This window comes from Bombina bombina, chromosome 3 (genome assembly GCF_027579735.1).
Source record: "Bombina bombina isolate aBomBom1 chromosome 3, aBomBom1.pri, whole genome shotgun sequence".
Lineage (NCBI taxonomy): Eukaryota > Metazoa > Chordata > Amphibia > Anura > Bombinatoridae > Bombina > Bombina bombina.
In genome coordinates this window covers 37,765,628-37,837,716 of record NC_069501.1, presented here as the reverse complement: position 1 = coordinate 37,837,716, position 72,089 = coordinate 37,765,628, and the positions used below count along the sequence as shown (strand labels likewise).

At 40.7% G+C, this 72,089-nt stretch overlaps 1 protein-coding gene across 1 annotated transcript; it reads left to right on the top strand.

Moving 5' to 3' along the window:
- The first annotated feature begins 40,358 nt into the window (after nucleotides 1–40,358).
- On the top strand, nucleotides 40,359–68,191 carry GPR156 (G protein-coupled receptor 156). The gene is made up of 8 exons (XM_053705135.1): nucleotides 40,359–40,363; nucleotides 40,570–40,693; nucleotides 41,228–41,338; nucleotides 43,004–43,129; nucleotides 43,545–43,640; nucleotides 44,534–44,770; nucleotides 45,580–45,741; nucleotides 66,884–68,191. Exons 1-8 carry the CDS (start codon nucleotides 40,359–40,361, stop codon nucleotides 68,189–68,191), a joined length of 2,169 nt encoding a protein of 722 aa, XP_053561110.1.
- The last annotated feature ends 3,898 nt before the right edge of the window (nucleotides 68,192–72,089 follow it).

Genomic DNA, 72,089 nt, shown 5'->3' with positions numbered 1-72,089 from the left:
ACATAAAATAACGGTACTGTCCCTTTCAAAATGGGACATATGGTAAGCCTAAGCATAACAAGGGTATATGTTATCAGTGTATAGGTACCCAGCATTAATTATACAGTGCAGCATATATGTTATCAGTGTAACTGCATTAATTATATAGTGCAGCATATAGATTATTAGTGTATAGTTACCCTGCATTAATTATACAGTTCAGCGTATATGTTATCAGTGTATAGGTACCCAGCATTAATTATACAGTGCAGCATATATGTTATCAGTGTATAGTTACTCTGCTTTAATTATACAGTGCAGCATATATGTTATCAGTGTATAGGTACCCTGCATTAATTATACAGTGCAGCATATATGTTATCAATGTTTAGTTACCCTGCATTAATTATACAGTGCAGCACATATGTTATCAGTGTATAGATACCCTGAATTAATTATACAGTGCAGCATATATGTTATCAGTGTAACTCTGCATTAATTATACAGTGCAGCATATATGTTATCGGTGTATAGTTATGCTGCATTAATTATACAGTGCAGCATATATGTTATCAGTGTATAGTTACTATGCATTAATTATAGAGTGCAGTATATATGTTATCAGTGTATAGTTACTCTTCATTAATTATATGTAGACAACTGATTTCCACAGCACCAAAAAATGATAGGAAAATTGTTAAATAAACTTAGCCTTTATTATTCCATTTCAGCACTTGGCACACAGCAGCAAAAAAAGCGACGTTTCGGGCTGTTAACCCTTACTCATGCTTATTCAGAACACCTGTTAGCTGCTCCTTAAATACCATATGACATTAACCCTTAATACACCAAATGACATTGTGTTACCTAAACAACTACAAAATATCGCCACCTAGTGGTCAAAACTCATTATTCCTATAAAAATTGTTAAATACATAGTTAAAAACAATCTGCTGTTAGTAGTTACAATTTCCAGATATATATCTTACACATTCATCATATGATAATATTATTATCTTTGCTACAGTTTACTTATTTACAGAGAATACAATATTGTGTTGTATTACAAACTGAGAAAAATATCTTTTATTTCAAATTTTTAAATTCAAATTTTTACTCACAAGAATACTGTCATGTCTATTTCTCTATTAATCCCTTTGGGAACTAAAGCATCTAACTTGTGTATCCAGAAGGATTCTTTCCTCTTTAGCTGAGTTTCCCTATTCCCACCCCTTCTATGGGGTTCAACACTATCAATGACTTGCCACCTCAGTTGTGAGATGTTGTGACCAGCTTCAATAAAGTGACAGGCTACCGGGGCTTTCATGTCCCCACATCTTATATTTGATGTGTGCTGACTGAGGCGATCACGTATTTTTCTAACAGTCTCGCCCAAGTAGATTTTGGAGCATGGACACTTAATAAGATAAATTACATGTGTAGACTCACATGTATAAAATTTGTTGATGTTAAATTTCTTACCTGTTTGGGGGTGTACAAACTCTCTACCCTTTATGACCGAATGGCAACTGGCACAATTTAAACAAGGATAGGTGCCACATGATTTAGATGATATGTATGTCTGTTTTTTCACCTTGGCCCCAATGTCATTCTTTACCACTAGATCTTTAATATTGGGCACTCTCCTATATGCCATTAGTGGATAGTTTTGGAACTCAGTAATATCTGTATTACAATTTTTTATAATGTGCCAATGTTTTTTAAGGTATTGGGCAATTTCAGCACTATAAGGATTGTACTGTGTTACACACACTATTCTATCCTGTTTATTCCTAATTTTATGCCTATTTTCACTGACACTATTGGCTTTTTGTTTCTCTCTTTCCACTAAGCTAGAAGGACCCCTTTGTACAAATCTCTCAGTCATCTCTCTAAGTCTTATCTCTTTCACATGGCTGTCACTTACTATTTTATGAACTCTGAGCATCTGGCTTTTAGGTAGGGAATTTTTCAAAGACTCATGATGGAAGCTATCATATTTAAAGTGAAGGTAAAGTTTGCACGATTAGATGATTGTATATGTAAATACTTAAAAAATTAATGTTAGTTTAATTCATGAATTTTTTTAATTTGATATATTTATTTAGTTATCACCTGTTTTCTCTCTATTTCTGATCGTTTCAAAAACAACCCGTTTTTTTGGGAGGGGGTTTCTGTCCGGTCACGTTCTTGCATCAGCCAATAGTAAGTCTGGCCGTTAGGCGGCCGTCATTTGACGTCACAGATTCCTTGACGTTCTGCGCATGCGTTGGCATTACTTACTCTCCCTTGCAAGCCGAGCTCGCTCCAGTTTAGCGCATGCGCAATTGCGATAGTATGTTCGGTCTATCAATATTAAAGTCACGCATGCGCAAATTTAATATACGGCGAAGTGTGCGCATGCGCCAATTGACCGGCAAGCGAGAACGCGCTTTTGAACTTACGTATAGAGCGGGTGGGACCGCTCTGTACGTAAGAGTGAGAAAAACCAGGAAATTCATGGAGGGAGGAGTAAAGAATGGCTGAGTAGGTAAATACAACTAGTTTATAATACAATAAGATATATTAAAATAATTTAAAAAAAGTTAGCGATCATACTATATAGCATATGACTAATATAATACAGGTATAAAAAAAGGAAAACTTTACCTTCACTTTAAGTAGGGAATTTCTATCTATACTCTTCCTATACATGTCAATTTTTAAATTGCCAGTCATGACATCCTTGTGCACTTCAGTATCCAAGAATACAATATTTGTCTCACTAAAATTAAGTGTAAATTTTAGTCCCTGCACTGCACTATTCAACTGATCTACAAAAGCCAAAAGGGAACCAATGTCACCCCACCACACGCCAAACACGTCATCTATGAAGCGCCACCAGGCTGCCCCATACTTTAAGAATAAAGCATTTTCATAGACAAATTTGTCTTCAAAACAACTCATGAACATGTTGGCGTATGATGGGGCAACATTGGACCCCATGGCTGTCCCCTTCAACTGCAAGTACCATGTTTCACCAAATAAAAAATAATTGCAATATAATACCACTCTAAGCAGATCTTCAATAAATTTCAATTGTATGCAGCTATATTTATTGGTTTTAGTCATAGTGGTCATAACAGCTCCAATTCCACTTTCATGCTTGATGGATGTGTATAAGCTACAAACATCAAGTGAAAAAAGTATATACTTTGTGTCATTTAGCGGCAAATCTTTAAGCTTCAAAATGAAGTCACTAGTATCTTTAATGTAAGAAGTTGCTTTCATAACTTCAGGCAGTAAGATTTTATCAAGATATACCGCTATATTACTAAATACAGATTGTATACCAGCAACTATTGGACGACCAGGTGGTCTATGGGGGTCTTTATGTACCTTTGGTACTGTGTATATAATTGGGTTTTTTGGCCACTCAATGTATAGATATTTAGCCAATTTTTTTATCTATAACACCCTTAGTAAGAGCCTTGTCAATTATACCCTTAATTTCTTTTTGTATATTGATGAGTGGGTTACAAGGGAGAACCAAATATGTATCTTTATCTTTCAATTGATTAGTGAGTTCACTAATGTAGTAGTCCTTATCTAGGACAACTATGGCTCCTCCCTTATCTGCCCCCCTCACCACTATATCTTTTTTGCATAAAGTAGAAATAGCTCCACTCTGAGCTTTGGTAACATTATGTTTAAACTTCCATGATTTCTTTTTGATCTTACATTCTAAGTGTTTCAAATCATTTTTCACCAATTGCATGTATGTTTCAATGCTATTATTATAACCTGGTGGAGTAAAACTGCTTTTATGATATAGTCCAGTTGCTTTAAGAGTCAGTGTATCTTTGTCCAGATTCTCAATAGCATTAACTGCTTTAGACTTGTTATTAAAAAAGGACTTAAGTCTCAATGTCCTAAAGAATCTGTACAAATCCTTTTCCAACTCAAAAAAATCCACATCTTTAGCTGGGCAAAATGACAAACCCTTATTTAGTAACTGGTACTCACTGTCCGTTAAACTGGAGGTGGAGATGTTAATTATTGATGATTCCTCATTCACTTCTTCTGTTTCTTTGCCCTCCTTGGACGACTGAATTGCCCCTTGCCTCCGTTTGTGTTTCCGGCCTCCTCTGTGCCCTGTTTGGTGTTTGTTTCGTCGCTGGATTCTAAAAAACTTGATCCGGTAGAGCTGTCTGTTCCACTCGAGCTCCTCTGATCATGTCTGGCTTGGCTCTGTGATGTATAGTTGCGGCCGGTTCTCATTTTCTGTGAGGTATCCCTCCGCCGCCAGGATCGATTCTCACCCCTCCAACGATAAACGTTTCCTTGGGCATAATCCTGTTCATCACGCTGAAACTTCTGTCGTTTGCCATCTTGTAAGTCCTTCTTCAAAGCAGTAATTTTGTCATCTATATCTTTAATTTTTTTGCTGTATTCTTCTGTAGATAGAACTTGTCTGAGCTCCTCCTGTTTCGCTTCCACTATGACCTGTTGTCTGTCAATTTCTTTCTGTAGTGTCTCTACTGTTAGTACAATTAGGTCATAGGAGCATTTGTTCAGTATAGCTTCAAATTTTTGACAATATTCAATGTTATCCTTTAGTAGTGTAGGTCGGGTACTCATGCGTAACCCTCTGGGGATTCTTTTAACTCTATAGTATTCTGCAAGAGTTATGCTGTGCAGTTCCCAAATCATATTTCTCTTTTTCAATTTTTCATATTCTTGACTGGTAACTTCCACTGGTGCATCCTTGAGGAAATCCCTAGATCCTCTCACAAGGGTAGTGATACGAGCAGCATCCATCTCTGTATAAGTAAACATTGAAGTGCCATCCGTTTTAGTGCTTGTTTCCATATTGTTAATGGTTTAGTTCCTAGTGGTGTTTGTAGGTCTGTCTTGCAGTAAAATATGTCATATGTGGTGGGGTGACATTGGTTCCCTTTTGGCTTTTGTAGATCAGTTGAATAGTGCAGTGCAGGGACTAAAATTTACACTTAATTTTAGTGAGACAAATATTGTATTCTTGGATACTGAAGTGCACAAGGATGTCATGACTGGCAATTTAAAAATTGACATGTATAGGAAGAGTATAGATAGAAATTCCCTACTTAAATATGATAGCTTCCATCATGAGTCTTTGAAAAATTCCCTACCTAAAAGCCAGATGCTCAGAGTTCATAAAATAGTAAGTGACAGCCATGTGAAAGAGATAAGACTTAGAGAGATGACTGAGAGATTTGTACAAAGGGGTCCTTCTAGCTTAGTGGAAAGAGAGAAACAAAAAGCCAATAGTGTCAGTGAAAATAGGCATAAAATTAGGAATAAACAGGATAGAATAGTGTGTGTAACACAGTACAATCCTTATAGTGCTGAAATTGCCCAATACCTTAAAAAACATTGGCACATTATAAAAAATTGTAATACAGATATTACTGAGTTCCAAAACTATCCACTAATGGCATATAGGAGAGTGCCCAATATTAAAGATCTAGTGGTAAAGAATGACATTGGGGCCAAGGTGAAAAAACAGACATACATATCATCTAAATCATGTGGTACCTATCCTTGTTTAAATTGTGCCAGTTGCCATTCGGTCATAAAGGGTAGAGAGTTTGTACACCCCCAAACAGGTAAGAAGTTTAACATCAACAAATTTTATACATGTGAGTCTACACATGTAATTTATCTTATTAAGAGTCCATGCTCCAAAATCTACTTGGGCGAGACTGTTAGAAAAATACGTGATCGCCTCAGTCAGCACACATCAAATATAAGATGTGGGGACATGAAAGCCCCGGTAGCCTGTCACTTTATTGAAGCTGGTCACAACATCTCACAACTGAGGTGGCAAGTCATTGATAGTGTTGAACCCCATAGAAGGGGTGGGAATAGGGAAACTCAGCTAAAGAGGAAAGAATCCTTCTGGATACACAAGTTAGATGCTTTAGTTCCCAAAGGGATTAATAGAGAAATAGACATGACAGTATTCTTGTGAGTAAAAATTTGAATTTAAAAATTTGAAATAAAAGATATTTTTCTCAGTTTGTAATACAACACAATATTGTATTCTCTGTAAATAAGTAAACTGTAGCAAAGATAATAATATTATCATATGATGAATGTGTAAGATATATATCTGGAAATTGTAACTACTAACAGCAGATTGTTTTTAACTATGTATTTAACAATTTTTATAGGAATAATGAGTTTTGACCACTAGGTGGCGATATTTTGTAGTTGTTTAGGTAACACAATGTCATTTGGTGTATTAAGGGTTAATGTCATATGGTATTTAAGGAGCAGCTAACAGGTGTTCTGAATAAGCATGAGTAAGGGTTAACAGCCCGAAACGTCGCTTTTTTTGCTGCTGTGTGCCAAGTGCTGAAATGGAATAATAAAGGCTAAGTTTATTTAACAATTTTCCTATCATTTTTTGGTGCTGTGGAAATCAGTTGTCTACATATTACAGAGAGGTGTGTGCAGTGGCCCTCTACCACGAGCATCAGGTGTGTGCTGTCTGTCACTTGGGAACTTCATTAATTATACAGTGCAGCATATATCTTATCAGTGTATAGGTACTCTGCCTTAATTATACAGTGCAGCATATATGTTATCAGTGTATAGTTACTCTGCATTAATTATACAGTGCAGCATATACAGTATGTTATCAATGTATAGTTATTCTACATTAATTATACAGTGCAGCATATATGTTATCAGTGTATAGGTACTCTGCATTAATTATACAGTGCAGCATATATGTTATCAGTATATAGGTACCCTGCATTAATTATACAGTGCAGCATATATGTTATCAGTATATAGGTACCCTGCATTAATTATACAGTGCAGCATATATGTTATCAGTGTATAGGTAACCTGCATTAATTATACAGTGCAGCATATATGTTATCAGTGTATAGTTACTCTGCATTAATTATACAGTGCAGCACATATGTTATCAGTGTATAGATACCCTGAATTAATTATACAGTGCAGCATATATGTTATCAGTGTAACTCTGCATTAATTATACAGTGCAGCATATATGTTATCAGTTTATAGTTACTATGCCTTAATTATACAGTGCAGCATATATGTTATCAGTGTATAGTTACTCTGCATTAATTATACAATGCAGCATATATGTTATCAGTGTATAGTTACTCTGCATTAATTATACAGTGCAGCATATATGTTATCATGTTATCGGTGTATAGTTACTCTGCATTAATTATACAGTGCAGCATATATGTTATCAGTGTATAGTTACTATGTATTAATTATACAGTGCAGCATATATGTTATCAGTGTATAGTTACTCTGCATTAATTATACAGTGCAGCATATACAGTATGTTATCAGTGTATAGTTATTCTACATTAATTTACAGTGCAGCATATATGTTATCAGTGTATAGTTACTCTGCATTAATTATACAGTACAGCATATATGTTATCAGTGTATACGTACCCTGCATTAATTATACAGTGCAGCATATATGTTATCAGTGTATAATTACTCTGCATTAATTATACAGTGCAGCATATATGTTATCAGTGTATAGGTACCCTGCATTAATTATACAGTGCAGAATATATGTTATTAGTGTATAGGTACCCTGCATTAATTATACAGTGCAGAATATGTTATCAGTGTATAGTTGCTCTACATTAATTATACAGTGCAGCATATATGCTATCAGTGTATAGGTACCCTGCATTAATTATACAGTGCAGAATATGTTATCAGTGTATAGTTGCTCTACATTAATTATACAGTGCAGCATATATGCTATCAGTGTATAGGTACCCTGCATTAATTATACAGTGCAGCATATATGTTATTAGTGTATAGGTACCCTGCATTAATTATACAGTGCAGCATATATGTTATCAGTTTATAGTTACTATGCATTAATTATACAGTGCAGCATATATGTAATCAGTGTATAGTTACACTGCATTAATTATACAGTGCAGCATATATGTTATCAGTGTATAGGTACTCTGCAGTAATTATACAGTGCAGCATATACAGTATGTTATCAGTGTATAGTTACTCTACATTAATTATACAGTGCAGCATATATGTTATCAGTGTATAGGTACTCTGCATTAATTATACAGTGCAGCATATATGTTATCAGTATATAGGTACCCTGCATTAATTATACTGTGCATCATATATGTTATCAGTATATAGGTACCCTGCATTAATTATACAGTGCAGCATATATGTTATCATTGAATAGGTACCCTGCATTAATTATACAGTGCAGGATATATGTTATCAGTGTATAGGTACCCTGCATTAATTATACAGCGCAGCATATATGTTATCAGTGTATAGGTACTCTGCATTAATTATACAGTGCAGCATATAAAGTATGTTATCAGTGTATAGTTATTCTACATTAATTATACAGTGCAGCATATATGTTATCAGTGTATAGGTACTCTGCATTAATTATACAGTGCAGCATATATGTTATCAGTATATAGGTACCCTGCATTAATTATACAGTGCAGCATATATGTTATCAGTGTATAGGTACCCTGCATGAATTATACAGTGCAGGATATGTTATTAGTGTATAGGTACCCTGCATTAATTATACAGTGCAGGATATATGTTATCAGTGTATAGGTACCCTGCATTAATTATACAGTGCAGCATATATGTTATCAGTGTATAGGTACCCTGCATTAATTATACAGTGCAGCATATATGTTATCAGTGTATAGGTACCCTGCATTAAATTATACAGTGCAGCATATATGTTATCAGTGTATAGTTACTCTACATTAATTATACAGTGCAGCATATATGTTATCAGTGTATAGGTACCCTGCATTAATTATACAGTGCAGCATATATGTTATCAGTGTATAGTTACTCTGCATTAAGTATACAGTACAGCATATATGTTATCAGTGTAGTTACCCTGCATTAATTATACAGTGCAGCATATATAGTATGTTATCAGTTTATAGTTACTGTGCATTAATTATACAGTGCAGCACATGTTATCAGTGTATAGTTACTCTGCATTAATTATACAGTGCAGCATATATGTTATCAGTGTATAGTTACTCTACATTAATTATACAGTGCAGCACATATGTTATCAGTGTATAGTTACTCTACATTAATTATACAGTGCAGCATATACAGTTATCAGTGTATAGTTACTCTTCATTAATTATACAGTGCAGCATATATGTTATCAGTGTATAGGTACCCTGCATTAATTATACAGTGCAGCATATATGTTATCAGTGTATAGTTACTATGCATTAATTATACAGTGCAGCATATATGTTATCAGTGTATAGTTACTCTACATTAATTATACAGTGCAGCATATATGTTATCAGTGTATAGGTACCCTGCATTAATTATACAGTGCAGTATATATGTTATCAGTGTATAGTTACTCTGCATTAATTATACAGTGCAGCATATACAGTATGTTATCAGTGTATAGGTACCCTGCATTAATTATACAGTGCAGCATATATGCTATCAGTGTATAGGTACCCTGCATTAATTATACAGTGCAGCATATATGTTATTAGTGTATAGGTACCCTGCATTAATTATACAGTGCAGCATATATGTTATTAGTGTATAAGTACCCTGCATTAATTATACAGTGCAGCATATATGTTATCAGTTTATAGTTTCTATGCATTAATTATACAGTGCAGCATATATGTTATCAGTGTATAGTTACTCTGCATTAATTATACAGTGCAGCATATATGTTATCAGTGTATAGTTACTCTGCATTAATTATACAGTGCAGCATATACAGTATGTTATCAGTGTATAGTTACTCTGCATTAATTATACAGTGTAGCATATATGTTATCAGTGTATAGTTACTCTACATTAATTATACAGTGCAGCATATATGTTATGAGTGTATAGTTACTCTACACTAATAATACAGTGCAGCATATATGTTATCAGTGTATAGTTACTCTACATTAATTATACAGTGCAGCATATATGTTATCCGTGTATAGGTACTCTTCAATAATTATACAGTGCAGCATATATGTTATCAGTGTATAGGTACTATGCATTAATTATACAGTGCAGCATATATGTTATCAGTGTATAGTTACTCTACATTAATTATACAGTGCAGCATATAAGTTATCAGTGTATAGGTACCCTGCATTAATTATACAGTGCAGCATATATGTTATTAGTGTATAGATACTCTGCATTAATTATACAGTGCAGCATATATGTTATCAGTGTATAGTTACTCTGCAATAATTATACAGTGCAGCATATACAGTATGTTATCAGTGTATAGGTACTCTGCATTAATTATACAGTGCAGCATATATGTTATTAGTGTATAGATACTCTGCATTAATTATACAGTGCAGCATATATGTTATCTGTGTATAGTTACTCTGCATTAATTATACAGTGCAGCACATATGTTATCAGTGTATAGTTACTCTACATTAATTATACAGTGCAGCATATACAGTATGTTATCAGTGTATAGTTACTCTACATTAATTATACAGTGAAGCATATACAGTATGTTATCAGTGTATAGTTACTCTACATTAATTATACAGTGCAGCATATACAGTATGTTATCAGTGTATAGTTACTCTGCATTAATTATACAGTGCAGCATATATGTTATCAGTGTATAGTTACTCTACATTAATTATACAGTGCAGCATATATGTTATGAGTGTATAGTTACTCTACACTAATTATACAGTGCAGCATATATGTTATCAGTGTATAGTTACTCTACATTAATTATACAGTGCAGCATATATGTTATCAGTGTATAGGTACTCTTCATTAATTATACAGTGCAGCATATATGTTATCAGTGTATAGGTACTATGCATTAATTATACAGTGCAGCTTATATGTTATCAGTGTATAGTTACTCTACATTAATTATACAGTGCAGCATATAAGTTATCAGTGTATAGGTACCCTGCATTAATTATACAGTGCAGCATATATGTTATCAGTGTATAGTTACTCTGCATTAATTATACAGTGCAGCATATACAGTATGTTATCAGTGTATAGTTACCCTGCATTAATTATACAGTTCAGCATATACAGTATGTTATCAGTGTATAGGTACTCTGCATTAATTATACAGTGCAGCATATATGTTATTAGTGTATAGATACTCTGCATTAATTATACAGTGCAGCATATATGTTATCAGTGTATAGTTACTCTGCATTAATTATACAGTGCAGCACATATGTTATCAGTGTATAGTTACTCTACATTAATTATACAGTGCAGCATATACAGTATGTTATCAGTGTATAGTTACTCTACATTAATTATACAGTGAAGCATATACAGTATGTTATCAGTGTATAGTTACTCTACATTAATTATACAGTGCAGCATATACAGTATGTTATCAGTGTATAGTTACTCTACATTAATTAACAGTGAAGCATATACAGTATGTTATCAGTGTATAGTTACTCTACATTAATTATACAGTGCAGCATATACAGTATGTTATCAGTGTATAGTTACTCTGCATTAATTATACAGTGCAGCATATATGTTATCAGTGTATAGTTACTCTACATTAATTATACAGTGCAGCATATATGTTATGAGTGTATAGTTACTCTACACTAATTATACAGTGCAACATATATGTTATCAGTGTATAGTTACTCTACATTAATTATACAGTGCAGCATATATGTTATCAGTGTATAGGTACTCTTCATTAATTATACAGTGCAGCATATATGTTATCAGTGTATAGGTACTCTGCATTAATTATACAGTGCAGCATATATGTTATCAGTGTATAGGTACTCTACATTAATTATACAGTGCAGCACATATGTTATCAGTGTATAGGTACTCTGCATTAATTATACAGTGCAGCATATATGTTATCAGTGTATAGTTACCCTGCATTAATTATACAGTGCAGTATATACAGTATGTTATCAGTGTATAGGTACTCTGCATTAATTATACAGTGCAGCATATATGTTATTAGTGTATAGATACTCTGCATTAATTATACAGTGCAGCATATATGTTATCAGTGTATAGTTACTCTGCATTAATTATACAGTGCAGCACATATGTTATCAGTGTATAGTTACTCTACATTAATTATACAGTGCAGCATATACAGTATGTTATCAGTGTATAGTTACTCTACATTAATTATACAGTGAAGCATATACAGTATGTTATCAGTGTATAGTTACTCTACATTAATTATACAGTGCAGCATATACAGTATGTTATCAGTGTATAGGTACTCTTCAATAATTATACAGTGCAGCATATATGTTATCAGTGTATAGGTACTATGCATTAATTATACAGTGCAGCATATATGTTATCAGTGTATAGTTACTCTACATTAATTATACAGTGCAGCATATAAGTTATCAGTGTATAGGTACCCTGCATTAATTATACAGTGCAGCATATATGTTATCAGTGTATAGTTACTCTGCATTAATTATACAGTGCAGCATATACAGTATGTTATCAGTGTATAGTTACCCTGCATTAATTATACAGTGCAGCATATACAGTATGTTATCAGTGTATAGGTACTCTGCATTAATTATACAGTGCAGCATATATGTTATTAGTGTATAGATACTCTGCATTAATTATACAGTGCAGCATATATGTTATCAGTGTATAGTTACTCTGCATTAATTATACAGTGCAGCACATATGTTATCAGTGTATAGTTTCTCTACATTAATTATACAGTGCAGCATATACAGTATGTTATCAGTGTATAGTTACTCTACATTAATTATACAGTGAAGCATATACAGTATGTTATCAGTGTATAGTTACTCTACATTAATTATACAGTGCAGCATATACAGTATGTTATCAGTGTATAGTTACTCTGCATTAATTATACAGTGCAGCATATATGTTATCAGTGTATAGTTACTCTACATTAATTATACAGTGCAGCATATATGTTATGAGTGTATAGTTACTCTACACTAATTATACAGTGCAGCATATATGTTATCAGTGTATAGTTACTCTACATTAATTATACAGTGCAGCATATATGTTATCAGTGTATAGGTACTCTTCATTAATTATACAGTGCAGCATATATGTTATCAGTGTATAGGTACTCTACATTAATTATACAGTGCAGCATATATGTTATCAGTGTATAGGTACTCTTCATTAATTATACAGTGCAGCATATATGTTATCAGTGTATAGGTACTATGCATTAATTATACAGTGCAGCTTATATGTTATCAGTGTATAGTTACTCTACATTAATTATACAGTGCAGCATATAAGTTATCAGTGTATAGGTACCCTGCATTAATTATACAGTGCAGCATATATGTTATCAGTGTATAGTTACTCTGCATTAATTATACAGTGCAGCATATACAGTATGTTATCAGTGTATAGTTACCCTGCATTAATTATACAGTTCAGCATATACAGTATGTTATCAGTGTATAGGTACTCTGCATTAATTATACAGTGCAGCATATATGTTATTAGTGTATAGATACTCTGCATTAATTATACAGTGCAGCATATATGTTATCAGTGTATAGTTACTCTGCATTAATTATACAGTGCAGCACATATGTTATCAGTGTATAGTTACTCTACATTAATTATACAGTGCAGCATATACAGTATGTTATCAGTGTATAGTTACTCTACATTAATTATACAGTGAAGCATATACAGTATGTTATCAGTGTATAGTTACTCTACATTAATTATACAGTGCAGCATATACAGTATGTTATCAGTGTATAGTTACTCTACATTAATTAACAGTGAAGCATATACAGTATGTTATCAGTGTATAGTTACTCTACATTAATTATACAGTGCAGCATATACAGTATGTTATCAGTGTATAGTTACTCTGCATTAATTATACAGTGCAGCATATATGTTATCAGTGTATAGTTACTCTACATTAATTATACAGTGCAGCATATATGTTATGAGTGTATAGTTACTCTACACTAATTATACAGTGCAACATATATGTTATCAGTGTATAGTTACTCTACATTAATTATACAGTGCAGCATATATGTTATCAGTGTATAGGTACTCTTCATTAATTATACAGTGCAGCATATATGTTATCAGTGTATAGTTACTCTACATTAATTATACAGTGCAGCATATATGTTATCAGTGTATAGGTACTCTTCATTAATTATACAGTGCAGCATATATGTTATCAGTGTATAGGTACTCTACATTAATTATACAGTGCAGCATATATGTTATCAGTGTATAGGTACTCTTCAATAATTATACAGTGCAGCATATATGTTATCAGTGTATAGGTACTATGCATTAATTATACAGTGCAGCATATATGTTATCAGTGTATAGTTACTCTACATTAATTATACAGTGCAGCATATAAGTTATCAGTGTATAGGTACCCTGCATTAATTATACAGTGCAGCATATATGTTATCAGTGTATAGTTACTCTGCATTAATTATACAGTGCAGCATATACAGTATGTTATCAGTGTATAGTTACCCTGCATTAATTATACAGTGCAGCATATACAGTATGTTATCAGTGTATAGGTACTCTGCATTAATTATACAGTGCAGCATATATGTTATTAGTGTATAGATACTCTGCATTAATTATACAGTGCAGCATATATGTTATCAGTGTATAGTTACTCTGCATTAATTATACAGTGCAGCACATATGTTATCAGTGTATAGTTTCTCTACATTAATTATACAGTGCAGCATATACAGTATGTTATCAGTGTATAGTTACTCTACATTAATTATACAGTGAAGCATATACAGTATGTTATCAGTGTATAGTTACTCTACATTAATTATACAGTGCAGCATATAGAGTATGTTATCAGTGTATAGTTACTCTGCATTAATTATACAGTGCAGCATATATGTTATCAGTGTATAGTTACTCTACATTAATTATACAGTGCAGCATATATGTTATGAGTGTATAGTTACTCTACACTAATTATACAGTGCAGCATATATGTTATCAGTGTATAGGTACTCTTCATTAATTATACAGTGCAGCATATATGTTATCAGTGTATAGGTACTCTACATTAATTATACAGTGCAGCATATATGTTATCAGTGTATAGGTACTCTTCATTAATTATACAGTGCAGCATATATGTTATCAGTGTATAGGTACTATGCATTAATTATACAGTGCAGCATATATGTTATCAGTGTATAGTTACTCTACATTAATTATACAGTGCAGCATATAAGTTATCAGTGTATAGGTACCCTGCATTAATTATACAGTGCAGCATATATGTTATCAGTGTATAGGTACTCTGCATTAATTATACAGTGCAGCATATATGTTATCAGTGTATAGGTACTCTACATTAATTATACAGTGCAGCATATATGTTATCAGTGTATAGTTACCCTGCATTAATTATACAGTGCAGCATATACAGTATGTTATCAGTGTATAGGTACTCTGCATTAATTATAAAGTGCAGCATATATGTTATCAGTGTATAGGTACTCTTCATTAATTATACAGTGCAGCATATATGTTATCAGTGTATAGGTACTATGCATTAATTATACAGTGCAGCTTATATGTTATCAGTGTATAGTTACTCTACATTAATTATACAGTGCAGCATATAAGTTATCAGTGTATAGGTACCCTGCATTAATTATACAGTGCAGCATATATGTTATCAGTGTATAGTTACTCTGCATTAATTATACAGTGCAGCATATACAGTATGTTATCAGTGTATAGTTACCCTGCATTAATTATACAGTTCAGCATATACAGTATGTTATCAGTGTATAGGTACTCTGCATTAATTATACAGTGCAGCATATATGTTATTAGTGTATAGATACTCTGCATTAATTATACAGTGCAGCATATATGTTATCAGTGTATAGTTACTCTGCATTCATTATACAGTGCAGCACATATGTTATCAGTGTATAGTTACTCTACATTAATTATACAGTGCAGCATATACAGTATGTTATCAGTGTATAGTTACTCTACATTAATTATACAGTGAAGCATATACAGTATGTTATCAGTGTATAGTTACTCTACATTAATTATACAGTGCAGCATATACAGTATGTTATCAGTGTATAGTTGCTCTGCATTAATTATACAGTGCAGCATATATGTTATCAGTGTATAGTTACTCTACATTAATTATACAGTGCAGCATATATGTTATGAGTGTATAGTTACTCTACACTAATTATACAGTGCAGCATATATGTTATCAGTGTATAGTTACTCTACATTAATTATACAGTGCAGCATATAAGTTATCAGTGTATAGGTACCCTGCATTAATTATACAGTGCAGCATATATGTTATCAGTGTATAGTTACTCTGCATTAATTATACAGTGCAGCATATACAGTATGTTATCAGTGTATAGTTACCCTGCATTAGTTATACAGTTCAGCATATACAGTATGTTATCAGTGTATAGGTACTCTGCATTAATTATACAGTGCAGCATATATGTTATTAGTGTATAGATACTCTGCATTAATTATACAGTGCAGCATATATGTTATCAGTGTATAGTTACTCTGCATTAATTATACAGTGCAGCACATATGTTATCAGTGTATAGTTACTCTACATTAATTATACAGTGCAGCATATACAGTATGTTATCAGTGTATAGTTACTCTACATTAATTATACAGTGAAGCATATACAGTATGTTATCAGTGTATAGTTACTCTACATTAATTATACAGTGCAGCATATACAGTATGTTATCAGTGTATAGTTGCTCTGCATTAATTATACAGTGCAGCATATATGTTATCAGTGTATAGTTACTCTACATTAATTATACAGTGCAGCATATATGTTATCAGTGTATAGGTACTCTTCATTAATTATACAGTGCAGCATATATGTTATCAGTGTATAGGTACTCTGCATTAATTATACAGTGCAGCATATATGTTATCAGTGTATAGGTACTCTACATTAATTATACAGTGCAGCACATATGTTATCAGTGTATAGGTACTCTGCAATAATTATACAGTGCAGCATATATGTTATCAGTGTATAGTTACCCTGCATTAATTATACAGTGCAGCATATACAGTATGTTATCAGTGTATAGGTACTCTGCATTAATTATACAGTGCAGCATATATGTTATCAGTGTATAGTTACTCTACATTAATTATACAGTGCAGCATATATGTTATGAGTGTATAGTTACTCTACACTAATTATACAGTGCAGCATATATGTTATCAGTGTATAGTTACTCTACATTAATTATACAGTGCAGCATATATGTTATCAGTGTATAGGTACTCTTCAATAATTATACAGTGCAGCATATATGTTATCAGTGTATAGGTATTATGCATTAATTATACAGTGCAGCATATATGTTATCAGTGTATAGTTACTCTACATTAATTATACAGTGCAGCATATAAGTTATCAGTGTATAGGTACCCTGCATTAATTATACAGTGCAGCATATATGTTATCAGTGTATAGTTACTCTGCATTAATTATACAGTGCAGCATATACAGTATGTTATCAGTGTATAGTTACCCTGCATTAATTATACAGTGCAGCATATACAGTATGTTATCAGTGTATAGGTACTCTGCATTAATTATACAGTGCAGCATATATGTTATTAGTGTATAGATACTCTGCATTAATTATACAGTGCAGCATATATGTTATCAGTGTATAGTTACTCTGCATTAATTATACAGTGCAGCACATATGTTATCAGTGTATAGTTGCTCTACATTAATTATACAGTGCAGCATATACAGTATGTTATCAGTGTATAGTTACTCTACATTAATTATACAGTGAAGCATATACAGTATGTTATCAGTGTATAGTTACTCTACATTAATTATACAGTGCAGCATATACAGTATGTTATCAGTGTATAGTTACTCTGCATTAATTATACAGTGCAGCATATATGTTATGAGTGTATAGTTACTCTACACTAATTATACAGTGCAGCATATATGTTATCAGTGTATAGTTACTCTACATTAATTATACAGTGCAGCATATATGTTATCAGTGTATAGGTACTCTTCAATAATTATACAGTGCAGCATATATGTTATCAGTGTATAGGTATTATGCATTAATTATACAGTGCAGCATATATGTTATCAGTGTATAGTTACTCTACATTAATTATACAGTGCAGCATATAAGTTATCAGTGTATAGGTACCCTGCATTAATTATACAGTGCAGCATATATGTTATCAGTGTATAGTTACTCTGCATTAATTATACAGTGCAGCATATACAGTATGTTATCAGTGTATAGTTACCCTGCATTAATTATACAGTGCAGTATATACAGTATGTTATCAGTGTATAGGTACTCTGCATTAATTACACAGTGCAGCATATATGTTATTAGTGTATAGATACTCTGCATTAATTATACAGTGCAGCATATGTTATCAGTGTATAGTTACTCTGCATTAATTATACAGTGCAGCACATATGTTATCAGTGTATAGTTACTCTACATTAATTATACAGTGCAGCATATACAGTATGTTATCAGTGTATAGTTACTCTACATTAATTATACAGTGAAGCATATACAGTATGTTATCAGTGTATAGTTACTCTACATTAATTATACAGTGCAGCATATACAGTATGTTATCAGTGTATAGTTACTCTGCATTAATTATACAGTGCAGCATATATGTTATCAGTGTATAGTTACTCTACATTAATTATACAGTGCAGCATATATGTTATGAGTGTATAGTTACTCTACACTAATTATACAGTGCAGCATATATGTTATCAGTGTATAGTTACTCTACATTAATTATACAGTGCAGCATATATGTTATCAGTGTATAGGTACTCTTCATTAATTATACAGTGCAGCATATATGTTATCAGTGTATAGGTACTCTGCATTAATTATACAGTGCAGCATATATGTTATCAGTGTATAGGTACTCTACATTAATTATACAGTGCAGCACATATGTTATCAGTGTATAGGTACTCTGCATTAATTATACAGTGCAGCATATATGTTATCAGTGTATAGTTACCCTGCTTTAATTATACAGTGCAGCATATATGTTATCAGTGTATAGTTACTCTGCATTAATTATACAGTTTATTATGATATTGGTGCCTCACAATATCACATAGGGTAGAATGTTGTGTTTATTACTGTATAAATGTTTATTATCAGTACTGCATTGCAAGTTAATGAGATCTCTTGTAGTGCTTGGAAAATGTATACTTATTTGAAAATTTATCAAGATGCTTTTGCAGCATCTGAGAACTTGAATTTCAGATTTGCATTGAACAACAGAGCACTTTTGAGTCATAAATTGCGATTGCAGGTAGACAGGTTCTTTGCTGGAGAACTTTTCTGCTTACAGCTTGATACATTTTCCCATTAGACATGCTAGAATCAGGGTAAGATTTATCAATGTGCGCATGGACAGGATTCACATGTTGTGAACCTGTCTGAATTTGCTCGCAAACTGTGGTGCCACAGCGCATGTGCTCCTCATATTTATCATTGCACGTGCAAACGCAACCAATTGTGTGAGTGTAAGGCTTGTCAATCACCTCATCTGCCAATTCCAAGTTGGTGAGAGGGTTATGCAGAGCCACCACTGATTATATATTGTGCAAAGCCACCACTTTGGTACATTATGTCATGCAGAAATGATAGCTATTATAGTTATAATAGATAACGGTCAGGGATGTGATATGATAAATAAAATGTATTTTCTGTATCATTATAGATAAAATTGTTATCCATAGCTGCTAAACACATCAATAGAACATTTTGTTAAGAAGCAATAGTGGCAGGATATATAATTTCTTCAGGGGGGTGGGGGGGAGGCAAAATGTGTCTTCGCCTGTGTAGCCAAAGATCATACCACCTGCCCTGCACATGGCACACACAGGTCACACACACAGGTCACACACACACATGGCACACACAGGTCACACACACAGGTCACACACACACATGGCACACACAGGTCACACACACAGGTCACACACACACATCGCACACACACAGGGTGCACACACAGGTCACACACACAGAGCAAACAGGTCACACACACACATGGCACACACAGGTCACACACACAGGGCACACACACAGGGCACACACACACGGAACACACAGGTCACACACACAGGTCACACACACATGGTACACACACATGGCACACACACAGGTCACACACACATGGTACACACACATGGCTCACACACACATGGTACACACACATGGCACACACACAGGGCGCACACACAGGTCACACACACATAGCACACACACAGGTCACACACACAGGGCACACACACAGGTCACACACACATGGAACACACAGGTCACACACACAGGTCACACACATGGTACACACACATGGCACACACACAGGTCACCCACACACACGGAACACACATGGCACACACACAGGGCGCACACACAGGTCACACACACATAGCACACACACAGAGCACACAGGTCACGCACACACACAGGGCACGCACACACACATGGCACACACAGGTAAAGACGCAACACAGTAGGTAATGACTAATGAGTCAATAATCATGTTAGTTTGTTTTATAATATGTACCAGAAATTGCAAAGGGTTATGGGAGTAAAAGCTTAAAGAACACTGATAATATTATTTACATCTATTGCACAAACACTGTGCTCCGGGTGTGAGAAATAACGGTTATCTACTAGGGCAAGATTACCAGCTGGTGCGTTACAAATTTTATACAAAACATACTGATGTGGCCAAAACATACTTAGCGCATCCTATACATTTAATAGATAGTGCAGGAACCGTTATGGGTGCGCTCAGTGCAGTTACAAGTGGTGAGTGAGTGTTTATGGGTGTGCTCAGTGCAGTTACAAGTGGTGAGTGAGTGTTTATGGGTGCATTCAGTGCAGTTACAAGTGGTGAGTGAGTGTTTATGGGTGCGCTCAGTGCAGTTACAAGTGGTGAGTGAGTGTTTAGCGCATCCTATACATTTAATGGATAGTGCAGGAACCGTTATGAGTGCGCTCAGTGCAGTTACAAGTGGTGAGTGAGTGTTTAGCGCATCCTATACATTTAATAGATAGCTCAGGAACCGTTATGAGTGCGCTCACTGCAGTTACAAGTGGTGAGTGAGTGTTTAGCGCATCCTATACATTTAATAGATAGTGCAGGAACCGTTATGAGCGCGCTCAGTGCAGTTACAAGTGGTAAGTGTTTAGCGCATCCTATACATTTAATGGATAGCGCAGGAACCGTTATGAGTGCGCTCAGTGCAGTTACAAGTGGTGAGTAAGTGTTTAGCGCATCCTATACATTTAATGGATAGTGCTAGAACCGTTATGACTGCGCTCAGTGCAGTTACAACTGGTGAGTAAGTGTTTAGCGCATCCTATACATTTAATAGATAGTGCAGGAACCATGATGAGTGTGCTCAGTGCAGTTACAAGTGGTGAGTGAGTGTTTAGCGCATCCTATACATTTAATCGATAGCTCAGGAACCATTATGAGTGCGCTCAGTGCGGTTACAAGTGGTAAGTGAGTGTTTAGCGCATCCTATACATTTAATAGATAGTGCAGGAACCGTTATGAGTGCACTCAGTGCAGTTACAAGTGGTGAGTAAGTGTTTAGCGCATCCTATACATTTAATGGATAGCGCAGGAACCGTTATGGGTGCGCTCAGTGCAGTTACAAGTGGTGAGTGAGTGTTTAGCGCATCCTATACATTTAATAGATAGCGCAGGAACCGTTATGGGTGCGCTCAGTGCAGTTACAAGTGGTGAGTAAGTGTTTAGCGCATCCTATACATTTAATAGATAGTGCAGGAACCGTTATGGGTGCGCTCAGTGCAGTTACAAGTGGTGAGTGAGTGTTTAGCGCATCCTATACATTTAATAGATAGCTCAGGAACCGTTATGGGTGCGCTCAGTGCAGTTACAAGTGGTGAGTAAGTGTTTAGCGCATCCTATGCATTTAATGGATAGCGCAGGAACCGTTATGGGTGCGCTCAGTGCAGTTACAAGTGGTGAGTAAGTGTTTAGCGCATCCAATACATTTAATGGATAGCGCAGGAACCGTTATGGGTGCGCTCAGTGCAGTTACAAGTGGTGAGTGAGTGTTTAGCGCATCCCATACATTTAATAGATAGCGCAGGAACCGTTATGGGTGCGCTCAGTGCAGTTACAAGTGGTGAGTAAGTGTTTAGCGCATCCTATACATTTAATGTATAGCGCAGGAACCGTTATGGGTGCGCTCAGTGCAGTTACAAGTGGTGAGTAAGTGTTTAGCGCATCCTATACATTTAATGGATAGCGCAGGAACCGTTATGGGTGCGCTCAGTGCAGTTACAAGTGGTGAGTGAGTGTTTAGCGCATCCTATACATTTAATAGATAGCGCAGGAACCGTTATGGGTGCGCTCAGTGCAGTTACAAGTGGTGAGTAAGTGTTTAGCGCATCCTATACATTTAATAGATAGTGCAGGAACCGTTATGGGTGCGCTCAGTGCAGTTACAAGTGGTGAGTGAGTGTTTAGCGCATCCTATACATTTAATAGATAGCTCAGGAACCGTTATGGGTGCGCTCAGTGCAGTTACAAGTGGTGAGTAAGTGTTTAGCGCATCCTATGCATTTAATGGATAGCGCAGGAACCGTTATGGGTGCGCTCAGTGCAGTTATAAGTGGTGAGTAACTGTTTAGCGCATCCAATACATTTAATGGATAGCGCAGGAACCGTTATGGGTGCGCTCAGTGCAGTTACAAGTGGTGAGTGAGTGTTTAGCGCATCCTATACATTTAATAGATAGCGCAGGAACCGTTATGGGTGCGCTCAGTGCAGTTACAAGTGGTGAGTAAGTGTTTAGCGCATCCTATACATTTAATGGATAGCGCAGGAACCGTTATGGGTGCGCTCAGTGCAGTTACAAGTGGTGAGTAAGTGTTTAGCGCATCCTATACATTTAATAGATAGTGCAGGAACCGTTATAAGTGCGCTCAGTGCAGTTACAAGTGGTGAGTAAGTGTTTAGTGCATCCTATACATTTAATGGATAGTGCAGGAACCGTTATGGGTGCGCTCAGTGCAGTTACAAGTTGTGAGTAAGTGTTTAGCGCATCCTATACATTTAATGGATAGTGCAGGAACCGTTATGAGTGCGCTCAGTGCAGTTACAAGTGGTGAGTAAGTGTTTAGCGCATCCTATACATTTAATAGATAGTGCAGGGACCGTTATGAGTGCGCTCAGTGCAGTTACAAGTGGTGAGTAAGTGTTTAGCGCATCCTATACATTTAATGGATAGCGCAGGAACCGTTATGGGTGCGCTCAGTGCAGTTACAAGTGGTGAGTAAGTGTTTAGCGCATCCTATACATTTAATAGATAGTGCAGGAACCGTTATAAGTGAGCTCAGTACAGTTACAAGTGGTGAGTGAGTGTTTAGCGCATCCTATACATTTAATGGATAGTGCAGGAACCGTTATGAGTGCGCTCAGTGCAGTTACAAGTGGTGAGTAAGTGTTTAGCGCATCCTATACATTTAATAGATAGTGCAGGGACCGTTATGAGTGCGCTCAGTGCAGTTACAAGTGGTGAGTAAGTGTTTAGCGCATCCTATACATTTAATGGATAGTGCAGGAACCGTTATGGGTGCGCACAGTGCAGTTACAAGTGGTGAGTAAGTGTTTAGCGCATCCTATACATTTAATAGATAGTGCAGGGACCGTTATAAGTGCGCTCAGTGCAGTTACAAGTGGTGAGTAAGTGTTTAGCGCATCCTATACATTTAATAGATAGTGCAGGGACCATTATAAGTGCGCTCAGTGCAGTTACAAGTGGTGAGTGAGTGTTTAGCGCATCCTATACATTTAATAGATAGCTCAGGAACCGTTATGAGTGTGCTCAGTGCCGTTACAAGTGGTGAGTAAGTGTTTAGCGCATCCTATACATTTAATGGATAGTGCAGGAACCGTTATAAGTGAGCTCAGTGCTGTTACAAGTGGTGAGTAAGTGTTTAGCACATCCTATACATTTAATGGATAGTGCAGGAACCGTTATGAGTGCGCTCAGTGCAGTTACAAGTGGTGAGTAAGTGTTTAGCACATCCTATACATTTAATGGATAGCGCAGGAACCATTATGAGTGCGCTCAGTGCAGTTACAAGTGGTGAGTAAGTGTTTAGCGCATCCTATACATTTAATGGATAGTGCAGGAACCGTTATGGGTGCGCTCAGTGCAGTTACAAGTGGTGAGTAAGTGTTTAGCACATCCTATACATTTAATGGATAGCGCAGGAACCATTATGAGTGCGCTCAGTGCAGTTACAAGTGGTGAGTAAGTGTTTAGCACATCCTATACATTTAATGGATAGCGCAGGAACCGTTATGAGTGCGCTCAGTGCAGTTACAAGTGGCTCTGCATGTGTGCCTTGTGTGCGCCTTGTGTCTGTGCGCCCTGTCTCCAGTTTTGATATAACCATCCCTTTCTACTTTTAATCAGATAGACTCAGGCTACTTCAGGCCAGTCTCTGATATAGCTCAGTGGGTTCAAGGGTTGATTTTTTAAAAAAAAAAAACACTCTTTAGTCTGTACTAGACCTAGAGAATTTCCCAAACTCCCCTCTTCATGCCACCCACACTAAATTATGTCTATTGACAGCACCTCAGGATTATTATATAGGAAATAAAGAGAACCCAGACTAACAGTTAAAAACCCAAAAACACAATTTGGCAAAAATCAAACTGGAAACACAATACTGTTATAATTAGGGGCCCATTTATAAAGCTCCAGATGGAGCTTGAGGGCCCGTGTTTCTGGCGAGCCTGCATAACTCATAGCTCTGAGCAGGCGGACAGACATCGCTGCAATTCAACCTGATCGAGCAAGATCACAAGAGCTGCTGGTGCAATGCTGAATACAGAGAGCGTATTTCTCTCCGCATTCAGCGAGGTCTGTCGGACCTGATCCGCATTGTCGGATCAGGTCCGACAGACCTTTGTTAAAGGATTAACTAACATATTAAAGTTAATAAACATTAATTAAAACCTACTGACCTATATTTTCTCGAAAACGAAGTTTCATAACGTTCTAAAAGTTATATCTTTTATTCGCCGATGATGTCACGTTATCCTGCCCACTATTTTCAGCACTGTGTGTTCAAAATACTTAAACCAATAACTTTGTGTTTAAAGCGCCATTTTGAAACCTAGGTATTGTAAATGGATTGGTACAGAGCAAAGGATACCCACGGAGTGGGTTTGGAAAACAATTAAATTTGCAGACAAGATTTCTGATATACGGTAGAGATATCTTAATGAAATGCTATTGATAAAAAGCGTATTTGGGGTAGTTAGTTAGTAACAGGCATAGAAAATATTTACTTACAGTGGCCCTTTAAATAGGCCCCTTAGTCTCTTTGGTAACGTTGTACAGATATTAGACAAAGACAAAAACTTAATAAAGGAACATTTATTATGAACAAAAATAGATAAAAGCTTTTTGGACATTATTTCTCCTGAACCACAAGACCCAATAGATAATGAACATCTATTACTGTAGCCCATTGTGGTGCCCTCTTGACTCTGTCTGTATATGAAATTGTGAAAATGTTGTGTTTTCTGTGACTGTCACGGTGTGACCATAATAATGTGACAATGCCATGTTTTTTCTATAGTCGGCCAATAAGACGCAGATCTCGACGGTGGCCCTGGGAATTTCAGGATTCCTTCTTGTCTGTGGGCTCCTTCTGTTGCTTTTTTTCTTTGCCTTTACCCTGCGCTTCCGAACTAACAGGTATGTTATATGCTTACATTGTGTCCTTGTTTAATGCAATGGATATGACCGGTGCACTGAAAGATGAGCTTTCCTCTGAGTTTGCCATCTAACTGAACCTTAATTATCTTTGATTAAAGGTAGATAGTGATCTCCAAGTAGACATCTAAGTGCTGACCTGAAAATGAAATTGTTCTTAGGGTTGACAGCAGTCTATAAAAATATCTGGACAAACTGCCGGTTACTGAGCATGATGATCAGTCACTCAATGCTTTATCAAAAGTGTAACCTTAACTTCCACTCTTGGGCCCTAATGATCAAAGATTCTTTGACAGAAATTATAGTTCAGACTTCACAGGGGTTGAATGTTCAAAAGAAAAAGGGCTGAACTCTCCAGCACTGCAAAATCTCTCATTTATGTATGTGAAGCAGAGACAAGCCCAGTGCAATGTAGCAGAGTTTTACACTTACATTTTTTTCTTTGTATCTTATATTACTTTATACTTCAGATTGTGTCCTTTCAGTATTATTAAATGTAAGATTTGCACTCTCTCTTTTATATTTTAATACATTTAGATTTAAATCCAGCAGTGATTTTACAAATTCTGATTATGTTTTGAAAGGTTATTTTACTTTAATAAATTAGGTTAATACTTTGTATATTTCTGTGTATCCATTGTAAACTAAAACTGACAGTTTCAGAAAGTGGTAGGGACAGGCAGTTCCCTAGACTAAACAGGAGAGTTCCCAGGGTATGTCTGAATCTCTCTCAAAAGTCTAATGGAAGCATTTTCAACAAGCTGGTCTTACCGATTTATGTCGCCAGTTGAATACAGGTGAAGCTTGCTCAAAATTCCCAATACTCTTATTTAACTTACAGATAAGTAATATATACTAAAATATAGAAAAAGGCAAGTTAAATTGTAGTGAAAACATCTCAGTTTAATTTGTAATTGATGCAAACTGATCCTTTATATCAGCCCAAGGTATTATCCAGTTACCTTCTCTCTCCTATGTGAAATTTTGTATCCCAGAGAGCTTTATTACTTTATATGGAAGTCATCTCATCTCTCTGGGACTTTCATGTTCTGCTCTTTTTCTTAGAAAATTCATTGCGTTACGCCCCTGTAAAGTTTACATGATAATTTCTCTCCAAACTAGAGAATGCTTGATTAACTGGCCCATAGAAACTAATAAAGCTCTCTTGGAAACTGAAGCTAACAGTTTCACAGTTTTAATTTAAAATAGAAGAAATGCAATGTAATGGTGCTTTATAAATAAACAATAATAATAATAATAATAAATAATAATAATTAAAAAGATACACATAAATATACAAAGTATTTTCCTAATTTGTAAACGTTAAACAGGAACTGTGAAGAAAAAGGAGTACTAATGGCACTCCTCAACGTACAAGGTTAGGAATGTCAGAGTTACTGGCTGTCGTCTCCTTATCTGTCTTGTTCTTTTTTGACTGCAGCCACTACGTATACTGTATTCTGACTGGGGTGCTGTGCACTGGTTCATATACTGTATTCTGACTGGGGTGCTGTGTACTGGTTCATATACTGTATGCTGACTGGAGTGCTATGCACTGGTTCATATACTGTATGCTGGCTGGGGTGCTGTGCACTGGTTCATATACTGTATGCTGACTGGGGTGCTGTGTACTGGTTCTTATACTGTATGCTGACTGGGGTGCTGTGTACTGGTTCATATACTGTATGCTGACTGGGGTGCTGTGTACTGGTTTATATATTGTATGCTGACTGGGGTGCTCTGTACTGGTTCATATACTGTATGCTGACTGGGGTGCTGTGTACTGGTTCATATACTGTATACTGACTGGGGTGCTGTGCACTGGTTCATATACTGTATGCTGACTGGGGTGCTGGGTACTGGTTCATATACTGTATGCTGACTAGGGTGCTGTGCACTGGTTCATATACTGTATGCTGACTGGGGTGCTGTGCACTGGTTCATATACTGTATACTGACTGGGGTGCTGTGCACTGGTTCATATACTGTATGCTGACTGGGGTGCTGTGCACTGGTTCATATACTGTATGCTGACTGGGGTGCTGTGTACTGGTTCTTATACTGTATGCTGACTAGGGTGCTGTGCATTGGTTCATATACTGTATGCTGACTGGGGTGCTGTGCACTGGTTCATATACTGTATTCTGACTGGGGTGCTGTGCACTGGTTCATATACTGTATGCTGACTGGGGTGCTGTTTACTTGTTCATATACTGTATGCTGACTGGGGTGCTGTGTACTGGTTCATATACTGTATGCTGACTGGGGTGCTGTGTACTGGTTCATTTAATGTATACTGACTGGGGTGCTGTTTACTGGTTCATATACTGTATGCTGACTGGGGTGCTGTGTACTGGTTCATATACTGTATGCTGACTGGGGTGCTGGGTACTGGTTCATATACTGTATGCTGACTGGGGTGCTGTGCATTGGTTCATATACTGTATGCTGGCTGGGGTGCTGTGCACTGGTTCATATACTGTATGCTGACTGGGGTGCTGTGCACTGGTTCATATACTGTATTCTGACTGGGGTGCTGTGCATTGGTTCATATACTGTATGCTGACTGGGGTGCTGTGCACTGGTTCATATACTGTATGCTGACTGGGGTGCTGTGCACTGGTTCATATACTGTATTCTGACTGGGGTGCTGTGCATTGGTTCATATACTGTATGCTGACTGGGGTGCTGTGCACTGGTTCATATACTGTATGCTGACTGGGGTGCTGTGCACTGGTTCATATACTGTATGCTGACTGGGGTGCTGTGCATTGGTTCATATACTGTATGCTGACTGGGGTGCTGTGCATTGGTTTAGGACATGCTGAAGAGAATCAGTACATGACTGATATTGGTGTACACCTGTGCAGCACTCACTTCCCTAAAGGGCCATTTAATTAAAGAGCAATAGTGTGGTCGGAGGAACACTAAGTTAAAATGTAACCTTTATTAGGATATTTAAAAAAATGAAAACTTACACACACAAACATTTAAAAACACAAAGGGATATTTCAGCACTTCTATGATGGGAAGGATAATGCGTATCATAGATCAATCGATTAATCGGCCGATTATTTTTTCGATTAATTGACTAATCGGATAAAAAAAAGAATCAATAATTGTTTCCTATATTTAAAATAAAATCCACATACTGAGTATTACAAATATAAATTTCAGACTAAAACTTTACATTAACACAATTTTTAAGCAGCAGAACAAATTTTATAATTAAGCAAAACAAAAACGAAAACTGAAAAGAGGTAGAACTAGAAAGAGTTAGACTATCACTGTTTATAACATTCTGTTATTCACTCTTTCAGAAACTTTGCATTGAAATGCAAACATCTCAACAAGTCCACATCCTTCTGGCTAAGGCTGGCTCTCTTTTTGCAAGCTATTTGTCTGCAGAAGAGAAGAGGCGCTCAGATGGTGCTGATGTGTCTGAAGGCTGATGGATAATTAGGGTTTTGCCAATTTCACCAAAGTGGGATATTTATATTTGTTAGCTTCACCAATGCAACGTATTTTCCACCCTGGAAAGGGGCCTCTCAAAAAAGTAAGCCTGGACTTCATTTTAACATAAAAAATATCTTGAATATCTATATGCAATGGTAAATAACCAGCTATAAGGTTAGGGGAAAATATATACTTTAAAAATATAAAAAAAAAAAAAAAAAAGTCAAAAGCACGAAGGACTTTATATCAATAACAGGACAAAGCCTTACACATTTATCTATTGAGTACATATAATCAGCAATAGCAAGCAAACCGCTAATAATTGTACAAATAACTCCCATTAATCTAGTGCTGGGTGTAAATAACAAGCTTGGCACTATATTATGCAAAGCATAGTCCCAAATCACTTGATTTAATGTAAACAATCCAAATGATGACTCCTATTATTGCTGGGTTGCACATAAGCCAGGAGTAGTTAACTTATACTGTCCTGAAGAAGTGAAAAGTAAACATCTGTAGATGTCCTTTAGGCTAAGTGCATAACCATAAAACCCAATACCATGTGCAGGAGCTCATTGGAGTTGGAGCAGCTGGTGTCATGTACAGACCAACTAATGGCAAACCAACTAATCAATTATGAGATTCGTTGACAACTATTTTTATAATCGATTATTATCGATTAGTTGTTGCAGCTCTAGATCCATCCAGACCTAGGATATACAAATAATCAGGAACAGCGTTCTCGGGATTGTGTAAACGGTAGACAGTAATAACTTCCACAGTTATATTCATATTGCTGAGTGCAGCCTGAATTACATACAAAGTTGGAAACTATAGGTATTATGGATTTACTACTAACTCCAAGAATACTAAGTATGTAGGTACTGTAGCCTATATAAAATTTATTGAGCAATAAGAGTGCTGGTTGTGCAATCTTTCATGCGTAGTAAAAGGTGCTAAGTGATAGATGTACTTATTGCCGTTTGGACTGTCTGCGTGAGAGCGCACAAGAGGGTTGACAGAGAGCAAGAGGAGGGGAGATAGAAAAGGGTGAGAGAGAGCAAAAGATAAGGGGGGGAGAAAGGAAAAGAGAGGGGGAGAGAGCAAGAGGGGAGAGCGCAAAAGAGAGGGGAGAGAGAGCAAATTAGAGCTGGAGAGAGCAAATGAGAGGGGAGAGAGAGAGCAAAAAAGAGGGGAGAGATCAAAAGAGAGGGGGGAGAGAGAGCAAAAGAGAGGGGGGAGAGAGAGCAAAAGAGAGGGGGAGAGAGAGCAAAAGAGAGGGGGGAGAGAGAGCAAAAGAGAGGGGAGAGAGAGAGCAAAAGAGAGGGGGGAGAGAGAGCAAAAGAGAGGGGGGGGGGGAGAGAGCAAAAGAGAGGGGGGAGAGAGAGCAAAAGAGAGGGGGGGAGGGAGAGCAAAAGAGAGGGGGGAGGGAGAGCAAAAGAGAGGGGGGGGGGAGAGCAAAAGAGAGGGGGAGAGAGAGAGCAAAAGAGAGGGGGGGAGAGAGAGCAAAAGAGAGGGGGAGAGAGCAAAAGAGAGGGGGAGAGAGAGCAAAAGAGAGGGGGAGAGAGAGCAAAAGAGAGGGTGAGAGAGAGCAAAAGAGAGGGGGAGAGAGAGCAAAAGAAAGGGGGGAGAGAGAGCAAAAGAGAGGGGGAGAGAGAGCAAAAGAGAGGGGAGAGAGAAAGCAAAAGAGAGGGGGGAGAGAGAGCAAAAGAGAGGGGGGAGAGGGATAGCAAAAGAGAGGGGGGAGAGGGATAGCAAAAGAGGAGGGAGAGCAAAAGAGAGGGGGAGAGCGCATAAGAGAGGGGGGAGAGAAAGCAAAAGAGAAGGGGGAGAGAGAGCAAAAGAGAGGGGGGAGAGAGAGAGCAAAAAAGAGGGGGAGAGAGAGCAAAAGAGAGGGGGGAGAGAGAGCAAAAGAGAGGGGGAGAGCAAAAAGAGGGAGAGAGAGCAAAATAGAGGGGAGAGAGAGCAAAAGAGAGGGGGGAGAGAGAGCAAATGAGATGGGGGAGAGAGAGAGCAATGAGAGGGGGGAGAGAGAGAGCAATGAGAGGGGGGAGAGAGAGCAAAAGAAAGGGGGGAGAGAGAGAAAAAGAGAGCGGGGAGAGAGAGCAAAAGAGAGGGGGGGGGAGAGCGCAAAAGAGAGGGGGGATAGAGAGCAAAAGAGAAGGGGGAGAGAGAGAGCAAAAGAGAGGGAGAGAGAGAGAGAGCAAAAGAGAGGCGAGAGAGAGAGAAAAAGAGAGGGGGAGAGAGAGAGCAAATGAGATGGGGGAGAGAGAGCAAATGAGATGGGGAGAGAGAGCAAAAGAGAGGGGGAGAGAGAGCAAAAGAGAGGGGGGAGAGAGAGCAAAAGAGAGGGGGAGAGAGAGCAAAAAGAGGGCGAGAGAGAGCAAAAGAGAGGGGAGAGAGAGAGCAAAAGAGAGGGGGGAGAGAGAGAGCAAATGAGATGGGGGAGAGAGAGCAAATGAGATGGGAGAGAGAGAGCAATGAGAGGGGGAGAGAGAGAGCAATGAGAGGGGGAAGAGAGAGAGCAATGAGAGGGGGGAGAGAGAGCAAAAGAGAGGGGGGAGAGGGATAGCAAAAGAGGAGGGAGAGCAAAAGAGAGGGGGAGAGAGTGCATAAGAGAGGGGGGAGAGAAAGCAAAAGATAGGGGGGAGAGAAAGCAAAAGAGAGGGGGAGAGAGAGCAAAAGAGAGGGGGGGAGAGAGCAAAAGAGAGGGGGGAGACAGAGCAAAAGAGAGGGGGGAGAGAGAGCAAAAGAGAGGGGGGAGTGAGAGCAAAAGAGAGGGGGAGAGAGAGCAAAAGAGAGGGGGAGAGAGAGCAAAAGAGAGGGGGAGAGAGAGCAAAAGAGAGGGGGAGAGAGAGCAAAATAGAGGGGAGAGAGAGCAAAATAGAGGGGAGAGAGAGCAAAAGAGATGGGGGAGAGAGAGCAAAAGAGAGGGGGGATAGAGAGCAAAAAGAGGGAGAGAGCAAAAGAGAGGGGAGAGAGAGAGCAAAAGAGAGGGGGAGAGAGAGAGCAAATGAGATGGGGGAGAGAGAGCAAATGAGATAGGGAGAGAGAGCAAAAGAGAGGGGGAGAGAGAGCAAAAGAGAGGGGGGAGAGAGAGAGCGCAAAAGAGAGGGGAGAGAGAGAGCAAAAGAGAGGGGGGAGAGAGAGCAAAAGAGAGGGGGAGAGAGAGAGCAAAAGAGAGGGGGGAGAGAGAGCAAAAGAGAGGGGGAGAGAAAGCAAAAGAGAAGGGGGAGAGAGAGCAAAAGAGAGGGGGGAGAGAGAGCAAAAGAGAGGGGGAGAGAGAGCAAAAGAGAGGGGGGAGAGAGAGCAAAAGAGAGGGGTGAGAGAGCAAAAGAGAGGGGGGGAGAGCAAAAGAGGGGGAAAAAGAGCAAAAGACAGGGGGGAGAGAGAGCAAAAAGAGGGAGAGAGAGAGAGCAAAAGAGAGGGGGAAGAGAGAGCAAAAAGAGGGAGAGAGAGCAAAAGAGAGGGGGAGAGAGAGCAAAAAGAGGGAGAGTGAGAGAGCAAAAGAGAGGGGGGAGAGAGAGCAAAAAGAGGGAGAGAGAGAGAGAGCAAAAGAGAGGGGGAGAGCAAAATGAGGGAGAGAGAGAGAAAGCAAAAGAGAGGGGAGAGAGAGAGCAAAAGAGAGGGGGGAGAGAGAGAGCAAATGAGATGGGGGAGAGAGAGCAATGAGAGGGGGGAGAGAGAAAGCAATGAGAGGGGGAGAGGGAGCAAAAGAGAGGGGAGAGAGAACAAAAGAGAGGGGGAGAGAGCAAAAGAGAGGGGGAGAGGGAGAGCAAAAGAGAGGGGGAGAGAGAGAGCAAAAGAGAGGGGAGAGAGAGAGCAAAAGAGAGGGGGAGAGGGATAGCAAAAGAGAGGGGGAGAGAGAGAGAGCAAAAGAGAGGGGGAGAGAGAGAGCAAAAGAGAGGGAGAGAGAGAGAGAGAGAGAGAGAGAGAGAGAGAGAGAGAGAGAGCAAAAGAGAGGGGGGAAGAGAGAGAGCAAAAGAGAGGGGGGGGAGAGAGAGCAAAAGAGAGGGGGAGAGAGCAAAAGAGAGGGGGGAGAGAGAGCAAAAGAGAGGGGGGATAGAGAGCAAAAGAGGGGGGAGGGAGCAAAAGAGAGGAGGGAGAGATCGCAAAAGGAGTGGTGAAAATATCCATCTGGATGGCAGGGTGGTGAAAGAATCCACCTGGATGCAGCATAAACTGAATCCAGGTGGATTCTAAAAATGGCAGGGTGGTGAAAGAATCCACCTGGATGCAGTGTAAGCTGCATCCTGGTGAATTCCGAAAATGGCAGGGTGGTTCCATCACCACAATAGACCGGCCTTCCGAAAATGGCAGGGTGGTTCCGTCACCACAAAAGACTGCCCTCTGGGCAGGCTTTCCCACTTATTTATATAAAAGAAGAGTTACAAAATAGGTTGTTTATACATCTGTAGTTTAAACAAAAATTAGACTGCCTTTTGGGCAGGCTTATCGACTAGTATGGATTATAAAAGGTACAATAAATATATTTTATGCTAAGCAGTCTTGTCCACAATCAGAACAGAAAGTGCTCAGATTAGGAAGCAAAGTAAGCGATCATTTACTACTGAACCATATACAGCCCTACACTGACCAAGGAGTAGGAACTTAATACCTATGCATTAATAATAGACGCTCATTATATCACTTTCCTTCTGAGTTTATACCAAACGGCAATAAGTATCACTCAGCACCTTTTACTACGCATGAAAGAGGGCACAACCAGCGCTCTTATTGCTCAATATATTTTATATAGGCTACAGTACCTACATACGAAGTTTTCCTGGAGTTAGTAGTAAATCCATAATACCTATAGTTTCCAACTTTGTAAGTAATTCAGGCTGCACTCAGCAATATGAATATAACTGTGGATTGGAAGTTATTACTCTCTACCGTTTACACAATCCCAAGAATGCTGTTCCTAATTATTTGTATATCCTAAGACTATGGATTAATACATTCATCCTAGGTCTGGTTTGATCTATAATACGCATTATCCTTCCCATAATACAGGGAGTGCAGAATTATTAGGCAAGTTGTATTTTTGAGGATTAATTTTATTATTGAACAACAACCATGTTCTCAATGAACCCAAAAAACTCATTAATATCAAAGCTGAATATTTTTGGAAGTAGTTTTTAGTTTGTTTTTAGTTTTAGCTATTTTAGGGGGATATCTGTGTGTGCAGGTGACTATTACTGTGCATAATTATTAGGCAACTTAACAAAAAACAAATATATACCCATTTCAATTATTTATTTTTACCAGTGAAACCAATATAACATCTCAACATTCACAAATATACATTTCTGACATTCAAAAACAAAACAAAAACAAATCAGTGACCAATATAGACACCTTTCTTTGCAAGGACACTCAAAAGCCTGCCATCCATGGATTCTGTCAGTGTTTTGATCTGTTCACCATCAACATTGCGTGCAGCAGCAACCACAGCCTCCCAGACACTGTTCAGAGAGGTGTACTGTTTTCCCTCCTTGTAAATCTCACATTTGATGATGGACCACAGGTTCTCAATGGGGTTCAGATCAGGTGAACAAGGAGGCCATTTCATTAGATTTTCTTCTTTTATACCCTTTCTTGACAGCCACGCTGTGGAGTACTTGGACGCGTGTGATGGAGCATTGTCCTGCATGAAAATCATGTTTTTCTTGAAGGATGCAGACTTCTTCCTGTACCACTACTTGAAGAAGGTGTCTTCCAGAAACTGGCAGTAGGACTGGGAGTTGAGCTTGACTCCATCCTCAACCCGAAAAGGCCCCACAAGCTCATCTTTGATGATACCAGCCCAAACCAGTACTCCACCTCCACCTTGCTGGCGTCTGAGTCGGACTGGAGCTCTCTGCCCTTTACCAATCCAGCCACGGGCCCATCCATCTGGCCCATAAAGACTCACTCTCATTTCATCAGTCCATAAAACCTTAGAAAAATCAGTCTTGAGATATTTCTTGGCCCAGTCTTGACGTTTCAGCTTGTGTGTCTTGTTCAGTGGTGGTCGTCTTTCAGCCTTTCTTACCTTGGCCATGTCTCTGAGTATTGCACACCTTGTGCTTTTGGGCACTCCAGTGATGTTGCAGCTCTGAAATATGGCCAAACTGGTGGCAAGTGGCATCTTGGCAGCTGCACGCTTGACTTTTCTCAGTTCATGGGCAGTTATTTTGCGCCTTGGTTTTTCCACACGCTTCTTGCGACCCTGTTGACTATTTTGAATGAAACGCTTGATTGTTCGATGATCACGCTTCAGAAGCTTTGCAATTTTAAGAGTGCTGCATCCCTCTGCAAGATATCTCACTATTTTTGACTTTTCTGAGCCTGTCAAGTCCTTCTTTTGACCCATTTTGCCAAAGGAAAGGAAGTTGCCTAATAATTATGCACACCTGATATAGGGTGTTGATGTCATTAGACCACACCCCTTCTCATTACAGAGATGCACATCACCTAATATGCTTAATTGGTAGTAGGCTTTCGAGCCTATACAGCTTGGAGTAAGACAACATGCATAAAGAGGATGATGTGGTCAAAATACTCATTTGCCTAATAATTCTGCACTCCCTGTAGATGTGCTGAAATACATACAGCCAGAAATATCCCTTTGTGTTTTTAAATGTTTGTGTGTGTAAGTAAGTTTTTGGTTTTTTTATTATCCTAATAAGGGTTATAATTTAACTTAGTGTTCCTCCGACCACACTATTGCTCTTTAATTAAATGGCCCTTTAGGGAAGTGAGTGCCGCACAGGTGTACACCAATATCAGTCATGTACTGATTCTCTTCAGCAGGAACTGTGTAGGCATAATCAGAATTTGTAAAATCACAATCCTAAATATACTACTCTATACAAAATAAAACACAAAATAGAAGGTGCAAACTTTAAATGTAATAAAATGTAATTTAAAGTGTAAAGCAATATAAAATACATAGCACAAAGTGTAAATGCAGCAGAACTGTCATATCATGCAGTGCTATTTTGCACTGGTCTTGTCTCTTCTTAACATTCAGAAATGCAGGGAAGGCCGCTTGAAAATTTATAGCAAATATAGAAAATTTGACTAGAGATTTCGCAGTGCCGGAGGATCATTTAGATTATCTCACTTGAGTGGAGAGCTTTCGATCATCAGGTCTTCAGTCCCACCATGTATAGTTTTTCAGAAGTAAACAGTAATTTTACTCTTGGCTGCCAGTAACAAGCAAATCAATAAGCACACAAACAGCAGAGATCTAATTACCATGGCAGACCTTTAATTCATTCTGCTCCATATTTGTAGTGCATTAAGGAATACGGAAGCCTTTTACATTCAGTTATAGATAAGGGACTTCAAAACATGTAACATTTAAGTGTACAGTACAGATTTTACTGTACAGCGAAGGAAATACTGGACTGCGGTTGAATACACTTGGCAAGAGATAATAGTCAGAGATAATATTGCCACAGGTTTAAACAGTGTACAAACCTATATTTTCTATGGCACAGAGGAGCCCATTTGCTTGTCCTCAGTGACATTATTTGGTGTTAGTCCTGATATACTGAGATGATGTTCCCTTTACAAAATGTTCTCAGTTTTAGCAGTATAAGTGCACTTATAGGCATCTATTTATCAATCTGTCAACTTACCTGCATTCGACGGCACCAATACGCTCGCCTAAGATCACCTAACATCGCTGCCGCGGACCTGAATACACTCTCCAAAATTATCAAAAAAGCTGTCAAAAAGCAGCGCACCAAGTACGGGGCGATGAGCAGCGGACTGTTGTTAACTAACAGTCATCGATCTCGCTGTTCTTCGGCTTTTTCCCAGCTTTATTGGTACCCTGTCACTAAACACCCACACTATACTATACTGTTTTACCCCTATCCCGCCACTCCCGGAGCCCACCGCAACTAAATAAAGTGTTTAACCCCTAAACTGCCGCTCCCGGAGCCCACTGCAACAAAATAAAGTGTTTAACCCCTAAACCGCCGCTCCTGGAGCCCACCGCCACCTACATTATACTTATTAACCCCTAAACCCCCGCTCCCGGAGCCCACCGCCACCTACATTATACTTATTAACCCCTAATCTGCCGTCCCCAACGTCGCTGCCACTATATTAAATTTATTAACCCCTAAACATAAGTCTAACCCTAACACCCCCTAACTTAAATATAATTTAAATAAATCTAAATAAATATTCCTATAATTAAATAAATTATTCCAATTTAAAACTAAATACTTACCTATAAAATTAACCCAAAGCTAGCTACAATATAACTAATAGTTACATTGTAGCTAGCTTAGGATTTATTTTTATTTTACAGGCAACTTTGTATTTATTTTAACTAGGTACAATAGTTACTAAATAGTTATTAACTATTTAATAACTTCCTAGTTAAAATAAATACAAATATACCTATAAAATAAAACCTAACCTAAGTTACAATTACACCTAACACTACACTATAATTAAATTAATTCCCTAAACTAAATACAATTAAATACAATTAAATAAATTTATCTAAAAAAACAAACACCAAATTACAGAAAATAATAAACAAATTGCAAGATTTTTAAACTAATTACCCCTAACAAAATAAAAAACCACCCCCCAAAATAAAAAAAAGCCCTACCCTACTCTAAATTACAAATAGCCCTTAAAAGGGCCTTTTGCAGGGAATTGCCCCAAAGTAATCAGCTCTTTTACCTGTAAAAAAATTTTTACAAACCCCCCCAACATTAAAACCCACCACCCACACAACCAGCCCTACTCTAAAACCCACCCAATCCCCCCTTAAAAAAACCTAACACTAACCCCTTGAAGATCACCCTACCGTGAGAAGTCTTCACCCAACCGGGCCGAAGTCCTCAAGGGATCCGGCAGAAGTGGTCCTCCAGACGGGCAGAAGTGGTCCTCCAGATGGGCAGAAGTCTTCATCCAGATGGCATCTTCTATCTTCATCCATCCGGCGCGGAGCGGCTGCATCTTCTTCTGTTCCAATCAGCCAATAGAATGCGAGCTCAATCCTATTGGCTGATTGGATCAGCCAATAGGATTGAACTTCAATCCTATTGGCTGATTGCATCAGCCAATAGGATTTTTCCTACCTTAAGTCCGATTGGCTGATAGAATTCTATCAGCCAATCGGAATTGAAGGGACGCCATCTTGGATGACATCACTTAAAGGACCATTCATTCGGGAAGAAGACTTCGTTTGAAGAGGATGCTCCGCGTCGGATGTATTGAAGATGGAGCCGTTCCGCGCCGGATGGATGAAGATAGAAGATGACGTCTGGATGAAGATTTCTGCCCGTCTGGAGGACCACTTCTGCCGGATTCGTTGAGGACTTTGGCCCGGTTGGGTGAAGATTTCTCACGGTAGGGTGATCTTCAAGGGGTTAGTGTTAGATTTTTTTAAGGGGGGATTGGGTGGGTTTTAAAGTAGGGTTGGTTGTGTGGGTGGTGGGTTTTAATGTTGGGGGGGTTGTAATTTTTGTTTACAGGTAAAAGAGCTGATTACTTTGGGACAATGCCCCGCAAAAGGACCTTTTAAGGGTTATTAGTAATTTAGTGTAGGGTAGGGCTTTTTTTATTTTGGGGGGGCTTTTTTATTTTGTTAGGGGGATTAGATTAGGTGTAATTAGTTTAAAAATCTTGTAATTTGTTTATTTTCTCTAATTTAGTGTTTGTTTGTTTTTGTACTTTAGATACATTTATTTAATTGTATTTAATTTAGGGAATTAATTTAATTATAGTGTAGTGTTAGGTGTAATTGTAACTTAGGTTAGGTTTTATTTTACAGGTATATTTGTATTTATTTTAACTAGGAAGTTATTAAATAGTTAATAACTATTTAGTAACTATTGAACCTAGTTAAAATAAATACAAAGTTGCCTGTAAAATAAAAATAAATCCTAAGATAGCTACAATGTAACTATTAGTTATATTGTAGCTAGCTTAGGGTTTATTTTATAGGTAAGTATTTAGTTTTAAATAGGAATAATTTATTTAATGATAGGAATATTTATTTAGATTTATTAAAATTATATTTAAGTTAGGGGGTGTTAGGGTAAGGGTTTGACTTAGGTTTAGGGGTTAATAAATTTAATATAGTGGCGGCGCGTTGGGGGCGGCAGATTAGGGGTTAATAAATGTAGGTAGGTGGCGGCGGTGTAGGGGGGGCAGATTAGGGGTTAATAAGTATAATGTAGGTGGCGGTGGGCTCCGGGAGAGGCGGTTTAGGGGTTAATAAGTATAATGTAGGTGGCGGTGGGCTCCGGGAGCGGCGGTTTAGGGGTTAAACACTTTATTTAGTTGCGGCGGTTTAGGGGTTAATAAGTGTAATGTAGGTGGCGGCGGTGTAGGGGGGGCAGATTAGGGGTGTTTAGACGTGGGGTACATGTTAGGGTGTTAGGTGTAAACGTTCCCATAGGAATCAATGGGATATCGGGCAGCAGCGAGCATGAGCTTTTGCTGCTTTCAGACTCCCATTGATTCCTATGGCATCCGCCGCCTCCAGGGTGGCGGATTGAAAACCAGGTATGCTGCGCCGGAATAGTGCCGAGCATACCTGGTAGGATTTTGATAACTAGCAAAAGTAGTCAGATAGTGCCGAATTTGCGTTCGGAACATCTGTAGTGACGTAAGCATTGATCTGTATCGGACTGAGTCCGGCGGATCGTATGTTACGTCACAAAATTCTACTTTTGCTGGTCTGTAGGGTTTGATAAATAAGGGGAATCAGGCTCGCCACAAATATGCTGTGGAATTCCAGCGTATTTGCGGTTGACGGCTTGATGAATAGATGCCATAGGGTCAGCCTAGGGTTGTGTTAGAGCTAGTATAAGGATTTAATGGGCCTTTGGCACTCAAGGGGTGAATGATTGCCCCATTGCCTTTGTCATTGCTGAAGCCATATTGTTGTTGTTCCATAATAAGGCAGCTGCTATATTACTGGTGGCAGCATCCTCATAAGAAGTGAATAATGCGGTAGGTTAATCTAGGGGCAAATTATTGATGCAGACCAGGTACATCCTTGTCCCAGCTCAAACAAATGAAAAGATGAGGAAATTGTATGTTTATTTTGTAACTATAAATCAGTTTCACATACACAATTTAACCCCATTTTCTTTCTTTATTATTTACTTATTGGTATGTGATGGATGTGCTTTGTCTATCTTGTTTTTTTAAATCAGAATAGTAAAGATGTCCAGCCCAAACCTTAGCCTTGTCACCTTACTCGGTAGCACTCTCAGTTACACCAGTGCCTTACTCTTTGTGGGTCAAGAACATGGAATCTCCATGGAAACCATCATGCAGGTCAGTAATGCTCCCCAAGGAAGCGCACCTGGTGCAACAATACCAGATATTCCTCCTATATCTGGGACTTTCTCTCTATGGCCAGTCACTTTTTCATGGTTTTGCTTTTATAGCAATTCTGAGCCATAAATTGATACTTAGGAACTGAAAGATAGATAAATATTTAGACAGATGAGAGAGCGATATACATAGATAGATGATAGATACAGATTAGATAGATGAGAGAGCGATAGAGATAGAGAGATAAAAGAGAGATATATAGATATAGATAAATGAGAGATAGATTGATAAACAGATGACAGAGATACATATAGATAAATAGATGAGAGGGATAAATAGATAATTAGATAGATAAGAGATACAGATAGATAGATGATAGATAGATAGATAGATAGATAGATAGATAGATAGATAGATAGATAGATAGATAGATAGATAGATAGGGTAATATATAAAGAATTACTCTCATGCCATATTCATGTTGTTCCTGTCATTTCTGTTAAGTCTTATGCCTACTGTCTGATATGCCCTCAGGTACGGATCAGTCTGCTCTATATAGGGGTCACTCTGGTTTTCGGGCCCCTGTTGGGGAAAAGCTGGAGGCTGCACAGAGTTTTCACACACAGAGTCCCAGGCAAAAGAGTGGTAAGTGATATTTATCATAAAACTCAAACAGAATGTAATTAAAATATTATAAATGTGATGGTGCAGTCTATAGTGCATGCTCAGCTGTGCCGGGTAACCACCCATCTAGCCAGTGCTGCTATAATGACATCACAGTGTCACTTCTGAATAAGTATTAACAGGGGGAACCAGGACAGGTTTAGAAAGCTAGAAATTAAAATGCATAAAACCTGTGTATTTGTTCCTAACCTGACTAATGCACACCAGTGAAATCCCACTGACCTGGGGAGGCAGAATTGCCTCATGATTTGTATATTTATGTGTATCTTTTATAAATTACATTGCACTTTGCATTTCTACTATGTATATTAATACTGAAAAACTGTCAACTTCAATGTCCCATAGTGCTTCATTACTTTCAATTGTCCAGATAATCAAGCATTCTCTAGTTTATCATGGCCCGAATGGGGCCAAATACTCTTGTTTCCACACAAGCCTTCAGGCTCACAGGAAACAGGAGTTAAGAAGCAGTGGTCTTAAGACCACTGCTCCTTATGTCGTACACCACCTCTGAGGCTGCGGATATCAATCCATCCAATCTCATACCATCGGGTTGATTGACACCCCCTGCTAGCGGCCGAATGGCCGCAAATCTGCAGTGGGCAGCATTGCACAAGCAGTTCCCCAGAAACTGCTTATGCAATGATAAATGCCGACAGCGTATGCTGTCGGCATTTATCAATGTCTGGCAGACATGATCGTGTCCGCCAGACAAATGATAAATCGTCCCCACTGAATTTTCTAAGAAAAAGGGTGGAACCTGGAAGTCTCAAAGAGATTAGAGATGTCTTCTAAGTAATGAGGCTCTCTGGAATACAAAATTTTCATATGGGAGAGAGAACGTAATTGGAGAACCCCTGGTGGTGATATAAAGGCTCAGTTTGCATCAATTATAAATTAGACTGAAATGTTTTCACTACAATTTAACTTGATTTTTTCTATATTTTAGTATACATTACTTTTCTGTTAGCTCAAAATTCACAATACACTTATTTTAACTAACATCACCTGCATAAAGCTGGCAACAACAACAAAAAATCAGTGAGAACAACTTATTTAAAATTCTTAGAAAATTTCAGACATATCCCAGGAACTCCTTTGTTCAGCCTAGGGAACTGCCCTGTCGCTCTCACTTTCTGAAACTGTCAGTTTTAGTTTACAGTGGGCAAATAAAAAGTGCAATGTAATTTGTAAAAGACACACAGAAATATACAAAGTATGATCCTAATTTCTTAAAGTAACACAGAAACAATGCTAGATCTAAATATATTAAAATATAAAAGAGAAAATGCAGAGCTTAAATGCAATAATACTAAAAAGGAGACAATTTGACATGTAAAGTAATATAAAATACAAAGCAAAAAGTGTAGGTGTAACAAAACTTTCATATCATACAGTGCTATACTGCACTGGGCTTGTCTCTCCTTCACATACATAAATGAGAGACAGTGGAAATAAATGCAACAGTACTCAGCGTTTCCCAGTCACATTACCTGTGAATACATCCAGTGCCCATAGACAGATGAGACGGGCACACTAGTAGCAACCCTGGCAGTACTACCTGTGTGACATTGGGTCAGATAGTAGTAAGTATGGCTGACTGTGTGTTATTGTTCTGTTGCACAGATTATCACTGATATGGCCTTGCTGGGGCTGGTGGGTGCCATCCTGTTTGCTGACATGTTGCTGCTGCTTACGTGGGTGCTGACTGACCCCGTGCGCTGTGTACAGACCGCAAGCGCCAGCATCAGGGTAAGATGCCACAAAGACTGGGGAGACTACATACATAATATATACACTTCATATACCTGAATATACTTCCTATAACAACACATACCCATGACCATTGTATACATACTATACACCACAGCTGCACATACACTGTCACTTCCTAAATATATACACTTATTTCTATTAGTTTTCCATGGAAAACACAAATAATCCCCCTTCATAGCATGGCTGTCACATTTGTGCACAGACCAAATACTTGTTACCCCCCCCCCCCCCTGCACAGCATGGACCAGTTTAGTTATTGATGTTGGATATAATGCTGGTCTGGTTATGTTCTAGTTCATTATACTTTGAAGAATATATACTCAGTGCTATTAAACAAATATGTCAGATCAAACCATTCTCCCATCTTACTTATTCTGCTTCACTTGTACAGGCTTCAGATCAGGAGACCTCATGTGCAGTCACCAGGCTGAACTTCTGTGGGTCACTTCATGCTGATCTCTGGATTGGGGTCCTAGTAGGGTTTAAGGTAAGTGTCGCTTATCACACATTTCAGGTCTTTGGATTTGTCCCCTAGATAAGTTTAACGTGGGTTTAATGGCAGTGGATCATGAATGGACATAGTTAATATGTTCTTTGTTGTCTAAGGCATCTGAAGAATTCTAAATGGCAAACAGCCTTCATTTTCAGTCTCAAAAACTCTTCACCCTATTCTTGATTATTAAACGGTCATGAAACCCCAAATTTGTCTTTCAGGATTTAGATAGGAAAGTTGTTTAAAATGTCATTATCTATCTAGTGATCTAATGTGCTTTATTTTCTTGGTATCCTTTGTTGAATGAGCAGTAATTCACTACTGGGAGCTAGTTGAAAGGCAATGACAAGAGGTTATATCTGCAGACACCATTCAGCAGCTTCTGAGGCTATCTAGGTATACTTTTCGACAAAGGATACACATAGAATGAAACAAATTAGATAAAAATATAAAAATTGCACACTATATCTGAATCATAAAAAAAAGGGTTTCATGTCCTTTTAACTTTTTCAATATCTGCTCAAATGCTGTGCAGATAAATATGCAACTATAATATTATTTTTACAAATACTGATCGGGAGCCATATTGTCTGCTGTATAAGAGGAAATGTTCTATTTAGACATTGGCCCTGTCCGGTCTGTGAGCCTCCTGGGACACTACACAAGGTGTAGTGAGTAGAATTGTGACACATGATAGGGAAATAGGTCATTAATTCATTGTCTGCTACCTTGGTCAGAGCTATTTTTAATACGGTTTCCTTGTCTATCTATTAATTACACTGGACACTTGTACCCTAGTTATTTTGTGAGTTACCTTTTTCTGCTCTTTATTGTGGTTACAGAGACAAATGCTACTTCTGTTAAAATCATATTCTTCTGTCTCTCAGGCCCTCCTTCTAATTTATGGCAGTTACTTGGCGGGTCTGACCAATCACATCAGTTCACCACCTGTCAATCAGTCGTTGGCCATCTTGGTTGGTGCTTGCCTGGTCATGGTGGGTACAGGCGCAGTATTCCTGGTTACTCGCTTCTTTCACACCTGGCCTAGCTTGGTCTATGGGATGACATCTGGAAGTATCCTCATCTGTACCACTACAATCAACTGCCTGATCTTCATTCCCCAGGTAATGAGAACCATCAATGAGAAGATAGTTAGTGGGACTGGGACCAACTTGACGGGAGGAGGTTCTACTCTGTAAATATTCCATAAAATATACCCAGCAGGCACTTCATGCCACCTAAACTATTCTCAGGCATAATGGAGAAACCCGTTACGCAAAGACATACAAATTACTGACACCCTCTATATATTTTTACCACAATCTCTTACATGAGTTCATTTTGTTTTAAAGGGACATGTGAGTCAATATCACAATGTCACAATTCAGACAGTCTGCACATTTAAAAAAAAAAGTGTAAATTACTTCTGTTAGCAAACCAATTTCTCTTGGTTTCTTTTGTTAAAAATGAGTTCCCAACTATGGGGGCAAGGCTGAGGAGCGTGCACGTGTGTTGTGCATAATATTTTTAGCATTGCCTGGTATTTCGGGACTGTACTGTGAAGTCAGGATCAGACTGATATGCTTCAGGAAAGTTCTTCTCTGTGAAAGGATCATCCTGAGCAACAAAAGGCTGCTTCTTGGGTGGTAACTAGCCATAGAACAAGCTATTATGTTGTTGTTCTTTCCCAGGTTGAGCGCTTCTCTCTTTTTATTTATGCTAATATTTCTAGCAAACATTGTTGCAAACACTGCTGCCATATAACGCTACCTCATTGTATAATGCCTACTAGACCAGATGACTTTAATGTTAGTGGGTAGCATAGGCTACGGAGGATTTAAACCTTGAACTTAAAAAATAAACAAAGAGCAGGCAGGTGAGGCTGAGAAATCTGTGGCTGAGCCTTAGAAGGGCTAATTGTCTGAATTTTTAGCTTCTGCAGTGGCGGCAGTTTGAGGAAGAGCAAAGTCCCAATGTCACCCAGATGGCCAAGTACTTCAACAGCCCCAGCAAGAGCCTCCGCACCATGTACAGCGAAGACGACATCTATCATCTCCTGGGGGAAAACGCATCCATGAGACGGCTTCTAACTGAGGTATTTGTCACCAACCGTATGTAGTCTAGAGCTGGCACTGTAGCCGTGTTATCATGTAGAGCTATAAGTCACACAGTGTCTGCAGTACGGAACGTGAATAGTACTGTCCGGCAGCACTCTGTGTCTGTACCACACTGCAGCACTCTGTGTCTGTACCACACTGCAGCACTCTGTGTCTGTACCACACTGCAGCACTCTGTGTCTGTACCACACTGCAGCACTCTGTGTCTGTACCACACTGCAGCACTCTGTGTCTGTACCACACTGCAGCACTCTGTGTCTGTACCACACTGCAGCACTCTCTGTCTGTACCACACTGCAGCACTCTGTGTCTGTACCACACTGCAGCACTCTGTGTCTGTACCACACTGCAGCGCTCTGTGTCTGTACCACACTGCAGCGCTCTGTGTCTGTACCACACTGCAGCGCTCTGTGTCTGTACCACACTGCAGCGCTCTGTGTCTGTACCACACTGCAGCGCTCTGTGTCTGTACCACACTGCAGCGCTCTGTGTCTGTACCACACTGCAGCGCTCTGTGTCTGTACCACACTGCAGCGCTCTGTGTCTGTACCACACTGCAGCGCTCTGTGTCTGTACCACACTGCAGCACTCTGTGTCTGTACCACACTGCAGCACTCTGTGTCTGTACCACACTGCAGCACTCTGTGTCTGTACCACACTGCAGCACTCGGTGTCTGTACCACACTGCAGCACTCTGTGTCTGTACCACACTGCAGCACTCTGTGTCTGTACCACACTGCAGCACTCTGTGTCTGTACCACACTGCAGCACTCTGTGTCTGTACCACACTGCAGCACTCTGTGTCTGTACCACACTGCAGCACTCTGTGTCTGTACCACACTGCAGCACTCTGTGTCTGTACCACACTGCAGCACTCTGTGTCTGTACCACACTGCAGCACTCTGTGTCTGTACCACACTGCAGCACTCTGTGTCTGTACCACACTGCAGCACTCTGTGTCTGTACCACACTGCAGCACTCTCTGTCTGTACCACACTGCAGCACTCTATGTCTGTACCACACTGCAGCACTCTATGTCTGTACCACACTGCAGCACTCTGTGTCTGTACCACACTGCAGCACTCTGTGTCTGTACCACACTGCAGCGCTCTGTGTCTGTACCACACTGCAGCGCTCTGTGTCTGTACCACACTGCAGCACTCTGTGTCTGTACCACACTGCAGCACTCTGTGTCTGTACCACACTGCAGCACTCTGTGTCTGTACCACACTGCAGCGCTCTGTGTCTGTACCACACTGCAGCGCTCTGTGTCTGTACCACACTGCAGCGCTCTGTGTCTGTACCACACTGCAGCACTCTGTGTCTGTACCACACTGCAGCACTCTCTGTCTGTACCACACTGCAGCACTCTATGTCTGTACCACACTGCAGCACTCTATGTCTGTACCACACTGCAGCACTCTGTGTCTGTACCACACTGCAGCACTCTGTGTCTGTACCACACTGCAGCACTCTGTGTCTGTACCACACTGCAGCACTCTTTATGTACCACACTGCAGCACTCTATGTCTGTACCACACTGCAGCGCTCTGTGTCTGTACCACACTGCAGCACTCTGTGTCTGTACCACACTGCAGCACTCTGTGTCTGTACCACACTGCAGCACTCTGTGTCTGTACCACACTGCAGCACTCTTTATGTACCACACTGCAGCACTCTGTGTCTGTACCACACTGCAGCGCTCTGTGTCTGTACCACACTGCAGCACTCTGTGTCTGTACCACACTGCAGCACTCTGTGTCTGTACCACACTGCAGCACTCTGTGTCTGTAAAACACTGCAGCACCCTATGTCTGTACCACACTGCAGCACTCTTTATGTACCACACTGCAGCACTCTATGTCTGTACCACACTGCAGCACTCTGTGTCTGTACCACACTGCAGCACTCTGTGTCTGTACCACACTGCAGCACTCTTTATGTACCACACTGCAGCACTCTCTGTCTGTAGCACACTGCAGCACTCTATGTCTGTACCACACTGCAGCACTCTGTGTCTGTACCACACTGCAGCACTCTGTGTCTGTACCACACTGCAGCACTCTGTATCTGTACCACACTGCAGCGCTCTGTGTCTGTACCACACTGCAGCACTCTGTGTCTGTACCACACTGCAGCACTCTGTGTCTGTACCACACTGCAGCACTCTGTGTCTGTACCACACTGCAGCACTCTGTGTCTGTACCACACTGCAGCACTCTGTGTCTGTACCACACTGCAGCGCTCTGTGTCTGTACCACACTGCAGCGCTCTGTGTCTGTACCACACTGCAGCGCTCTGTGTCTGTACCACACTGCAGCACTCTGTGTCTGTACCACACTGCAGCACTCTGTGTCTGTACCACACTGCAGCACTCTGTGTCTGTACCACACTGCAGCACTCTGTGTCTGTACCACACTGCAGCACTCTGTGTCTGTACCACACTGCAGCACTCTGTGTCTGTACCACACTGCAGCACTCTGTGTCTGTACCACACTGCAGCACTCTTTATGTACCACACTGCAGCACTCTATGTCTGTACCACACTGCAGCGCTCTGTGTCTGTACCACACTGCAGCACTCTGTGTCTGTACCACACTGCAGCACTCTGTGTCTGTACCACACTGCAGCACTCTGTGTCTGTACCACACTGCAGCACTCTGTGTCTGTACCACACTGCAGCACTCTTTATGTACCACACTGCAGCACTCTATGTCTGTACCACACTGCAGCACTCTTTATGTACCACACTGCAGCACTCTATGTCTGTACCACACTGCAGCACTCTGTGTCTGTACCACACTGCAGCACTCTGTGTCTGTACCACACTGCAGCACTCTGTGTCTGTACCACACTGCAGCACTCTGTGTCTGTACCACACTGCAGCACTCTTTATGTACCACACTGCAGCACTCTATGTCTGTACCACACTGCAGCGCTCTGTGTCTGTACCACACTGCAGCACTCTGTGTCTGTACCACACTGCAGCACTCTGTGTCTGTACCACACTGCAGCACTCTGTGTCTGTACCACACTGCAGCACTCTTTATGTACCACACTGCAGCACTCTGTGTCTGTACCACACTGCAGCGCTCTGTGTCTGTACCACACTGCAGCACTCTGTGTCTGTACCACACTGCAGCACTCTGTGTCTGTACCACACTGCAGCACTCTGTGTCTGTACCACACTGCAGCACTCTATGTCTGTACCACACTGCAGCACTCTTTATGTACCACACTGCAGCACTCTATGTCTGTACCACACTGCAGCACTCTGTGTCTGTACCACACTGCAGCACTCTGTGTCTGTACCACACTGCAGCACTCTTTATGTACCACACTGCAGCACTCTGTGTCTGTAGCACACTGCAGCACTCTGTGTCTGTACCACACTGCAGCACTCTGTGTCTGTACCACACTGCAGCACTCTGTGTCTGTACCACACTGCAGCGCTCTGTGTCTGTACCACACTGCAGCACTCTGTGTCTGTACCACACTGCAGCACTCTGTGTCTGTACCACACTGCAGCACTCTGTGTCTGTACCACACTGCAGCACTCTGTGTCTGTACCACACTGCAGCACTCTGTGTCTGTACCACACTGCAGCACTCTGTGTCTGTACCACACTGCAGCACTCTGTGTCTGTACCACACTGCAGCACTCTGTGTCTGTACCACACTGCAGCACTCTGTGTCTGTACCACACTGCAGCACTCTGTGTCTGTACCACACTGCAGCACTCTGTGTCTGTACCACACTGCAGCACTCTGTGTCTGTACCACACTGCAGCACTCTGTGTCTGTACCACACTGCAGCACTCTGTGTCTGTACCACACTGCAGCACTCTGTGTCTGTACCACACTGCAGCACTCTGTGTCTGTACCACACTGCAGCACTCTTGTCTGTACCACACTGCAGCACTCTATGTCTGTACCACACTGCAGCACTCTGTGTCTGTACCACACTGCAGCACTCTGTGTCTGTACCACACTGCAGCACTCTGTGTCTGTACCACACTGCAGCACTCTGTGTCTGTACCACACTGCAGCACTCTGTGTCTGTACCACACTGCAGCACTCTGTGTCTGTACCACACTGCAGCGCTCTGTGTCTGTACCACACTGCAGCACTCTGTGTCTGTACCACACTGCAGCACTCTGTGTCTGTACCACACTGCAGCACTCTGTGTCTGTACCACACTGCAGCACTCTGTGTCTGTACCACACTGCAGCACTCTGTGTCTGTACCACACTGCAGCACTCTGTGTCTGTACCACACTGCAGCACTCTGTGTCTGTACCACACTGCAGCACTCTGTGTCTGTACCACACTGCAGCACTCTGTGTCTGTACCACACTGCAGCACTCTGTGTCTGTACCACACTGCAGCACTCTGTGTCTGTACCACACTGCAGCACTCTGTGTCTGTACCACACTGCAGCACTCTGTGTCTGTACCACACTGCAGCACTCTTTATGTACCACACTGCAGCACTCTGTGTCTGTACCACACTGCAGCGCTCTGTGTCTGTACCACACTGCAGCACTCTGTGTCTGTACCACACTGCAGCACTCTGTGTCTGTACCACACTGCAGCACTCTGTGTCTGTACCACACTGCAGCACTCTATGTCTGTACCACACTGCAGCACTCTTTATGTACCACACTGCAGCACTCTATGTCTGTACCACACTGCAGCACTCTGTGTCTGTACCACACTGCAGCACTCTGTGTCTGTACCACACTGCAGCACTCTTTATGTACCACACTGCAGCACTCTGTGTCTGTAGCACACTGCAGCACTCTGTGTCTGTACCACACTGCAGCACTCTGTGTCTGTACCACACTGCAGCACTCTCTGTCTGTACCACACTGCAGCACTCTGTGTCTGTACCACACTGCAGCACTCTGTGTCTGTACCACACTGCAGCACTCTGTGTCTGTACCACACTGCAGCACTCTGTGTCTGTACCACACTGCAGCACTCTGTGTCTGTACCACACTGCAGCACTCTGTGTCTGTACCACACTGCAGCACTCTTTATGTACCACACTGCAGCACTCTATGTCTGTACCACACTGCAGCGCTCTGTGTCTGTACCACACTGCAGCACTCTGTGTCTGTACCACACTGCAGCACTCTGTGTCTGTACCACACTGCAGCACTCTGTGTCTGTACCACACTGCAGCACTCTGTGTCTGTACCACACTGCAGCACTCTGTGTCTGTACCACACTGCAGCACTCTGTGTCTGTACCACACTGCAGCACTCTATGTCTGTACCACACTGCAGCACTCTTTATGTACCACACTGCAGCACTCTATGTCTGTACCACACTGCAGCACTCTGTGTCTGTACCACACTGCAGCACTCTGTGTCTGTACCACACTGCAGCACTCTGTGTCTGTACCACACTGCAGCACTCTGTGTCTGTACCACACTGCAGCACTCTTTATGTACCACACTGCAGCACTCTATGTCTGTACCACACTGCAGCGCTCTGTGTCTGTACCACACTGCAGCACTCTGTGTCTGTACCACACTGCAGCACTCTGTGTCTGTACCACACTGCAGCACTCTGTGTCTGTACCACACTGCAGCACTCTTTATGTACCACACTGCAGCACTCTCTGTCTGTACCACACTGCAGCGCTCTGTGTCTGTACCACACTGCAGCACTCTGTGTCTGTACCACACTGCAGCACTCTGTGTCTGTACCACACTGCAGCACTCTGTGTCTGTACCACACTGCAGCACTCTAGTCTGTACCACACTGCAGCACTCTTTATGTACCACACTGCAGCACTCTATGTCTGTACCACACTGCAGCACTCTGTGTCCTGTACCACCACTGCAGCACTCTGTGTCTGTACCACACTGCAGCACTCTTTATGTACCACACTGCAGCACTCTGTGTCTGTAGCACACTGCAGCACTCTGTGTCTGTACCACACTGCAGCACTCTGTGTCTGTACCACACTGCAGCACTCTGTGTCTGTACCACACTGCAGCGCTCTGTGTCTGTACCACACTGCAGCACTCTGTGTCTGTACCACACTGCAGCACTCTGTGTCTGTACCACACTGCAGCACTCTGTGTCTGTACCACACTGCAGCACTCTGTGTCTGTACCACACTGCAGCACTCTGTGTCTGTACCACACTGCAGCACTCTGTGTCTGTACCACACTGCAGCACTCTGGGTCTGTACCACACTGCAGCACTCTGTGTCTGTACCACACTGCAGCACTCTGTGTCTGTACCACACGGCAGCACTCTGTGTCTGTACCACACTGCAGCACTCTGTGTCTGTAGCACACTGCAGCACTCTGTGTCTGTACCACACTGCAGCACTCTGTGTCTGTACCACACTGCAGCACTCTGTGTCTGTACCACACTGCAGCACTCTATGTCTGTACCACACTGCAGCACTCTATGTCTGTACCACACTGCAGCACTCTGTGTCTGTACCACACTGCAGCACTCTATGTCTGTACCACACTGCAGCACTCTGTGTCTGTACCACACTGCAGCGCTCTATGTCTGTACCACACTGCAGCACTCTGTGTCTGTACCACACTGCAGCACTCTGTGTCTGTACCACACTGCAGCACTCTCTGTGTCTGTACCACACTGCAGCACTCTATGTCTGTACCACACTGCAGCACTCTGTGTCTGTAGCACACTGCAGCACTCTGTGTCTGTACCACACTGCAGCACTCTGTGTCTGTACCACACTGCAGCGCTCTGTGTCTGTACCACACTGCAGCACTCTGTGTCTGTACCACACTGCAGCACTCTGTGTCTGTACCACACTGCAGCACTCTGTGTCTGTAGCACACTGCAGCACTCTATGTCTGTACCACACTGCAGCACTCTGTGTCTGTACCACACTGCAGCACTCTGTGTCTGTACCACACTGCAGCACTCTGTGTCTGTAGCACACTGCAGCACTCTGTGTCTGTACCACACTGCAGCACTCTGTGTCTGCACCACACTGCAGCACTCTGTGTCTGTACCACACTGCAGCACTCTGTGTCTGCACCACACTGCAGCACTCTGTGTCTGTAGCACACTGCAACACTCTGTGTCTGCACCACACTGCAGCACTCTGTGTCTGTAGCACACTGCAGCACTCTGTGTCTGTAGCACACTGCAGCACTCTGTGTCTGCACCACACTGCAGCACTCTCTGTCTGTACCACACTGCAGCACTCTGTGTCTGTACCACACTGCAGCACTGTGTGTCTGTACCACACTGCAGCACTCTCTGTCTGCACCACACTGCAGCATTCTGTGTCTGTACCACACTGCAGCACTCTGTGTCTGTACCACACTGCAGCACTCTGTGTCTGTACCACACTGCAGCACTCTGTGTCTGTACCACACTGCAGCACTCTGTGTCTGTAGCACACTGCAGCACTCTGTATCTGTAGCACACTGCAGCACTCTGTGTCTGTACCACACTGCAGCACTCTGTGTCTGTACCACACTGCAGCACTCTGTGTCTGTACCACACTGCAGCACTCTGTGTCTGTACCACACTGCAGCACTCTGTGTCTGTACCACACTGCAGCACTCTGTGTCTGTACCACACTGCAGCACTCTGTGTCTGTACCACACTGCAGCACTCTATGTCTGTACCACACTGCAGCACTCTCTGTCTGTACCACACTGCAGCACTCTGTGTCTGCACCACACTGCAGCACTCTGTGTCTGTACCACACTGCAGCACTCTCTGTCTGTACCACACTGCAGCACTCTTTGTCTGTACCACACTACTGCACTCTGTGTCTGTACCACACTGCAGCACTCTGTGTCTGCACCACACTGCAGCACTCTGTGTCTGTACCACACTGTAGCACTCTGTGTCTGTACCACACTGCAGCACTCTGTGTCTGTACCACACTGCAGCACTCTGTGTCTGTACCACACTGCAGCACTCTGTGTCTGCACCACACTGCAGCACTCTGTGTCTGTACCACACTGTAGCACTCTGTGTCTGTACCACACTGCAGCACTCTGTGTCTGTACCACACTGCAGCACTCTGTGTCTGCACCACACTGCAGCACTCTGTGCCTGTACCACACTGCAGCACTCTCTGTCTGTACCACACTGCAGCACTCTGTGTCTGCACCACACTGCAGCACTCTGTGTCTGTAGCACACTGCAGCACTCTGTGTCTGTACCACACTGCAGCACTCTCTGTCTGTACCACACTGCAGCGCTCTGTGTCTGTACCACACTGCAGCGCTCTGTGTCTGTACCACACTGCAGCACTCTGTGTCTGTACCACACTGCAGCACTCTTTATGTACTGTCTGTACCACACTGCAGCACTCTTTATGTACCACACTGCAGCACTCTTTATGTACTGTCTGTACCACACTGCAGCACTCTTTATGTACTGTCTGTACCACACTGCAGCACTCTTTATGTACTGTCTGTACCACACTGCAGCACTCTTTATGTACCACACTGCAGCACTCTTTATGTACTGTCTGTACCACACTGCAGACCCAGGCTAGAGCTTTATCCTTTAGCAAGGAAATGACAAAGGTGACCCTTGACTGATGAGACTAGAAGGTGTGAGGATCATTGCGGAAGTGCAGCCTGCATTGGTTTAGAAAGCCCCTACAGTCAGTAGTACCGTCATACTTGTCAGGCAAGGGAATCCGGGGTAAGCTTCCAGAAGTGGAGGAAGAAGCCACAGCACTGGGAGTAGGGGCTGGTGGTGTAGCAACAGGAGCGGCATCCCTCGCTGCAACTAGTAAGGAGAGTTGAGCGGTAATAGCCTCTAGCTTGGAATCCATATTCTGCAACTGTGTGGTATGGGTTCCCAACATCTGTCCCTGAAGATAAACAGCACGTGCCACTTCATCTGGCTGCATGGCCCAAGTATAATGTAATGCTCGTGGGATTCTCCTCTATCAGACCAAACTCGGCCAGTAGTCTTCTTATCCCGGCGTCGAGCCGGAATGATAGGGAATATCCCAGAGCAGAGAAAAATAAGGAGATGAGGAGAGCGGCACTCACCACAGGCAGGGTAGTCCCCAGTGGCAACAGTGGAGTAGTCCAGAGATAAACCACTTGAATAGTCAAGCAGGAAGGGATTGGCAACAGAAAAGCAGTCCAAGGGCACACCACTAGAAGGGTGAGGCAGGCAGGGATTGGCAACAGTAAACAAACCAGCAGTTTAAGGGTTAAGGCAGGTAGAGGAGTCAGGCAGGCAGGTTCAGCAACAGAAAGCAATCCAGCTGTTTAAGGGTTAAGGCAGGTAGAGTAGGCAGGCAAATTCAGCAACAGAAAGCAATCCAGCAGTTTAAGGGTTAAGGCAGGTAGAGTAGTCAGACAGGCAGGTTCAGCAACAGTAAGCAATCCAGCAGTTTAAGGGTTAAGGCAGGTAGAGTAGACAGGCAAATTCAGCAACAGGAAGCAATCCAGCAGTTTAAGGGTTAAGGCAGGTAGAGTAGACAGGCAAATTCAGCAACAGAAAAGCAGTCCAAGGGCACACCACTAGAAGGGTCAGGCAGGCAGGGATTGGCAACAGTAAACAAACCAGCAGTTTAAGGGTTAAGGCAGGTAGAGGAGTCAGGCAGGCAGGTTCAGCAACAGAAAGCAATCCAGCTGTTTAAGGTTTAAGGCAGGTAGAGTAGACAGGCAAATTCAGCAACAGAAAGCAATCCAGCAGTTTAAGGGTTAAGGCAGGTAGAGTAGACAGGCAAATTCAGCAACAGAAAGCAATCCAGCAGTTTAAAGGGACAGTCAAGTCCAAAAAAACCTTTCATGTTTTAAATAGGGCATGCAATTTTAAACAACTTCCCAATTTACTTTTATGACCAATTTTGCTTTGTTCTCTTGGTATTCTTAGTTGAAAGCTAAAACTAGGAGGTTCATATGCTAATTTCTTAGACCTTGAAGACTGCCTCTATTCTGAATACATTTTGACCACTAGAGGGCATTAGTTCACATGTTTCATATAGATAACATTGAGCTCATGCACGTAAAGTGACCTAGGAGTGAGCACTGATTGGCTAAACTGCATGTCTGTCAAAAGAACTGAAATAAGGGGGCAGTCAGCAGAGGCTAAGATACAAGGTAATTACAGAGGTAAAACGTGTATTATTATAACTGTGTTGGTTATGCAAAACTGGGGAATGGGTAATAAAGGGATTATCTTTCTTTTTAAACAACAAAAATTCTGGTGTTGACTGTCCCTTTAAGAGTTAAGGCAGGTAGAGTAGTCAGGCAGGCAGGTTCAGAAACAGTAAGCAATACAGCAGTTTAAGGGTTAAGGCAGGTAGAGTAGTCAGGCAGGCAGGTTCAGCAACAGTAAGCAATACAGCAGTTTAAGGGTTAAGGCAGGTAGAGTAGGCAGGCAGGCAGATTCAGCAACAGTAAGGGGCACAAGGAAGAAGATCAGCGCCGCACGCCTCTAGAGCCGACACTGCCCCTGACAACGAGCAGAGAAGGAGACGCCGTGCCCCTAGCAACGGCAAGAGCGGCGCGACGTGACAGATGCTCCGCGTCGGATGTCTTGAAGATGGACCCGCTCCACGCCGGAAGGATGAAGATAGAAGATGCCATCTGAATTAAGACTTCTGCCCTTCTGGAGGACCACTTCTGCCGGCTTCGTTGAGGACATCTTGCCGCTTGGATGAAGACTTCTCCCGGTAAGTGAATCTTCGGGGGTTAGTGTTAGGATTTTTTTAAGGGTGTATTGGGTGGGTTTATTTTTTAGATTAGGGGTTTGGGCTGCAAAAGAGCTAAATGCCATTTTAAGGGCAATGCCCATCCAAATGCCCTTTTCAGGGCAATGGGGAGCTTAGGTTTTTTTTAGTTAGCTTTTTATTTGGGGGGTTAGTTGTGTGGGTGGTGGGTTTACTGTTGGGGGGGTTGTTTGAATTTTTTTTTACAGGTAAAAGAGCTGATTACTTTGGGCCCTTTTAAGAGATATTGATAGTTTAGTTTAGGCTATGTTTTTTTTTATTTTGGGGGGCTTTATTTTATTTTGATAGGGCTATTAGATTAGGTGTAATTAGTTTAAAGATCTGTAATTTGTTTTTTATTTTCAGTAATTTAGTGGGGAGGTTTTGTGATTTAGCTAATTTAATTTAATTTATTTAATTGTATTTAATTTAGTTAATTTATTTAATTGTAGTTTGTGATTTAGCTAATTTAATTTAATTTATTTAATTGTATTTAATTTAGTTAATTTATTTAATTGTAGTGTAGTGTTAGGTGTTAGTGTAACATAGGTTGGGTTTTATTTTACAGGTAAATTTGTATTTATTTTAGCTAGGTAGTTATTAAATAGTTAATAACTATTTAGTATCTATTCTGCCTAGTTAAAATAAATACAAACTTGCCTGTAAAATAAAAATAAACCCTAAGCTAGCTACAATGTAACTTTTAGTTATATTGTAGCTAACTAAGGCCTAGATTTGGAGTTTGGCGGTAGCCGTGAAAACCAGCGTTAGAGGCTCCTAACGCTGGTTTTAGGCTACCGCCGGTATTTGGAGTCAGTCAAAAAAGGGTCTAACGCTCACTTTTTTTAGCCGCGACTTTTCCATACCGCAGATCCCCTTACGTCAATTGCGTATCCTATCTTTTCAATGGGATCTTTCTAACTCCGGTATTTAGAGTCGTGGCTGAAGTGAGCGTTAGAATTCTAACGACAAAACTCCAGCCACAGAAAAAAGTCAGTAGTTAAGAGCTTTCTGGGCTAACGCCGGTTCATAAAGCTCTTAACTACTGTGCTCTAAAGTACACTAACACCCATAAACTACCTATGTACCCCTAAACCGAGGTCCCCCCACATCGCCGCCACTCGATTCAATTTTTTTAACCCCTAATCTGCCGACCGCCACCTACGTTATCCTTATGTACCCCTAATCTGCTGCCCCTAACACCGCCGACCCCTATATTATATTTATTAACCCCTAACCTGCCCCCCACAACGTCGCCGCCACCTACCTACAATAATTAACCCCTAATCTGCCCACCGCAAAGAGCCGCCACCTACATTATAGCTATGTACCCCTAATCTGCTGCCCATAACACCGCCGACCCCTATATTATATTTATTAACCCCTAATCTGCCCCCCACAACGTCGCCTCCACCTGCCTACACTTATTAACCCCTAATCTGCCGAGCGGACCGCACCGCTACTATAATAAAGTTATTAACCCCTAATCCGCCTCACTAACCCTATAATAAATAGTATTAACCCCTAATCTGCCCTCCCTAACATCGCCGACACCTAACTTCAAACATTAACCCCTAATCTGCCGACTGGAGCTCACCGCTATTCTAATAAATGTATTAACCCCTAAAGCTAAGTCTAACCCTAACACTAACACCCCCCTAAGTTAAATATAATTTAAATCTAACGAAATTAATTAACTCTTATTAAATAAATTATTCCTATTTAAAGCTAAATACTTACCTGTAAAATAAATCCTAATATAGCTACAATATAAATTATAATTATATTATAGCTATTTTAGGATTTATATTTATTTTACAGGTAACTTTGTATTTATTTTAACCAGGTACAATAGCTATTAAATAGTTAATAACTATTTAATAGCTAAAATAGTTAAAATAATTACAAAATTACCTGTAAAATAAATCCTAACCTAAGTTACAATTAAACCTAACACTACACTATCAATAAATTAATTAAATAAAATACCTACAATTACCTACAATTAAACCTAACACTACACTATCAATACATTAATTAAATACAATATCTACAAATAAATACAATGAAATAAACTAACTAAAGTACAAAAAATAAAAAAGAACTAAGTTACAAAAAATAAAAAAATATTTACAAACATCAGAAAAATATTACAACAATTTTAAACTAATTACACCTACTCTAAGCCCCCTAATAAAATAACAAAACCCCCCAAAATAAAAAATGCCCTACCCTATTCTAAATTCCAAAAGTTCAAAGCTCTTTTACCTTACCAGCCCTGAACAGGGCCCTTTGCGGGGCATGCCCCAAGAAGTTCAGCTCTTTTGCCTGTAAAAAAAACATACAATACCCCCCCCCAACATTACAACCCACCACCCACATACCCCTAATCTAACCCAAACCCCCCTTAAATAAACCTAACACTAAGCCCCTGAAGATCTTCCTACCTTATCTTCACCATACCAGGTTCACCGATCAATCCAAAAGAGCTCCTCCGATGTCCTGATCCAAGCCCAAGCAGGGGGCTGAAGATGTCCATGATCCGGCTGAAGTCATCATCCAAGCGGGAGCTGAAGAGGTCCATGATCCGGCTGAAATCATCATCCAAGCGGGATCTGAAGAGGTCCATGATCCGGCTGAAGTCTTCTATCAACGGCATCTTCAATCTTCTGTCTTCCGGATCCATCTTGCAGACCTCCGACGCGGAACATCCTGCTGGCCCGACGGACTACCGACGAATGAAGGCTCCTTTAAGGGACGTCATCCAAGATGGCGTCCCTCAAATTCCGATTGGCTGATAGGATTCTATCAGCCAATCGGAATTCAGGTAGGAAAATTCTGATTGGCTGATGGAATCAGCCAATCAGAATCAAGTTCAATCCGATTGGCCGATCCAATCAGCCAATCAGATTGAGCTCGCATTCTATTGGCTGATCGGAACAGCCAATAGTATGCGAGCTCAATCTGATTGGCTGATCGGATCAGCCAATCGGATTGAACTTGATTCTGATTGGCTGATTCCATCAGCCAATCAGAATTTTCCTACCTTAATTCCGATTGGCTGATAGAATCCTATCAGCCAATCGGAATTCGAGGGACGCCATCTTGGATGACATCCCTTAAAGGAGCCTTCATTCGTCGGTAGTCCGTCGGGCCAGCAGGATGTTCCGCGTCAGAGGTCTGCAAGATGGATCCGGAAGACAGAAGATTGAAGATGCCGTTGATAGAAGACTTCAGCCGGATCATGGACCTCTTCAGCTCCCGCTTGGATGATGACTTCAGCCGGATCATGGACCTCTTCAGCTCCCACTTGGATGATGACTTCAGCCGGATCATGGACATCTTCAGCCCCCTGCTTGGGCTTGGATCAGGACATCGGAGGAGCTCTTTTGGATTGATCGGTGAACCTGGTATGGTGAAAATAAGGTAGGAAGATCTTCAGGGGCTTAGTGTTAGGTTTATTTAAGGGGGGTTTGGGTTAGATTAGGGGTTGTGGGTGGTGGGTTGCAATGTTGGGGGGGGGTATTGTATGTGTTTTTTTACAGGAAAAAGAGCTGAATTTCTTGGGGCATGCCCCGCAAAGGGTCCTGTTCAGGGCTGGTAAGGTAAAAGAGCTTTGAACTTTTGTAATTTAGAATAGGGTAGGGCATTTTTTATTTTGGGGGTTTTTATTATTTTATTAGGGGGCTTAGAGTAGGTGTAATTAGTTTAAAATTGTTGTAATATTTTTCTGTTGTTTGTAAATATTTTTTTATTTTTTGTAATTTAGTTCTTTTTTATTTTTTGTACTTTAGTTAGTTTATTTCATTGTATTTATTTGTAGATATTGTATTTAATTAATGTATTGATAGTGTAGTGTTAGGTTTAATTGTAGGTAATTGTAGGTATTTTATTTAATTAATTTATTGATAGTGTAGTGTTAGGTTTAATTGTAACTTAGGTTAGGATTTATTTTACAGGTAATTTTGTAATTATTTTAACTATTTTAGCTATTAAATAGTTATTAACTATTTAATAGCTATTGTACCTGGTTAAAATAAATACAAAGTTACCTGTAAAATAAATATAAATCCTAAAATAGCTATAATATAATTATAATTTATATTGTAGCTATATTAGGATTTATTTTACAGGTAAGTATTTAGCTTTAAATAGGAATAATTTATTTAATAAGAGATAATTAATTTCGTTAGATTTAAATTATATTTAACTTAGGGGGGTGTTAGTGTTAGGGTTAGACTTAGCTTTAGGGGTTAATACATTTATTAGAATAGCGGTGAGCTCCAGTCGGCAGATTAGGGGTTAATGTTTGAAGTTAGGTGTTGGCGATGTTAGGGAGGGCAGATTAGGGGTTAATACTATTTATTATAGGGTTAGTGAGGCGGATTAGGGGTTAATAACTTTATTATAATAGCGGTGCGGTCCGCTCGGCAGATTAGGGGTTAATAAGTGTAGGCAGGTGGAGGCGACGTTGTGGGGGGCAGATTAGGGGTTAATAAATATAATATAGGGGTCGGCGGTGTTAGGGGCAGCAGATTATGGGTACATAGGGATAATGTAAGTAGCAGCGGTTTACGGAGCGGCAGATTAGGGGTTAATAATAATATGCAGGGGTCAGCGATAGCGGGGGCGGCAGATTAGGGGTTAATAAGTGTAAGGTTAGGGGTGTTTAGACTCGGGGTACATGTTAGAGTGTTAGGTGCAGATGTAGGAAGTGTTTCCCCATAGCAAACAATGGGGCTGCGTTAGGAGCTGAACGCGGCTTTTTTGCACGAGCACGTTTTTGAGGCTGGCCGCTTCCATAAGCAACTCTGGTTTCGAGAGTTGCAGTGGCGTTAAATATGCTCTATGCTCCTTTTTTGGAGCCTAACGCAGCCATTCTGTGGACTCTCAATACCAGAGTTATTTTAAAGGTGCGGCCAGAAAAAAGCCAGCGTTAGCTACGCGGGTCGTTACCGACAAAACTCTAAATCTAGCCGTTAGGGTTTATTTATAGGTAAGTATTTAGTTTTAAATAGGAATAATGTAGTTAATGATAGTAATTTTATTTAGATTTATTTAAATTATATTTCAATTAGGGGGTGTTAGGGTTAGGGTTAGACTTAGGTTTAGGGGTTAATAAATTTAATATAGTGGCGCCGACGTTGGGGGCAGAAGTTTAGGGGTTAATATATATAATGTAGGTGGCGGCGATGTTAGGGGCAGCAGATTAGGGGTTAATAATATTTAACTAGTGTTTGCGAGGCGGGAGTGCGGCGGTTTAGGGGTTAATATGTTTATTCTAGTGGCTGCGATGTCCTGAGCGGCAGATTAGGGGTTAATCATTTTATTTCAGTGTTTGCGATGCGGGAGGGCCTCGGTTTAGGGGTTAAAAGGTAGTTTATGGGTGTTAGTGTACTTTTTAGCACTTTAGTTATGAGTTTTATGCTACAGCGTTGTAGTGTAAAACTCATAACTACTGACTTTAGAATGCGTTAGGAATCTTGGAGGTAGAGGGTGTACCGCTCACTTTTTGGCCTCCCAGGACAATCTCGTAATACCAGCGCTATGGAAGTCCCATAGAAAAAAGACTATACGCAATCTACGTAAGTAGGTTTGCTGTAAGGCCAAAAAAGTGTGCGGTACACCTATACCTGAAGACTCGTAATACCAGCGGGCATAAAAAAGCAGCGTTAGGACCTGTTAACGCTGCTTTTTTACCTTACAGCAAAACTCGTAATCTAGTCATTAGTTTTTACAGTATAATACATATACAGTACATAATATACTATATACATGTGTGCAATATACTCACAGCTCCTATAGGTTTATTATTAATGTTCTAGTTTCACTATTGGTAACAAAAGATGTTGAGTTTGGGTGACACATGTAAATATATATTGTCATTCAATACTGTGTAAAGGAATCACTTACATCACACTCGTAATACCAGCGCTATGGAAGTCCCATAGAAAAAAGGGTTTACGAAGTTTACGTAAGTCGGTTTGCGGTAAGGCCAAAGAAGTGTGCGGTGCCCCTAAACCTGCAAGACTCGTAATAGCAGCGGTAGTGAAAAAAGCAGCGTTAAGACCTGTTAACGCTGCTTTTTCAGCTTAACACAAAACTCGTAATCTAGCCGTAAATTACACAAAAAATTTTTTTTAGCAAAGATTTAAACTAATTACACCTAATCTAAGGGCCCTATGAAAATAAAAAAGCCCCCCCAAAATAAAAAAACCCTAGCCAACAACAAACTACAAAAAGCCCTTAAAAGGGCCTTTTGCGGGGCATTGCCCCAAAGAAATCAGCTCTTTTACCTGTAAATAAAAAATACAAATACCCCCCCAAAAGTAAAACCCACCACCCACACAACCAACCCCCCCCCAAATAAAAACCTAACTAAAAAAACCTAAGCTCCCCATTGCCCTGAAAAGGGCATTTGTATGGGCATTGCCCTTAAAAGGGCATTTAGCTCTATTGCAGCCCAAACCCTAATCTAAAAATAAAACCCACCCAATACACCCTTAAAAAACACTAACCCCTGAAGATTCACTTACAGTTTTGAAGATCCGACATCCATCCTCCAAGAAGCCGGCAGAAGTCTTCATCCAAGCGGCTGAAGTCTTCATCCAAGCCCGCAGAAGTCTTCACCCAGACGGCATCTTCTATCTTCATCCGGCGCGGAGCGGCTCCATCTTTAAGACATCCGACACGGAGCATCCTCTTCGTTCGACGTCTTCTTCCCAAATGAAGGTTCCTTTAAATGACGTCATCCAAGATGGCGTCCCTTAGATTCCGATTGGCTGATAGAATTCTATCAGCCAATCGAAATTAAGGTTTAAAAAATCCTATTGGCTGTTGCAATCAGCCAATAGGATTGAGCTTTCATCCTATTGGCTGATCCAATCAGCCAATAGAATGTGAGCTCAATCCTATTGGCTGATTGCTAATGTTTTAGTTTAGATTTAAGAGCTCAATCCTATTGGCTGATTGCCAATTTTTTAGTTTAGATTTTTTAGTGTAGATTTAAATTATTTGAGTAGGGTAAGGTTTTTAAATATATAATATCATTAATTTAATTTGTAGTTTAATGTAATTTTAGTATAATAGTGTAGGTTAATTATTAGTTTAATATAGTTTAATTTAATTCTAAAGGTAAGTTTAAATGTATTATAAGATAGGGATGAGTTAATATTTCATATAAAGTTAGCGGGTTGTTAGGTTTAGGGGTTAATAGTTTAATTTAGTTTATGGCGATGTGGGGGGCTGGCGGTTTAGGGGTTAATAGGTTTAGTAAGTGCTAGTGATGTGGGAGGCCAGGGGTTTAGGGGATAATACATTTATTTAGTTGGAGTGACGGGATTGGGGTTAATAACTTTATGTAGGTGGCGGGAGCAGCAGATTAAGGGTTAATAACTTTTATTTAGTTGGCGGCGGTATCGGGATGGCAGAATAGGGGTTAATAAGTGTAATGTAGGTGGCAGCTGTGTTGGGGCAGCAGCTTAGGGGTTAATAAGTATAATGTAGGTGGCGGCGGTGTAGGGGGCGGCAGAATAGGGGTTAATAAGTATAATGTAGGTGGCGGCGGTGTCGAGGCAGCAGCTTAGGGGTTAATAAGTATAATGTAGGGGGCGGCAGACTAGGGGTGTTTAGACTCAGGGGTTATGTTAGGGTGTTAGGTGTAAACATAACTTTTATTCTCCCATAGGAATCAATGGGGTATCGGGCAGCAGCAAACATAAGCTTTCACTGCTTTCAGACTCCCATTGATTCCTATGACATCCGCCGCCTCCAGGGCGGATTGAAAACCAGGTACGCTGGGCCGGAATAGTGGCGAGCATACCTGCTAGGAATTTGTTAACTATCAAAAGTAGTCAGATAGTGCCGAATTTGCATTCGGAACATCTGTAGTGACGTAAGCATCGATCTGTGTCGGACTGAGACCGGACGGATCGTATGTTACGTCACAAATTTCAACTTTTGCCGGTCTGTAGGCATTGATAACTAAGGGGAATCAGGCTCTCCACAATTACGCTGCGGAATTCCAGCGTATTTGCGGTTGACGGCTTGATAAGTAGGCCTCACAATCACAGAATACACCATCACACAACCACAGAATACACAACCACAGAATACACAACCACAGAATACACAATCACAGAATCACAGAATACACAATCACAGAATACACAACCACAGAATACACAATCACAGAATACACAACCACAGAATACACAATCACAGAATACATAACCACAGAATACATAACCACAGAATACATAACCACAGAATACACAATCACAGAATACTCAATCACAGAATACACAATCACATAATACACAACCACATAATATATAACCAAAGAATACATAACCACAGAATACATAACCACAGAATACACAACCACAGAATACATAACCACAGAATACACAATCACAGAATACACAACCACATAATATATAACCAAAGAATACATAACCACAGAATACATAACCACAGAATACATAACCAGAGAATACATAACCACAGAATACATAACCACAGAATACACAACCACAGAATACATAACCACAGAATACACAATCACAGAATACACAACCCCATAATACACAACCACATAATATATAACTGAAGAATACATAACCACAGAATACATAACCACAGAATACATAACCACATAATATATAACTAAAGAATACATAACCACATAATACACAACCACATAATATATAACTAAAGAATACATAACCACATAATACACAACCACATAATATATAACTAAAGAATACATAACCACAGAATACACAATCACAGAATACACAATCACAGAATGCACAATCACAGAATACACAATCACAGAACCGCACACAGAATATATACGTAGACTATTGCAGCTCAGGTTGATTAGAATCTGCCAGGGCTACTTAAAGGCACGGTACACCTTAATACATACATAATAATTACAAAAAAACAAGATATGACAGGTAGGCTCAGGAGAGTGCTCCTTTTAATACCTCTGTATGCTCTCATAGAAAGGAGTAACGTTTGAACAAAGCAAAGAGAGAGAGAACTAAATTTGATATTTTATGTTATTCCATTCTGCTTATCCATACAACCTTGATCAAATTAGATATTAAATAATGCATACAAATATAAAATGATGTCAGTTTATAAGAGAGCTTTATAGCCTAGAAAAGGGACTAAATGTAATACACAGTTTGGGTCTGATGATCTAGCACTCTCTGCACTTGCAAGCTTATCGAAGAGGTCTGATTAGTACTACAAGGTTCCTCAATCAATTTTAACCCCTTCAGTACCAGGAATTTAAATTAAAAACTTGCCCAAAGTACCAGATAATTTGTAGCATTTTTGCTATTACTCCATTTGAACAAAATTAGAGCCTAGTGTTTTTAATTTACCTATCAAAACTACAGTATATATATTTTTTTTAGTCGACAACTCAAGGTATTGATCTAGACCCATTTTGGTATATTTCATATCACTGTTTCACCGCCAAACGCGATCAAATAAAAAAAAATTATTAACTTTTTCACAAACTTTGGGTTTCTCACTGAAATTATTTTACTTGTGCAGTCATAAGACAAAAGGTTATAAAAGCCTCTCTGGGATCCCCTTTATTCAGAAATAGCAGACATGCTATTGCCATTGTTTTTTGGTAATATAAAAGGCTGTTAATTGCAGCTATGCACCACACTTCTAATATTCTCGGCAGTGAAGGGGTTAATAATCAGGTAGCTTGTAAGGTTAATTTTAGCTGTAGTCAGAGATTACCCTCCCACCTCCAACCCCCTGATCCCTCCCAAACAGTTCTCTTCCCTCCCTCACCCCCACTGGTCACCACTATTTTAGGTACAGGCAAACAGTCTGCCAGAATGCAGTTTTAGGGCATTTTTTCTAAAATAATATATTTCTCACTGTAGGGATCCCTTCTCAACCCTCCCTGATGTTAAACAGCTCTCTAGCCCTCCCCCTCTAACCAGAAGTCTGCCAGTACCCAGTTTTTTTAGTATTTTTCTATAGTAATTGTTTAAAATTATTTATTAAGAAAAAAAAATCTGTATTGTAGTGCAGCGATTCTCCCTTCCCCCAAGTGATTGTCACTAGGGACCCCCTCCCTCACCTGTTTCTGTTGTGTAGGGAACCCATCCCTCCCCCTCCCTCACCAAACATTTTTCTGTACCGTAGGGAACTCTCCCATCCCACCCCCTCCCCCAATTCTTCACCCGCCCACCTGCCTCCTTCTATCCCACACCACCTACGGCATCACCACAAGCCGATACAGACAGTGACACAGGGTACGCTGGGCAAATTAATATAAAAGAGAAACAGCATTGCATTAGTTAGGAAATTAAAGGGTTGAATGTTGTAATATATTTTAATTCAATATCATATGAAGCTAATTTGTAATATTTCCTACAGAAAAATGCAGTTATAGAGAGTCTTCAGGAGCAGGTGAACAACGCTAAAGACAAGCTGGTAAAGCTGCTGAGAACTGAATGCCGTACTGAGAATTTGAAAACAGCCTTTGGACCTGACAAACCTACACCAATATGGGATGGTCAGAAACATGAGACCACAGGAAGTGAACAGAATAATGAACCAACCAATGGGCATCATGAGCAGTCAACAAGTTACAATAACACAGGGACCCAACATGGCACAGTTGTGCATCAACAGGAGTTGGCAGATTCTGGATCAGATGTCTCTGGTCTTAAGCAAGCTCTGCATAGAATTGAAAGCTATGACCATGACTCTGATGAATCACAAGTTATCCAGGAACCAACTGAATGTTCTTCCTCGAAACAAAGTCACAAAATGCCATTTGACTCTAGAAGCGTGAGCTTTACTGAGAACCTCACAAAAGCTCAGCAGAAGTTAGGGGGCACACTTGAAACGTTGGATGTCTCCAGACGGGTGAACTATGTCAGCAGTGAGAAGCTCCAAGAGATCCTCAAGGAGCTCAGCATGGAGACTCTGCAAGGATGTGGTCGTTTGTCTCCAAGGAAGCAGATAGGTGCCAGCCACTGTGCACAGCAAGAGACTGTGTCCCTGTCCTCTGAGGGGTTTCGGAAAGTGTGCCTTAGCCTCTCCCCTTACATGATGAGGAGAAGGAGAGGGTCTGGTTATGTACAAAGGAGACACCATTCATCATCCCAGTTCTCTAGTGCGGTGGGTCCACCTACCTGGTGCATCGTGAATAAAGGAGGCAGGACTTTACAGAATGGAGTACAAAAAATGATTGATGAGAGACTAATTAAAACAGTTGAAAGGAAAGTAGATGAGGCAGGTTTTGAGGTCAAACATAATCTTGCATCCTCGTTACCGAATAACATAGTGTTAAGTGTTCAGATGCAGGACGACGAGGAAAAGTCAAGGGAGAATTATGGCCTCTGGGTAAAAAACATTTATCCAACAGACACACAAGAGAATCCGGCTGCATCAATCCCTTATAATCACACAGCACACGACACCTATGGGATCATGACAATGAGTGACCTTCGTTCCCAAACTCCCTATACAGAGACAGACTCAAGCAGCTCAGATGAGGCCATCTGCTGCTGTCACCGGCCCTATTGTGAACTGTGTTACCAAAATACTTGTTACTCTAGTGACAGTTACACATCTGAAACTGAGTCATGCAGTCAGCAGCAGGGACTGGCCCAGCTGAACATGCACTCACAAGCGGTTGTAAACTTCAATGAGGACCTTAAACCAACCTTTGTATGAGTGCATCAGCCTACCCAACAAGAACTTTAAACCAACCTTTGTATGAGTGCATCAGCCTACCCAAGTAGCACTTTAGAATACTTGGTGCTCAGGAGAACTTAAGAAATCTTTAGTAATATAATTGCCAGATACACAAAGGACTAATAGTATTTTATTTACATGTGGCTGCCGTTTCTTCTTTCTACCTTTGAAGAGACACGCAGGTCTAATGTATTTAAGTGCCTGCTGTGTACGGGAGAAAACAGATGTTCTGTACTAGCGTTATGCTCATTGACACTTAAAGAGTATAAATGGCTGAAGTAATTGTCCTTCCACCTCTTAAACTGTTGATAAATCCTAGCGTTTGTGAAACACTAGGATTTACCATTGTAACATATAAAGGAGACTTTCATTCATGAACTATAAAATACTTAATTCTGAAAGCCCCTTTATTTGTTAGCAGTGTTCGCTGAGCTGCTAAAGGCAGCCCATGACAGAACGCTATTTAGCTGAGAGGTGACGTTTTCCACCTCTTAGCCAATAGCCGTGCGGGAAATCCAGCTTGGAGTCGTGTTTTGCGACGCCAAGCTGGATATCCCGCACGACTATTGGCTAAGAGGTGGAAATGTCACCTCTGAGCCAAATAGCGTTCTGTCATGGGCTGCCTTTAGCAGCTCAGCGCAGAGAACACTGCTAACAAATAAAGCTCCCTATATTTGTTACAATGGTAAATCCTAGCATTTCACAAACGCTAGGATTTACCATCACTTTAAAATGTAATGTCCATAGCCGTTAAAGGGATAGGAAAGTCAAAATTAAACTTGCATGATTCAGATGGCGCACGTTATTTTAAGACAATTTTTAATTCACTTCTATTTTCAAATTTACTTTGTTCTCTTGAGGGTCTATTTATGAAGCAGCGGATGCTGCTTCCGACCCTCTCCGCTTCAGTTCCGACTGAAGCAGAAGTTAAGAAGCAGCGGTCCTAAGACTGCTGCTCCTGAACTCGTCCGCCACCTCTGAGGTGGCAGACAGCAATCAGCAAATCGAATACAATCGGGTTGATTGCTAGTGGCCGATTGGCTGTGAATCTGCAGGGGGAGGTATTGCACCAGTAGTTCACAAGAACTGCTGGTGCAATGATGGTATGCTGTCGGCATTTATCGATGTGCGTCGGACATGAATCGCTATAGCGGATCATGGGGCCCATTTATCAAAGGGCTTGCGGACCTGATCCGACACTGCGGATCAGGTCCGCAAGACCTCGCTAAATGCGGAGAGCAATACGCTCTCCGCATTTAACATTGCACCAGCAGCTCACAAGAGCTGCTGGTGCAACGCCGCCCCCTGCTGACTCGCGGCCAATCGGCCGCCAGCAGGGAGCTGTCAATCAACCCGATCGTATTCGATCGGGTTGATTTCCGGCGATTCCTGTCCGCCTGCTCAGAGCAGGCAGACAGGGTTATGAAGCAGCGGTCTTTAGACCGCTGCTTCATAAGTTGTGTTTCTGGCGAGTCTGAAGACTCGCCAGAAACACGGCCCTTCAAGCTCCGTACGGAGCTTGATAAATGGGCCTGCTAGTCTGCCCGCACCTACATAAATAGACCCCTTGGTATTCATTGTTGAATTGTTATATGTACCTATCCTATACTATTGGGAGCTGGTGATTGGTGCCTGCACACATTTGTCTCTTGTGATTGGATGACTAGATGTGTTCAGCTACCTCTCAGTAGTGCACTGTTTCTTCAGTAAAGGATATCAAGGGAATAAAGCAGATTTGAAAGTCGAAGTAAACCAAAAAATCCTAAACGAAAAACAAAATTGGTTTCATATCCCTTTAACCACTTTTTGTGAGAGCTGATACACAATGTGTCACAAACAACTCTGGTGGCCAAGAGAATTAGTGTTCTCAGTTACCCAGTCACCACCTAGGACATATTGGGGCCCGTTTATCAAGCACCGCAAGGAGCTTGTGGGCCCGTGTTTCTGGCGAGTCTTCAGACTCGCCAGAAACATCACTTATGCTGCTGGCGGCCGCGAGTCTGCAGGGGGCGGCGTTGCACCAGCAGATCTTGTGAGCTGCTGGTGCAATGCTGAATATGGAGAGCGTATTGCTCTTCGCATTCAGCGATGTCTGTCGGACCTGATCCGCACTGTCGGATCAGGTCCGACAGACATTTGATAAAGAGGCCTCAATGCCTCAAACAATGTGATGAACAGTTTCTTGCACAGCCAGACACATTGTGTAGATGTTCTGGACCTTTGAGTTCATGATGATGTTGAGTTAACATAGGGCAGATTTAACACTCATTTTAAAATAAAAATCAGAAGTCTTAAAATGTGTGTGTGAGGTGTAGTGATGTCTGTCCTATGTAGCTCCTGCCCAGACAAATAAATGTCCTTATCAGGTAACAGGATAAATAAAATCTTCTATTGTGTGTCCTAGTTTTTTTCTTGTTTACTATCAGAACTTGAATAATATTAGCAGTGGCGGCTGGTGAATTTTAAAGATGGTGGGGCACTAGACCACACCTCTTTATTAAAACCCCACCCCTCAGTTGGCTCCACCCATTGATACACACCACAAAATTAAATGGTACAGACCGAAAGTATTTTTTTTTAAAACAGAAGGTGAATAATGAAAGTTTAATTTATACTAGACTGTCCCTTTAATTTTACTTTAATGAATACCTAGCTCAGCAGCATGTTGTTACATAAAGTTAAAATGGCAGCTCAGACAGTTGTGAACATTCAGAGTCTGTTTAATTCAGGGATTCACTATGTGAATGAGCCACCAAGGCCTCGATCCGATATGCCGCGTCGCCCGCAAAAGCCGGCGAAGCCAAATTTTGCGCTGATTTGGTATCCTATATACGGCGTAACATAGAAGTTACTCTCGTATATTTCTGCCTTCGGCCGTAGTTTTTTGGCCCATAGACAGGTATACCAAACCAGCGCAGTTTGGTATCCAATATACAGCGTAAGGACTTACGTGGCGAAAATGGAGAAATCTTACATTTTCACCTCGCCACAAATTGCAGGCGTAGTAAGCCTTACGCTGTGTATTGGAGCCCCGTAACTCCCTAAACTAGCTGCAAAATAAAACCTAACACCTAACGCATGCGCAATGTCTATCTACCTGTCAACCGCGATCCCCCTCTGCATCCCTAATAAAGTGTTTAACCCCTAAACCGCCGCTCCCGGACCCCGCCGCCACCTACATTATCTATATCACCCCCTAATCTGAGCCCCCTACACCGCCGCTAGCTACATTAAATGTTTTACCCCCTAATGTGAGCCCCCTACCCCGCCGCCATCTACATTAACTATGTTACCCCCTAATATGATCCCCCTACACTGCCGCCACCTATTTAAACTATATTAACCCCTAATGTGAGCCCCCTACACCGCCGCCACCTATTTAAACTATATTATCCCCTAATGTGAGCCCCCTACACCGCCGCCACCTATTTAAACTATATTAACCCCTAATGTGAGCCCCCTACACCGCCGCCACCTATATTAAATTATTACCCCCTAATCTAATCCCCCTATACCACCGCCACCTATATTAAATTATTACCGCCTAATCTAATCCCCCTATACCGCCGCCACCTATATTAAATTATTAACCCCTAATCCAATCCCCCTATACCGCCGCCACCTATATTAAATTATTAACCCCTAATCTAATCCCCCTATACCGCCGCCACCTATATTAAATTATTAACCCCTAATGTAATCCCCCTATACCGCCGCCACCTATATTAAATTAATTAACCCCTAAAATACTAAAATTTCCCTACCACTAAACCTAAATCTAACCCTACAAATAGCCCTGAAAAGGGCCTTTTGTGTGGCATTGCCCCAAAGTAAACAGCTTGATTGCCAGCCCTTAAAAGGGCTTTTTGCGGGCCAT

Coding starts and splice junctions, on each gene's coding strand:
- GPR156 (XM_053705135.1), top strand. Junction 43,130..43,544: donor CCGCAAGCGCCAGCATCAGG/GTAAGATGCCAC, acceptor TCACTTGTACAG/GCTTCAGATCAGGAGACCTC. Junction 44,771..45,579: donor GCCTGATCTTCATTCCCCAG/GTAATGAGAACC, acceptor CTGAATTTTTAG/CTTCTGCAGTGGCGGCAGTT.